Source organism: Helianthus annuus, chromosome 11 (assembly GCF_002127325.2).
Source record: "Helianthus annuus cultivar XRQ/B chromosome 11, HanXRQr2.0-SUNRISE, whole genome shotgun sequence".
In the NCBI taxonomy this organism is placed as follows: Eukaryota; Viridiplantae; Streptophyta; class Magnoliopsida; order Asterales; family Asteraceae; genus Helianthus; species Helianthus annuus.
Window position 1 is genome coordinate 141,868,774 of NC_035443.2, and position 72,089 is coordinate 141,940,862.

Genomic DNA, 72,089 nt, shown 5'->3' on the forward strand with positions numbered 1-72,089 from the left:
GCAAATGTTTAACCAATTCAGATTAGAGATCTTAACCATTCAGAACCAAATGTTTGAACCATTCAGACACCTGCTCGCGAAACAGTCTAAACCATTAAGTACTTAACCAATAAGAGGTTTGAATAATTAAGAGCCTCATAAGAGTTAAACAAACAACCCCTAAGTTTATTTGATATCAAGATTGAAACAATTGTATATACATATTTCAAACCGTTATTATTGTTTTGTTGAAAACAGGTTTGATAAATCCATAATCATTAGAGATGAAGAAGAAGGTAAAGACGGTGAAGCTAATGAAGAAGGCAAGGAGAAGGAAGAAGAACTCTCTTGCAATGATCCAAGCATTCTAGGAAAAAAAGAACAACAAACTACAAGGTAAGATCTATTATGTTTTACTTGTGCCTTTTAAGATTTGATTTGTTTCTATTATTGAATATCTCTATATTTGTATTATCAAACCAGGTTAAATGCCCCTAATGTAACTCCATATTCACTTACCATAGTTATATCATTTTTGGGGTTCGTTTTCTTCAATCTTAACCAAGGAAAACACACTCATCTTCGACTTGCAAATCCCTTTGTGCTTTTATCTGTTGTTGGTTCTTCCATCGCTTACGTGACTTTCAGTATATTGGCTTGGGTACACGACCGTTCAGATTACAAGATGCTAAAAGGCCTTTACTATATCGCTTGCAACGTGGTATTCATATCGTTGGTGGTGTTATTCACAACAACCTAGATTGGGCAATGATGCATTACACTTTTGGTGTTTAAACTTAATTTCTTTTGACTTATGAACGTATTTTGTTGTTAATATTTTCTCTAAAGACTTGACTTTGTATTTGTGTTGAATCACTTTTGAAACTTTAGAGTCGAGGAATGAATGTTGTAATCGGTAAGTTATGTTTAGGGGCTAGATTTTGTGCATATTTTATTAGCAACAAAACCATTTCCTAATAAAAAAACATTTAAACGTATACATCCTTACTTTTGGTCCTTTTCGTATATAAAACTGAAACCTGATCCAAGCAATTAAATTGGAAAATTACAATTTGCTCTGTGGGTTTTTGTTTGAAGCGCTTGGTCTAAATATTGACCAAGGTTGATTTTGGTTCAGATCATCATTCAACGGGTGTGACTTACAATAGTTCGAGCTCAAGCTCAGATCGTTTCAGGCACTATTTTAGTTCAGAACTAGCATTAATATTACTGTAATCTAACTTATAATAAAAGACTCCAAATAATGACGTATGACATTCTCTCTTTTAACCTTATAAATTTTATTTATATTTGTTTAATAAATTTCTTTTAATATTAATATTAATTAACAACCAATATATAGATATCACTTATTTGTATCCTTTATCTTTATCTAAAATTAATAAATAACCTCAATTTTGCAATTTAAACCTTTTGTTTTTTTTTTACTTTTAACACAAAGTTTTTCATCTTTTACAATTTTATCCCGACTCTTTTTGTTGGAACCTGAAGGTTTATACATGTAGGTTAGCATAGTTCAGGGTTGATTTTGTAAATGTTTAACTAGTATTTGGGTCGATATTATGTATGGGTTGGGTTGTTTGGTTAGTTGTCGCATGGGCCTAGGTTTAGGGTCCATATGTTTTGTATTTAAACAAACCTCAACCATTTGGTTGAGGTTGATCAGTGGTTGCGACTTGAAGGACTAGCCGAATTCCTCAAGGAATCTTGTATCATTCTTAGTTCATCTTTGAATGCAAGATATTCCGGTTTGTGATTTAATCATTATTGTTTTGTTTATCTATTCGTTCTTGAATCAGCTTGTGATTGTTTTCCGCACCTTCACAAGTTAGAGTTTGATATCATTGAAGGATCCTAACGGGTTTTACAATTGGTATCAGAGCCATGAAACCAATCTTGGTTCGGTTTTGATATCATTCGGATTCAAGAACATCTTATGCTACTGATCCAGTTTTTCATTGTTTGTTTTGCAGTGATAACTTTCATCTTCAAACTGTTCTTAGAATTTATTGAAAGAAATTACTGATTTTGGTTTGTGTGATTTCAGAAAGTTGTTTACTGATTTCTCGGAGTTTTGGTGATCAAAGAAAATTCAAAGATTACGATACCTTTGAATTTTTTGAAAAGTGCTGAAAATCAGGGATTACGAGTCAACAGATTTATCTCACATTTGTTTTGCAGGTCTCGACTCGCAACCATCAGCTGTCTCGACTTGTCTTGTTTCGGTCTCGACTTGCAACCATCAGTTGTCTCGACTTGTCTTGTTTTGGTCTCGACTCGCAATCAACCAAGGTCTCGACTTGTCTGGTGTTGGTCTCGACTCGCAATCAACTACGGTCTCGAGCTGTCTGCATTTAATCTCGACTCGCAACCATCTGTGGTCTCGAGTTGTCTGCCTTTTAGTCTCGACTCGCAACCGTGGTATCGACTCGCAACATCAATTTACAACGTGATTTGGACTTGGACTTTGAACTGTTAACAATTTTTGGACTTAAAATAATTAATTGATTAATTAATTAATTATGTCTACAAATAACGTTGATTTGGCTGCCCTTAACAAACAACAAGAACTGGATTCAAAGGTTGGAACCACTACACGCATTCTAAGGTTGACCGATGCGAATGATTTTCCAGAGTGGAAATGGCGCTTTGAACAACATGTGAAGGTCAAGGATTCTAAAATTTGGAGAAGTACCATGAGAGGTCCAAGGGAGATAATGACAAACAGTCCTACTGAACCGGGTTTAAAAGTAAAGAAAGCCAAAAGTGAATATACTGAAGAGGATTTCAGTATAATTGAAGAAGATGAAAGAGCATTGTCTTATCTGACCATGGGATTGGGCCCAGATATCGCTATTGGCTTTCGTACCTGCAAATCTGCCAAGGAACTGTGGGAATCTTTGATCGATGTTTACGAGGGAAATGAGGACATGAAGGAGAGCCGAAGAAACTTGCTCAGACAAAGCTTCAATAATTTCAATCACATCTATGGGGAAACCGTTGATAACCAACTTCAGAGGTTTGTCAAACTGGTCACTCAAATGCAGATGGAAGAAATTCATACATCAAATGCTTCAACAAATAGGCAACTTTTAAATGCGCTACCAAAAAGCTGGGATCATCATGTTGCAATGATCAAGAAAACAAAAGATCTTGCTAGGTGCAGTTTGTCAGAAATGATTTCTCATATCAAAGCATGTGAACTAGATGATAAACAAAGAGAAACCAATCATAAAAACAGCATGCTAGCTGCAGGATTCACTATTGCTCCGACTTCGTCAAACAATAACAACGCAGCTCTCTTGTCTCAAGGAGGATTTCAAATGTTTAGCAATGTTGCATCTGTTAAGGCTGCTCCTACTTCAGCAAATGTCTATTACTCTGGGTCTCCTGCACAAGCTGCTCCATCATCTTCTACTGCTGCTTCCGCTTCTGCTGTGAATGCATCCTCTGCAGCTCCTGCTTCCACTGCGAAAAATGAGATGATTGCTTTCTTTACACAACAGTCGAAAGAAAATTTGGATATCGCAGCCTCCGTTATAAATTGTTTGAACGCCTTCGTTGCAGGAAAAATTGATCCTCCTAAATGGTGTGGCGATGACCTACATCAGATCCATCCTGATGATGTTGAAGAAATGGACATCACCTGGCAGATGGCGATGGCTGCTTTCAGGGCACAAAAGTTCGTGAAAAGAACAGGTAAAAACAGATGGGGAGCTTCTTTCACAGGAGCTTCTAAGGTGCCTTTTAAATTACGTTGTTACAACTGTCATGAGGAAGGGCACTATGCTCGAAATTGCACAAAACCACCGATAAATAGAGAACAAACTCCTGCTCAGCCCGCAACACCTAATCGAGAAAGAGCTCTTGTGACCACATCTAGTATAACAGATGCTGCTGCTACTGGAAGTCCTCAACCACAAGGATTAGCTCAAGCCCTGGTGGTTCAGCCCAACATCAACTTTGATTGGAATTCAGAAATTGAGCGTCTGAACATTTCAGCTCCCAAGTTGCTTCAAATAACATTGCTTTCATGACCTCAAATGATCGAGCTTCTGTACAAGAGGAGGAGGCCTCAGCTGAAAACTTTGCTTTCATGACCCAGATTCTTTCAGCTCCAGTTAAAGGTCTCACCAAAGAAGAGGTACTTTCTGCTTTCTGTACTCCTGAATGTAGAGAAAGAGTTGAAGTTTATAGAATGCACAACGCTGAGCTAATTCAAGATTATCAAGATATAAAAAATAAAAACTTTACTTTATCAAAAAACGAAAAACTTTATAAAGAAAAGATTGAAGCTCGGTGAAAAGACATCATCAAACTCAAGGATGATGTAAGTGTGAAATCATCTCAACTCTTATACGTTCAGGAAAAACTGTGCGTTGTGACTAAGGAACTGGAAGATATCAGAGATAGATATCAAATTAATGAGCTTAACATTAAGAAATTTGATTCTTCCAGTAAATTAGTCAAAAATTTGTGTGATCAACAGCTCCCGTACAAGGAAAAGAAAGGGCGTGGTTTGGGTTATAATCAGACTCCTCCTCCCTACAATGATAATTATACTTATTTACCAATGACTGAGGAGGAGATGATGAATGAGAGTAAAATGACTTATGGTTCCAAAAACAATAAGTCGTCATCTAATGACAGACCAGTTGAGAAACAGAAGTCTACTCCATTCAATTTCGTTTCTAAAGGCTCAATTGATCCTAACGTTTCGTCTTCATGTGCAGATGATTTTTCTGAAGTAAAGTGTGGAGATGTTCATGGGAGTGAACCAGTTGTTCTTTCAAATATTTCTGAAAATTATTTTGAACAAACTGAATCTGACATTGCTTTTGGTCATTCTTTATTTGCGTCGTTTTCTGCTTATGTTTCGTCTTGTGAGCCTGTTGTTTTGGGCAAAACTGATGATGTTTGTGTTGAAACTTTGAACAATAAGTGTGGTGATGATCGTTTTTCAGCTAATTTGTGTGATTGTGATGTTTCTAACGTTTCAGTTGATGACAGTGTTACAGGTGAGGTCCCTCAGGACACATTCAGTGAAACCACTGAAACGACTTCTCAAGAAAATCAAGAGTATCCTGATTCTTCTTCTGAATCTGTCTCAGTGGGTGTCCCTAATGTTGAATCTAGTTGGACCCCATTGGAACCTGTAGTTGAAATTGAACCTGAATTAGTTTCACATGAAAAATGCGTTGAGGAAATGCATATTGATGAGACTTATACATGTTCGAATAATGAACCTGAATTAGTTTCACATGATAAATGCGTTGAAGAAATGCATATTGATGAGACTTCTACATGTTCAAATACTGAACCTGAATTTAGTAATGAAAAAAAGGGAATTGAGATAAGTGAGGAGTCATTAGATAAACAGCCACCAAAATGCTCAGAACAACCACAAGCAAAACATGTTCAGAAAACTAAAACGCCAAATCATTCAAAACCAAGAAAATCTTTGTAAAAATTTTCAAAATACTCACAAAATGAAATGTCAAACATGTTTTAACTGTGGCATCGCGGGCCACATTGCCAGAAATTGTGTTCAACTCCCAAGGGTATCGTACAAGAGGAAGTTTGTGCAAGATCAGAAGGTCAAGTCTAACCGATATCGTTGTTCAGAGTCAATGACGACTAAAAAGACTAAGACAATGAAAAACAACTATCGCAAGACTAAACCTTCTGATCAGGATTGGAATGCAGCCAAACGCAAAAATCAAAATCAACAAAATGATTTTCGAAGAAATCAACATAATACCTTTGGTACCTACAATTCTAACTGGTCAAACAAGCATTGGAAACCTAAAGCTAAGGCCACGCAATCCAATCCGTCTCATACATGTTATCGAAATTCTGCCATTAGAAATACTTCGAAGTTTTTAAATAAAGACAATTTAGTGTGGCAGAGAGTGACTTACATTGATGCACAAGGAAACCCCAGATCCACTATGGGCTGGGTTCCTAAATCTAACTAAAACCGCTAATCGTGCAGGAACAGCTGTGGAGGACTACCGTGCGCCTCTGGTACATGGATAGTGGCTGTTCCAGGCACATGACAGGAGACTTATCCCAACTGGTGAATGTCAAAGAATTTAATGGTGGATATGTCTCATTTGCGGGAGGAGAATCAGGCAGAATCACATTGAAAGGAACCGTACGAAACGGTGTTTTAAGCTTCGAGAATGTTAACTATGTTCCAGAACTGAAACACAATCTGTTGAGCATTTCTCAGATTTGTGATCGAGGAAATTCAGTTCACTTTACAAAGAAAGGATGTCATGTTCTTAAACCTGGGATTGTCATTCCAGAAGATTGGTTCTTAATGTCAGCAGAGAGACGAGGAAATGCTTATGTGATTGATATGAACAAGAAACCGTGTGAAGAAATTACTTGCCTATTCTCGAAGATTTCAGAACATGATGGTCTACTGTGGCATCGTCGCCTTGGGCATGTGAACATGAAGAATTTGAACCAACTGGCTAAAGGTCAATTAGTACGTGATCTTCCAATAAAAGATTTCATGTTGGTTGAAAAGTGTGTTGCTTGTGCAAAAGGAAAAGCTCATCGAAAACCTCACAAGGCTAAACCTGCACCCTCGACGAAAGCCGTGCTTGAATTACTTCACATGGATCTTTTTGGTCCAGTGAATGTGTTGAGTATTGGTAAGAAAGCTTATTGTCTTGTAATCGTCGATGATTACTCTTGTTACACCTGGGTGTATTTTCTCAGTCACAAGAATGAAACTGCAGTCTTAGTGAAACAATCCATCACTCTAGCTGAAAATCAAGCGAGCACCAAGGTGAAGGTTATTCGATCTGACAATGGGACAGAATTCAAGAACGTTACTTTGGACACATTCTGCACAGAAAAGGGAATTGATCGTCAGTATAGTGCACCCCGAACTCCTCAACAAAATGGAGTAGCTGAAAGAAGAAATCGTACTCTTATCGAGGCTGCACGAACTATGCTGGCTGACTCGAAGCTTCTTAGTTTCTTTTGGGCCGAAGCTGTTAGCACGGCTTGCTACGTCCAGAATCATGCTTTAGTAAATAAACGTCATATGAAAACCCCTTATGAGATTCTAGAAGGACGTAAACCTTCGGTTTCACAATTTCGTATCTTTGGATGTCCTTGTGTATTATTACTTATGGACTCTAATGGAAAGTTTGAGGTCAAAGGGGACGAATGTTTCTTTGTTGGATATGCTAAAGGCTCTGCCTATAGGGTATACAACAAAGTAACTAAAAAGGTCGTCGAGTCGTGCAACATTGAGTGGCTTGAAGAAAACGCTACAAATGCTAGAGTCGGATCAGATTGGTTATACGACTATTCTGAATTGTTTAAGTCATTTAATATTTCGTCAAGTGATTTTTCAGATGCAGGTGTGTCTATTCCAAAACAACCGTTGTCTTTTGAGGACACTGAAGAAGAAGAACAGACAGAAGGAAGCGTCAGACATCATACCATTGATCCGCCGGGAATGGTGTTTACGCAGCATCCTACGTCTCAGCAAACGTCCCATCAATCCCCTGAAGGTGCTTCAACTGGTGGTTCTGCATCTAATGGTTCAGGATCTGCACTATTTCCTGAATCCATTCCTGAAGATTGCATTGTTACCACTCCATTCGTTCATAATACTGCAGCATCTAATGAGGGGGAGTCTAGCAACACCACCACTAAAGACGAGACCGTACCTGACCTGGCAATACCTACAAGTGTCCAACGAAATCACCCTATAGAGAATGTGATTGGTCCTGTAAATGTAGGAGTTTTAACCAGGAGCCAATCAGGAACCATCAATACTTGCTTATATTCTTGCTACATTTCACAAATCGAACCTAAAACTGTTGATATAGCTTTGCAGGAACCAGGCTGGGTAGATGCTATGCATGAAGAGCTGAACCAGTTTGAGAAGCTTGGCGTATGGAAACTTGTCAAGTTGCCAAAGGGAAAGCGCAAACTTGGAACTAGATGGGTGTTTCAAAACAAGCAAGATTCTGCAGGGGTTATTGTTCGAAATAAAGCAAGGCTGGTGGTTCAGGGTTTTCGACAAATAGAAGGTCTGGATTATGATGAAGTATATGCTCCGGTTGCCCGACTTGAAGCCATCCGGATCTTCTTAGCTTACGCGTCATATATGGGGTTCACTGTATATCAGATGGATGTCAAGACAGCGTTTCTATATGGAGATGTGAAGGAAGAAATCTTTGTTGAGCAGCCACCAGGTTTTGTGCATCCAGATCATCCAGAATATGCCTACAAGCTAGACAAGGCATTGTATGGATTACACCAAGCACCACGAGCTTGGTATGCCACACTAACTGAACATCTTTTGGCTCATGGATACACACGTGGCACGATAGACCAGACTCTGTTTATCAAGAAAGTGGGCAAGGATCAGATCTTAGTTCAAATTTATGTCGATGATATTATTTTCGGGTCTACAAGTGAGGAGCTTTGCAAGGAGTTTGAGAGAGTTATGAAAAAGAAGTTTGAAATGAGTGCTCTCGGGGAAATGACACTGTTTTTGGGTCTACAAGTCAAGCAGAATTCTCAAGGGATTCTTATCCATCAAGGGAAGTATGTGGATGACGTGCTAGCAAAATTCAAGTTTTCAGACGCAAAACCAGCTGAAACACCAATGGCAGAGAAACCGTTATTGACTGAAGATGAAGAAGGATCTCCTGTGGATCAACGTCAGTATCGGTCTATGATCGGGTCGTTGATGTATCTGACAGCTAGCCGTCCGGATATCATGTTTGTTGTCTGCAACTGCGCAAGATATCAGGCTAATCCTAAAACTTCTCATCTTACTGCTGTTAAACGAATCTTTCGGTACCTTAAAGGCCGACCCCGGTTTGGTCTGTGGTATCCGAGGGATTCCAATTTTGACTTGTTTGCGTTTTCTAATAGCAATTTTGGAGGTACTGATAGTGACAGAAAATCTACATCAGCGGGATGTCAATTTCTGGGCGACAGGCTCATTTCTTGGCAATGCAAGAAACAACAAACGGTGTCCATATCTACAGCTGAAGCTGAGTACGTTGCTGCCTCTGCATCTTGCTCTCAGGTGGTGTGGATGCAACATCAATTGCAGGACTACGGTTTGACTTATCTTAATACTACTATTTACTGCGATAATGATGCTGCAATACAAATAGTCAGAAATCCTGTTTTTCACTCCAAAACCAAGCACATAGACATAAAAGTTCATTTCATTAGAGACTGCTTTGACAGAGGTCTTATTACACTTGAGCAAATCGACACAAATGCAAATGCTGCCGATTTGTTCACCAAACCTGTCAGTAGCTCAAAATTCAAAGTGCTTGTGGATTTTCTGAAAATGATCCGTTTCACTGACTGAGCATGTTTTTGTTTCGTAGGTAAATTTATTCATAAAGTTTTCTATTCTTAGGTAGTTTTTATTTATGATCAAATTTAGGGGGAGAAAAATACAAAAACAATAAAAAATTTGAAAAATACAAAAAGAGGCGTTGCATGACTGGGAAATGAAATGAATTTTCACATTATGGTCAAGGGCTGACTCATGTAAGACCAGTATCGAAACAGTTTGACTCTAGTATTGATGTGTTGGTAGGCTCTACTCTTAAGACTGGAAACATCGGCTGTTTCTGTTCAGAACTAAAATAGTACATGACCCCAGGAAAGAAAATCACTTGGAATTAGCTCATGTCTATTTGAATGTCTATATGTTGTCCCGATACACACAATTTTGGTCTGACTCTGAAATCTTTTCTGAAAAAGTCGTGTACCTCCTCTGTTGCATCCAGATACATGCTGACCTGGAGGTGCTAGGCAACGACAGCTTCTGCTGCATCCAGATACATGCTGACCTAGTTGTACGTTGTCGCGCTGTAGATCTAATACACCCGAAAGAGGCCCTCTAGTGCCCAAAAGAAACCCCAAGAAACCTATATCAAATTGAGAAAAACTCATTTGATCTGTATATTACATCATCTCTGCAAAAGATCTATTCTGTTCTCTTCTTAATCTATTCCCAGTTAAGCTTTCAGAGATCTGGATTGGACTTGTGAAATATGTGGTAGGGAAGCTACATGCATGATAGAGTGTGCTGTTTATATTTCCGGGATTTGATTAGTATTTGCTTGGGTGTTCACTGTTAAGAAATTAAAACATGATAAAATTCGTTACAGGCAGTTATATGGAAAAGGTATAGAGAGATGAGTTTAGGTGGACAAATATACTGGCAATCGTCTAGATCATTCGGTAGTAGATCAGTGTTGATAAGTGAAGTTAAGCCCGAAACCCTGTGATTTGATCCCTGAGTAATTTCTGTTATTTTCCTTATTTATTTTTGTAAATAATAGTTTTTATTATTTTATTTTTGTTTTAGGTTTTTGCAAATCATGCTCAGAAAGTTTAATGGGTTGTTAAATTGTTTTTTATTTTTCAAAGAGGATTTTATTATAACTGAATTTTTCAAGGAAAATCCTTTTTAAGAGTTTTCAGCCCAAACAGTTGGTCTCGGCCCAAAAAGTCACTGGCCCATTTATTTAGGTTGAGATATAAATCACAGGTCTCGAGTCGAGACCTCACTTCTCACTCGAGACCCTCTGATTTCTCTCTCAAAGTTCCAACGTGATTCTCTAATATTTGTGTTTCCGATGTGATTCTCCGGTTTCAACTCATCATATTCTGTTTTCTGGTCTCGATTCATCGTTTTTTAAGATATGATGATGTTGTTTGAAGTCTTGCAGATATTATGAAGATGTGATGATGATCTGATGAAGATTTGAAGATGACTAAGAACCCTAGTTTCTTATATATTTTCGTCTTCAAACAAATCATAAGATGTTTTTGGGACTTTGATCCAAAATCTGAAAGGATAAAGTTGTTTGTGGGATTTCGACTCAGATAACATAAGGACTCGAGACTAGTGGTTACGAGTCGCAATCTCTTGGTAGTGACTCGAGATCTCAAGGTCTCGACTCAAGGTCTCGACTCGAGATCTCAAAGTCTCGACTCATGGTCTCGACTTAGTAAATCATGATTTCGACTCGAGAACTCATGGTCTCGACTCATGGTCTAGAGGCAAAAGCAATAGTCTCGAGTCAAGATTTTAAAATCTGAGTTATGGTGCTGTTGATGCGTTCTAAATGTTGACTTTGTAATTTGAAATTTTGTCAATGTTTGTAATGCACTTTTGTTTTATGCAGATTATGGATTTGAAATTCATTTCGACACATAATCAGGCAGGATACTTAGCACCTCCTCCAGAGAAACACAGGAGGATGTATACTTCATTGATTAAAGGTCTCAACAGCTGTCGTATAGTTCACGCACTACGAGAAAATCCAGTCATCTTCAAAAATCTTATTCAAGAGTTTTGGAAAAATGCGAAAATTGAAGTTGTTGAAGGAAAGGGAGTTATTGTCTCTGAAGTTCAAAAGAAGGTCGTCACTATGACAGAGAAGATGATTCGAGAAGTTTTACAGTTTAATGATCAAGAAACAGATTCGATTGAGCTTCCCGCTGGCACAGTTGAAGCGATATTGCCTAGATTGAGTTATGAAGGGAAGTATCCACCTCTGGTTAAGAAGTTTGTGCATCCTTATTGGCGACTTTTGTTGCACATGTTTCTTTTGTGTATAACAGAGAATAGGGGAGGCACTGATCAGTTGAACAGTACACAGGCTGCTGCTCTTGCCTGTGTGATAACAAACGAGCCTTTCAATTATTCAAAGTATATTTTGGAAGCTATGAAGAGAAATGTGTTAGGAGTCAGAAAGGACAAATTTCTCATGTATCCAAGGTTTTTGCAAATGATTTTTAATGCTCGTTATCCAGAGTTGGAGAGATCTGGAAACACATTGGAATTGAAGCCCATGGGTCCAGCTTGTTTTGGTGCTCTCACTCCAAAGAAGGGTACTGAGAAGAAATTTGAAGGATTGATTCCGTTAGAGAAATTTGGTCAATTTGCAGAGACTGAAGATGTCGTTGCTAATCCAGAGATAGTGCAACCTGTTCCAGTAAATGATGTGCCTGCAAATGCAATTGTTGCTGAAGAGCATGACGTTCAATGGGGTGTTGAAGATGACCCTGAGACAGAGTTTTTAACAATTGATTCTGACGATGAAGGCATTGAGATTATGTGTGATTCTGGGGAAGATGAAGCGCTTCCTCCTGAAGCTGAAGCTGTTACTGCTGTTACTGCTGTTCCACCTGTGATTTCTGCTGAAAGTCTGGCTTTGCTGTTAAAATCCATAACTGAAAAGATGGGAAATCCTCCTTCTGATCTTTTAGTTTCTAATGAAGAGCCTAGTGAGAACCCAAAGGATCCTGATTCCCTACCATTGAAGCGGAAGAGGAGGGATCCTCGACTCGGAATGTATGTTGAGCAAAACAAAGATCAATCCATGAATACTGCTGAGGATGATGAAGGTCTGTATGACTTCGATTTTGAGAAAAGTGTCACTGATACCACCACAGCTACTGAAGATATCTTTGAGTTTGATGCTGACACTCAAAGAAATGATATGGATACCACCACTGTTGATGTTCAAGTTACCAGTGTTGATACTGATTCTGTTGATATTATGTCACTTGGTGTTCCTGAATCTGCAGGTCCTTCTAGAGTCGTTCTTGATGTGCCTAGCAGTTCTAGTGGTAAAAGACCTGAAGAACCATTTAGAATGCCAATTGATGATAATTCAAGCGATGATGATGATTTCATTAGTATGAGAGAAATGAAGAAAAGATTAATTGTGGTTGAGCAAGATTCAATTCATAAGGAAGCCAAGATCATCCAACTTGAAGATGTTATAGTGCAAAAGAATCAATAAATTGAACAACTTCAAGGAGATGTCAGTTTGCTGTTTACTATGGTTTATGATCTACGTGGAAAGCTGGAGAAGAAATTTGGGCAAGAATTTTCTGATCCGACTGACGTTGAAAGCAGAAGAAAAGCCTTCGAAAAGGATAATGCTGAGAAAAGTGCTGCAATGGAACAATACTTCAAAAGAGTTACTAATCCAGTGGCAGACAAAGAGAAGGCTGAAAGAATTAAGAAGAAAAGAGAGTTGGTGATTTTGAAGAACAAGAATCTAAATCCAGATGATGATGATGTTCATGCAACTCACCATTTAATGGATGTTGGTGAAACTCTCTACGATCAAGTTGGAAATCGTTCTGGTGTGGTTAGCTGGGGTTTTGATCATGATCGAAAGAGATGGTGGATAAAAAGAAAAGTGGGTCCTGTCGAGTGTTACAAACACCCAGGCCAATTTCAGTCTTTCACTAAGGTTGATCTGACAGAGTTATCTAAGGCACCTTATGTAGATGACAAGCCTGGAGGTCCTGGATATGTGTTTTTCGTGAGATTGAAGAGGGAAGTTCTTCATAACTTTCCGTCAATGCGAACGGCAGAGTCTTTTGTTAAACCAGCTAAAGGTATTAGAGATCCATTTACAAAGAAGCGTATGAAGATTGTGCACTGGCCTGTAACTGACAAAGAAAAGATGATTCCGTTGGTGAAAAAGATTCCAAAAGGTGCTTTGAAATCTTTACATTTCTGGGCTTATGATGAGCGTCTTGGTCAGGCTGTGTTTGTTTGTGATGGTGATGTAAGTTTTCGCTTGGTGGATCAAGTGGATTTGCTAAATCTTGCTCTTGAGGATCTGGAGGTGTTGGCATAGAATCAAATTAGAGCTACTGAGAAGTATGAAGAAATTGCTAAAGGATGGACTGCAGCTGTTGCTTCAGCCATACATATTCGCACAAAAGGTTTTGGTGGACTTAAGGATCCTTTGGGTGGTGATCGTGACAGTTGAAGCCTCAAGAACCTGCATGCATAAACCTAGGGGGAGATTGTTGGAACCTGAAGGTTTATACATGTAGGTTAGCATAGTTCAGGGTTGATTTTGTAAATGTTTAACTAGTATTTGGGTAGATATTATATATGGGTTGGGTTGTTTGGTTAGTTGTCGCATGGGCCTAGGTTTAGGGTCCATATGTTTTGTATTTAAACAAACCTCAACCATTTGGTTGAGGTTGATCAGTGGTTGCGACTTGAAGGACTAGCCGAATTCCTCAAGGAATCTTGTACCAGTCTTAGTTCATCTTTGAATGCAAGATATTCCGGTTTGTGATTTAATCATTATTGTTTTGTTTATCTATTCGTTCTTGAATCGGCTTGTGATTGTTTTCCGCACCTTCACAAGTTAGAGTTTGATATCATTGAAGGATCCTAACGGGTTTTACACTTTTTTATTTCAATTTTGGTCCACCATACCTTTCATCTTTCCCAAGTTTTTCGTTTCGTTCTAAATTTTGTGAGTTAACGCACCGCAACGTGCGTGTGGAATTCAACATTTTTTCGTATATTTTTTTCTCGTTTGACTGGCACGTCGCGTCACATCTATTTTTCTGCGTTTAACAAGTTCGTCCAACACGCTGGTCATGGATGGAGTTAGTTATTTTTTTTCTATGTTCTACGTTTAGGTTTAATTTCTTAGCAATGAGCGTGCGTGATTCAAAGATTTTACGTCTGCTTTTCGCTCGGCGTTATTTTTTTCCCGTTTTCATTTATTTTGTGTTTACGAGCTTTTCGAGTGTTGGTGGTCGCTGACAATGGTATATAGTATTGCTACTACTTAACACAGTTTAATGACAACCGCAGCAACGCAGCGGCTTAATACTAGTATATACTATTTTAATCGGCTTAATACTAGTATATACTATTTTAATCGGTTAATCGTCCGATGGTGAAGGGCAATTTGTTTTTTGTTTCTAAGATTTTTATACCTCGGTTGTTTTCATGATTTTCTTTCAAGTGGTTCCGCACTCAACAACAAAATTCTTCCTGAACGAGTCTCATGCATAGGGATTTCAAACAACCCCGTTGAAGAAAATTGCGATTTTCCTAACTCTATGGGGTAAGCTCTTACTGTATTTATAACATTTGTCCAGTTGTATGATATAACTTGTAGTGTTAAGTTATTGTACAAATTGGTCTTAGCATACAAAATACTAATGTGAGAATTGAAGGAGGGTGTTTTTTTTTTTTTTTTGATTTTTTCCCCATGTTATTAAGCACGTATTTTAGTCTTAGAACAAAAAAAAAATCATGATTTTACACTAGTAGAGTAATTATGTAATTTTGTAGAGTAATTATAATTACCCTACAATAATTACTCTACTACTATAAAATCATGAATTTTTATTATTTTTTATTTATTTATTTTACAATTTGCAATTAAACATCATTCTTAACGACTAGGGAAAAAATTCAAGAAAAAAAGATTTCTTCACTTCTTACGTTAAGAGCATTTTGTATTTAAGACTCATTTGTATTTGATCTTTACACATAACTGTAAGGGGTTGATTGACAACTTCTGAATGGTTAAGTGTTGAACCAATAAGAGGTCTGAACCATTAAGTGCCGAACCAGTAAGAGGTCTGAATCATTAAGACCCAGTATAATGCTTAACCATTTAAAGGCAAATGTTTAACCAATTCAGATTAGAGATCTTAACCATTCAGACTAAGTATAATCTTAACCATTCAGAACTAAATGTTTGAACCATTCAGACACCTGCTCGCGAAACAGTCTAAACCATTAAGTACTTAACCAATAAGAGGTTTGAATAATTAAGAGCCTCATAAGAGTTAAACAAACAACCCCTAAGTTTATTTGATATCAAGATTGAAACAATTGTATATACATATTTCAAACCGTTATTATTGTTTTGTTGAAAACAGGCTTGATAAATCCATAATCATTAGAGATGAAGAAGAAGGTAAAGAAGGTGAAGCTAAAGAAGAAGGCAAGGAGGAGGAAGAAGAACTCTCTGGCAATGATCCAAGCATTCTAGGAAAAAAAGAACAACAAACTACAAGGTAAGATCCATTATGTTTTACTTGTGCCTTTTATGATTTGATTTGTTTCTATTATTGATTATCTCTATATTTGTATTATCAAACTAGGTTAAATGCCCCTAATGTAACTCCGTATGCACTTACCATAGTTATATCATTTTTGGGGTTCGTTTTCTTCAATCTTAACCAAGGAAAACACACTCATCTTCGACTTGCAAATCCCTTTGTGCTTTTATCTGTTGTTGGTTCTTCCATCGCTTACGTGACTTTTAGTATATTGGCTTGGGTACACGACCGTTCAGATTACAAGATGCTAAAAGGCCTTTACTATATCGCTTGCAACGTGGTATTCATATCGTTGGTGGTGTTATTCACAACAACCTAGATTGGGCAATGATGCATTACACTTTTGGTGTTTAAACTTAATTTCTTTTGACTTATGAACTTATTTTGTTGTTAATATTTTCTCTAAAGACTTGACTTTGTATTTGTGTTGAATCACTTTTGAAACTTTAGAGTCGAGGAATGAATGTTGTAATCGGTAAGTTATGTTTAGGGGCTAGATTTTGTGCATATTTTATTAGCAACAAAACCATTTCCTAATAAAAAAAACATTTAAACGTATACATCCTTACTTTTGGTCCTTTTCGTATATAAAACTGAAACCTGATCAAAGCAATTAAATTGGAAAATTACAATTTGCTCTGAGGGTGTTTTGTTTGAAGCGCTTGGTCTAAATATTGACCAAGGTTGATTTTGGTTCAGATCGTCATTCAACGGGTGTGACTTACAATAGTTCGAGCTCAAGCTCAGATCGTTTCAGGCACTATTTTAGTTCAGAACTAGCATTAATATTACTGTAATCTAACTTATAATAAAATACTCCAAATAATGACGCATGACATTCTCTCTTTTAATCTTATAAATTTTATTTATATTTGTTTAATAAATTTCTTTTAATATTAATATTAATTAACAACCAATATATAGATATCACTTATTTGTATCCTTTATCTTTATCTAAAATTAATAAATAACTTCAATTTTGCAATTTAAACCCTTTGTTTTTTTTTTTTACTTTTAACCCAAAGTTTTTCATCTTTTACAATTTAATCCCAACTCTTTTTTATTTCAATTTTGGTCCACCATACCTTTCATCTTTCCCAAGTTTTTCGTTTCGTTCTAAATTTTGTGAGTTAACGCACCGCAACGTGCGTGTGGAATTCAACATTTTTTCGTATATTTTTTTCTCGTTTGACTGGCACGTCGCGTCACATCTATTTTTCTGCATTTGACAAGTTCGTCCAACACGCTGGTCATGGATGGACTTAGTTATTTTTTTTCTATGTTTTACGTTTAGGTTTAATTTCTTAGCAATGAGCGTGCGTGATTCAAAGGATTTACGTCTGCTTTTCGCTCGGCGTTATTTTTTTCCCGTTTTCATTTATTTTGTGTTTACGAGCTTTTCCGGTGTTGGTGGTCGCTGACAATGGTATATAGTATTGCTACTACTTAACACAGTTTTATGACAACCGCTGCAACGCAGCGGCTTAATACTAGTATATACTATTTTAATCGGTTTCCATATTTTGTAAGTTGTTGAGAATATGAGTTTAAAATAATATAATTAAATCGAGTATGAGATTAAAAAAAAAAAAAAGTTTACAGATTGATTTGTTGCGAATGGATTATGGATTCGTACAACAGGAAGAAAAAAGCTGAATTTAAAAATTGGGCCAGCAAATTAAAAATCAAATGAATTGATTGTCAGTTGGGCTTAAACTAATTATTAGTTGTTGGGCTAATCTTACCATTTCTGCAATTTGTTCTTGTGGGCTCACAATCAGCTGCTCCAGAGCCCAAATGGATAAAAAAAATTAACTTGGGCAGCTTTGGACAATTTAACCTTAGGTGATTAACATATGTTATACTTAATTAAGCCAATTACCAAATCTTAGAAATCGTGTCTAGCTCAAACACTCAAAAGTAAACAAGTCGAGCTCGAACTCAAACGAGCTCAAGATTGACTCGGCTCATTTACACCCCTAACCACGATGCATGCAAAACACACTCCTCAAGCATAAGACCTAAAGAGGAATCAACTAGTTGTCATATTGAACAATCTTTACAAACATCAAATTCAAGACTTAGGTATAGAAAACAAGAAAGAACAAGTTTTGATATCCAACAACATTTAGTAGAAGGATGTTATTCATACATGCAATAAAAGTGAGGCGTTACAGTCCAGGATCCTGACAACTGCACTGGTTTTTGTGTGGTCTCGGATCCTCTTTTGAGACTTTTTCCACTGCAGTCTGGGCCTCCAAACTAGCACCCCTATTTTGTGACTTGCGTGCTCTGGCTGAGAGCCATGAGCTCTTTATTCGGTCTATACATGGCTCATCCAACACCCCTATTGTTGCTTTCCAATCTCAAACTAATCGCTTCCCTCCTTCTCAGTGTCAAAGGGGTCGCCCCCATAGGTCAACATCATATTTGGGTAGCAACTGTGGTCGTGGAAGAATGGGTCCTCATTGTCAACTTTGTCGTCTTGATGGTCACTATGCTAATCGTTGTCAGAACTTAGCCTCGTTTGCTTCACAGGCCATGAACCCTAATGAAGATCTTGCACAAGCCTTTCATGCTCAGTGTAATGTTATTCCTCGTATACCGGATTGAACCGCTGATACGGGTGCCACTGAACCATGTGAGCTTACGTAAGATGGTATTGAGGGTATCGGTGCATCAAAGGAGGACGAAGAGGCCATAGTCGCCGGAAAAGGGAAGAGACAGAGGGCAGGAGAAGGAGACGAAGTGAAAAGGGGCAGGGGAAGGGGGAGGATCAATTGGCGTATGATATCATGTGATAATTGCTGAATGATTGACATTTCTCAAATAGGAGGATGCAATCCTTAGATTAGGGGTGAGCAGAAAACTGAAAAAACCGAATCGTAACCGGAAAAACCGAAGAAACCGAACCGAAACAAAAAATGGCGGTTCGGTTTTCGGATTTTTAATAACCGAAACCCCGGTTCAGTTTTCGGATAACCATTTTCAGTAACCGAAAAAAACTGAACCGAACCGATAAGTTACAATCCATATTTTTTTTTATGTTTAAGTGTTTAATCCAATGCTAGTGGAAACTATTAAATTTATTCTTGAATGTTAAATGTTTATAATAAAACATTACATGTTCATTTATAATTGAAATGATTTATTTATTTCTATAAGAAATAACAAAATTTAATATAAAAATTAGATGATCTTTAAATTATTATAAAAGAAAATGTCTTAATAAAATCTCTGGATAAACATAAAAATAGATTAGAATGTTACGTATATATAAAGAATATTAATTAAAGAGGTTAAGTATAATAACTTAAATGTAAACATATAAGAAAGATTCTTATTTTTTAAACTATACTTTTTATTTTTTGAATCTTACATAATTTTGTTCAAAAAATCGAAATAACCGAAAAACCAAATCAACGTAAAAACCATAAAAATCGAAACCTAGTGGTTTTAATAAACGAAAACCGACATTTCGGTTTTGGTTTTACCCAAAAACCAAATCGAACCGAATCGTGCACACCCCTACCTTGATAAGAAAGTACAAAGAAGCAGAGGCGTACCCACCCCAAGCTGTGGGCGGGCGGCACACCCCTTGAAAAAAAGAATTTTTAGTGTTATTTTTCGCTGAAAATTCCGACCGCACCATTTGGAAATTTTTACCCCGCATCCCTTGAAAATTTTCAACCGCCCCACTTAGAAAAAGATATTATGAATTTATAAAAAAAATAACACTGATTATTATTTAATATATAAGCATATAACACAATTTATATAATTATTCTTTAACCACTTATTCACTTTATTACTTAACTCAATAAAAGCTCAATCTACAATCTATTTTTTTAACACAAGCCCAAACCCGACCCAAAGAAATTTGAACTAAATAAAATAACCCAAACTCATCTACCCATTCCAATTGCAATCCCACCCCAAAAAAAAAACTTCTAGCGACTTAACGCCACTGCTCACGACCGGGCGACTTATTTTTACGAAAAAAACAAAATTCTGGCAAGACCGACCCAGATTACGCCAGAATTCCGATATAGAACTAATATGGTTTCTTTATTGATTTTTTTTTTATGTGATGATTATGAGAAAATATAGATGTATAAGAGTTTGATCGTTTTATGTTTTTTGATGTTTTATTGGTTGTTCTAGACTTGTAGTTAAATGATCTTTTGTTTTATTTATAGTTTTGTTTGTTTAATTGATTAGTTACAAGTAATTAACATTTAATACATGAGCTTGAATGTTTGAAAATAAAATTGAAAATAATGGACTATGGTTGAACATGATTGTTTATTTTGTTTAAGTGTTTAGTGTTGTTTTATGAACTTATGAAGCGATTTATATGTGATAGGAACCATAAGTAAGAATGTAATGAACTTATGGTATATTTAGTATCTCTAGATGATGTTTTGGATAGATTTAAAAAAAAAAAAAAAAAAAAAAAAAAAAAAAAAAAAAACTTGCATGGCACAATTTTAAATACGTTTGTAATGACGTTTGACGTGTTTTTAATGATTATATAAATTTTAGTTTGATATTCTTTTGTCTTACATGACCCGACCCGACCCAATCCGACCCGCTATGAACCGATTTTTTTATACAGCAATGGGCCTAAAATCTTTAAAAATATTCCACACCCTCAGGAAAAAATTTCTGGGTCCGTTAATCCAAAGAAGTAAAAAAGAATAAAATAATTTAGAAAAGATACACATTCATTTCTTTTCTTTTTTTCTTAGCTTAAAACTTTATTTCTTTTTATTTTATTTTTTAAGTCCTCCCAGCCCCCACACACAAACCGCGTTAAACGTTCTACTTCTTCATTTAGCTCGCCTGCAAGTATGGAGCTCACAGCATTAGCTCTCCCAAAGTAATCCTTGTGTCCAAATTCATTTTTTTTGTTTTAGTTTCCAGATTCTAATCCTGTTTGTTTTTATAGTTTTTCAGCTTCCATCAACCGTAGAGCCAGAAACAATCGTAAACATACACATTTCTAACAATTCTGTTGAAGAAGAGCCTCATCCCCCACTCTTACGTAACCACTTTCCTCGTATCCTCTTCATTTTATTTTACACACTTTTAGCAGATGTTTTATTTGTACATACTACAGAGTACGTGCACATGTATTTTATTAGATTTCGTGTGTTTCTTAAACTAACATACACATTCCCGTTTTAAGCAATTCAGTTAGTTGGATGATTTGGAGAATTTAAGAGTAATGTGAATCTCATATCTTTAGTTTATTGATTGTTTGAAATGCGCTTACCACAATGTTTTATAGGAGCGGTGTTTCTGATTTTGAGTTGATTGTAGAGATGGATTGTTGTTGGCCATAACCGTTCTTGATTTTTTTTATGATGTTCTTCATGATTGCTACATTTTTACATATATTCAAGATCAAGATTGAAACAATTTATATATACATATTTCAACCATTGTTACTGTTTTGTTAAAAACAGGCTTGATCAATCCATAACCACTGGAGATGATAAAGAGGGAGGAGGAGGAGTCACTGACGATGATCCAAGCATTCTAGGTATAAATGAACAACAAACTACAAGGTAAGCTCGATTACATTTTACTTATACCTTTGAAGGTTTGAGTTGTTTCTATTTTTTATTATAGCTATATTTGTTTTATCTAACCATGTTAAATGGCTCTAATGTGGCTCCGTATGCTCTTACCATGGTTCTATCACTGTTGGGATTCGTTTTCTTCGGTCTTAAACAAGGAAAACACACTCCTCTTCACATTGCAAATCCCTTTGCGCTTTTAGCTGTTGTTGGTTCTGGCATCGCTTATATGACTTTCAGTATATTGTCTTGGATCAACGACCGTTCAGAATACAAGATGCTCAAAGGTCTTTACTATATTGGTTGCAACCTGGCATTCATCTCGCTTTTGTTCATGTTATTCACCACGACCTAAATTGGACTCAGTTGCATTACACTTTAGGTGTTTCTTGGAGGAGAGTTTTATGTCTACCAGCTTAAACTTATTATCTTTGGACTTAGCGAGCTTATGTTGTTAATGTTTTCTTTAAAGATTTGACATTGTGTTTGTGTTGAATCAATTATGAAACTTTCCATGTTGTATATGTTGTTTGTTTTTGCTTGCTATTTTATAAACTTTCTTCTTTGCATGTATGTATGTATGTGTATTCAGTTCAGTTCTAAGGGCTTCTAATACTGATGAGGAGCCTTCTGATTCGAGTCCAATGCCATGAAATCGGCAATTGGGCCCAAGCCCAGACTGCTCCTCTAAAAGGCTTGTTTGAATGGTCAAAGCCCAAGCAAATTGGTCAACATCTCTCTCTTTCTCCCGCTTTTTGCAAATTGGATCAAACTAGAGCAACTATGTTCCCGAGTCATTTAACAGGAGGAGGTGAGGGGAGGAGAGGGGAAGGAAAATTTTCTCTCCTAGTCTCTCCAATTTGGGAGGATGAATATATGGTCATATTTGGTCATATTTTCTTCCCTTTTCCCTCCCCCCCCCCCCCCTTGTTAAATGAAACTCGGGAACATGGTTTTTCATATTTTCATCTATTTTCCCTCCCCTCCCCCTGTTAAATGAGTCTCGGGAACAGAGTGATGCTCTTCTCTATCGTCAACTAGAAAAGATTCAGACGAGACAACTTGGGAAAAGTGACTGGCAATTGGGTACATGTTAAGACACGATTAGACCTGTTTGACTAAAAAATACATCCTTTGACTTTTTTAATTTTTAAAATAATTAAAATTACAATGTTGGGATATATCATTTATTCATCTTTGAACATAAAACATAAAACTGTTTTATAAACATGAGGTAGAAAGTAGTTAAACGAGTCGTAATCATGTTTGAAACTTATGTGTGCGCGCCGTCAGAAACCTGTTAAGACACGATTTGCCAGCCTTAGGGAAAAGCGAGCATAGGGAGGATTAGACTCATTTAATGTTGTGATTAGGTCTGTACACGAACCAAACGTTTATGAACTTGTTCGGTGGGAAGTTCGTTTATGTTCGTTTATTTAATAAACGAAGAATAAAATTTTTTGTTCGTTTAACTAAATGAACAAACATGAAGACACCTTGTGTTCGTTCATTTATGTTCGTGAACGTTCGTTTATGTTCGTTTAAATAATATTAAATACATAAATAGTTAAATTTATATAAATATTAGGTTTTCTAACTACTTATATAAACATAACTAATTAGTAATTGAGTTTTCTAGTAATAGAAATAAAATTTTAAAATTTTTCTTAGATCGTAATTGATTAGTTACTTAATATTTATATAAAAAAACTACTAAATTTTAGTATCTATGAGCCCTAATTTAGATGTGTTTTCGTATGAACTATAATATACTAGACTTGTTTGTTTGTGTTCACTAATGTTAAATTGTGTTTGATTATATATATACAATTACGTTCATTTGTGTTCGTTTATGTTTGTTTAATAAATGTTAATTTATGTTTATTCACATATGTTCAGTTAAATTTTTTTTATGTTTATGTTCGTTTAGGGCTTTAAACGAACGAACATAAACGAACACGAACATGCCTGATTTCTTAATGAACGAACACGAACAAAAAAATGTGTTTGATTATATGTTCATGTTTGGTTAAAGTTAAATAAATGAAAACGAACATGCTTGTGTTCGTGTTCGTTCAGTCCGTTTACAGGCCTAGTTGTGATCTCCCATGCTCCACAGGACACGACAGCCCCTGTGTTTTACAAGGATGACCCGAAAGGTGATTCCTTCCCCCCCCCCTCCCGGTGTTCACCGTGACGAGGCTAACGGTGTTGGTTTTGTAGGTTTTCCGGTGAGTGAAGACATGCCAGAGTGGTTCTGGGTCACAAGCTAAGGCTAGCTCATTGATTTTGGAATCAACATATACAAACCCTAGTTTTGCATCCCAAATTATTATTATTACTATTACTATTATTACTATATATTAAAAAAGCAAAAGAAATGAACAGTTATTATAATATATTATAAATTTATAATCATATATTAATTCACATTAATTTGTGACTTCTTACATACAGTAATAGTCTGGCGCATGATCAAGGTAGTAAATATTGACATCTAACTTGTATTTAAGCAATAACCAAGTCTTCTTATACATGGTGTCAAGCACGAAATCTATAAAGTCTACAAGTCGAGCACAAGCTTAAACAAGCTCCAGCTTGACACACCCCTAATGACAATGAATGCAAAACACTCTTCAAACATAAGACCAAGTGAGGAATCAACTACTTATCATATTGAACAATCTTTGCAAACATCAAGTTCCAGACTTTTGGTGCAGAAAACAAGAAAGAACATGTTTTGATATCCAACAACATTCAGCAGAAGGATGTTATTCATACAGGCAATATAATAACCCCTGTCCAATAACATATTTATTGACTAAACGAAAGGCGGGACCCACCACACAAAAAAAAAAAAAAAAACAATTCAAAAGTAGTTGGTTTTGTAGAAATTTTTGAGGAACTTGGAGATGTTCTCATCCTTAGTGGCAACATCTTGAACAAGACCCTGATTACCCACCACATACTGCCCGATAATATGATGTCGTTGCTTTGCATGCTCTGTTATGTTGCTAAGCTCTTCCATTCCCTTGAATAGCAGCATATCAATCACCTGCAACGAATATTTAAACCATATTCATTGAAATAAACATAAACTACGATTCGGAATATAGAATAACAAGTCACCAGATATAAATTGCATATGCATATCAAGATATAGTATTGAATAGCCAATGGTAAGCACTAAAAAAATGATATATAAAGGGTTAATGAAATTGTCATCTAAAGAAAGACAATCTTGAGAGTGAAAGATGTTCAATACACAACCAACTTAAGTAAATATGAGATGTGCTCAACAACCACTTCATCAGGCCTAAATTTTAGTTACAGAATTACAGTGTAATGTTGCTAATACTCACACTGGCCATGCGAAAGATGATAGATTATAAATACAGAAAAAGATGTATGATTAACTAACTGTTATACAAAGTTGGCATCATGTAAAAAACATGTGATTTTATTAAAAAAGAATCAGAATTTTGACACAAAATACTTAAAAGTAACAGGCGTAGGGGTAGTTTCAACCCATTTATAAGTTTTAGGCAGTATCACACTATCTAAACTCATCGTCTAATAATTTCAAACAGCCAAATAATGTTACTCCCTAAAAATAACCTCAAATTATTGTCCTTCATAGCTCAACAAACGTCATCCCTATATCATTTAGTGTCTAAACGTTCATATAAACCTAATGTCCAAATTGCAGCTACAAATCTACAATCCACCAAATACCAGCTTCTCGTGTTTTGACACCTATCCTTGAAAGTTCAGCCTAATCAATACGCAAACATGCTATATGAAAGATGATTTATCAGATTGTCAAGTGGTCATTGCCACCCATCCTCAGGAAGGCTAACTGTATCAAGAGAAATAACATGATCCACTAAATACCATCTTTTGTAGATAGCATATCTGTTCTGTATGCTCACAAAACACTTTAAAAACAAGATGAAGAGCAATAAAAGCAGAATACCAATAATCAAAAAGGCAGAATATCTGTTATGTACCACTAAATACCATCTTTTTTAATATGTAATGCTTTTGCGTGTGATGAAGGCGTCACAGTATTCTATAAATTTATCGTTGCTCCCAGGAATTTACAAATAGAGCATTTAACAAGTCTAAAAAACACTTGCAGCCTTCGTTTAAAAAAGCATGAAGCGTACAAAAGCGACAAGGTCTAAAATCAAAGCGCAAATCGCAAAAGCAGAGGGGCTTTCTGTACGCGAGGCGCAAGGTGCTTATATAATTTTTTAATATATCCTATAGGTTTTTAGCATCCCTCCAAAGTATAGTTATAAATATAGTTTAGATATGATTTAATGTAGAAATCACTTAAATGTACAACCATTTTAGCTACATGTATAACACTTTAAAGCACAAAAACAACTTTTGTACAAAGCGCGCGCCTCAGTAGGTTTTTTTTTTCCAAAAAAAAACTCGTTTTTGTGACCTTGATGTACAGAACTCGCCTATGTCACACAAGGCGCAGCTCTTTGCGCCTAAGAGCGCTTTACGCTTTTTTAAACCAAGCTTGCAGCCAATTGTTTTTTTAGAACAGCAACTCACACACCCATCTAATCTACTCCACGGTCCACAGCGAGACTCAAACCCTCGACCTCTAAAGAAGAGAACACCATCTAACACATCAAAATACCATTCCACTAAACACCCTTTGATGCTTTCAGCCTATTGTTTGATAAGTTTGTTTTCCACACAACACAATATAACTTATAAATCTTATTAAATCTCCATCATTAAAACCAAATGCAAAAAATCCAAACAATAACACCACCAATTGCCGGGCAGGCGGACATCTAGTTTAACTGAAAACAATTTCCCCTTACAGTTTCAAATTCATTTAAATTTCATCATTGAAAACTAACCAACTGATCTCAATATCTAGAAGAATCCGTTAAAACAAATAACAAACATCACTCTAAATCCCAACAAACCCTAACAACCGCTAAATCCCCAAATCAATCTCAAAACCAAGTAAGAGCCATTAAGCAGATAACAAACATCACTCTAAATCCCCTAAAAACCACAAAATCCCCAAAGTTACCAACTCATTACCCTTGATCTGATTATCTGAAACGTATAACAAAAACAAAAACATAATCAAAAGTAACAATGAGATAAGGTTAGATGCTACCTTAGGGTTAGTAACATAATATGAGTGTTCCTACGCTAAATGCCCTTTGGTACTTGCAGCCTATTGTTAAATAACCTTCTTTCAACCATAGTTATTAAAAGCGTTAAGCGCACTCAAGGCGCATAGGCCTCGCCTGGGGCTTAGGCGCAAGGCGCAAAAAAGCGCGGGCCTGAGAAAAAAAAAAGCGTACAACAAAAAAAAACATAAAATATTTTTATATAATAGAAAATTAATACTATTCTTCAAATAAAATAAACTAAAGCTATTATATAATATTTAATATCGTCTATTTAGTACCAAAAGTATAAAATGCTAGTTTATTAGTGTAGAAAAGTAGTTTTGTTAGATAAAAGTAGAAATCTAGCTAGAATCTTGCAAGAATTTAGAGAATTTGGCCGAAAACTCTCAAGAATCTAGGAATCTCGCCGGAACCTGCGCATGAACCATCACTTGGAGAATTAAAGCGCAATTGCCTTGACTTAAGGCGCAATTGCCTCGCCTCGCTAGGAAATTGGGCCTAGGCGCAAGAGGCGATGGCTTTTAACAACTATGCTTTCAACATACAACACAATATACTTTAACCATCACAATCCCCCCCCCCAAATTTCAATCTCATCATTATGAAGTTGTCTAACAAATAGCAAACCTTTCACTCACAAAATTTCAAACTCATTTCAATCAGCTAATCAATCTCAACATCAAGTAACAACCGTCAAACAAACAAACAACAAGCATCACTCTTACAGTCTTAACTCACCAAAAAACCCTTAAAAACACAAAATCCCCAAATTGACAACCTAACTAACCTAGATCTGAAAACCTAATCATCTGAACCATATACCAAAAACATAAACAAAAATAAACAGCGAGATAGGGTTAAAGCGCTACCTTAGGGTTACTAATATGAGCGTTCTTACGGATTTCAGCGGCGATGGTGGAACGAAGCTGAGAAGGAGTAACGACGTCGTATAGGTTGTAAATATCCATGATCGAGGGAATAGATCTGCAAGCGGCACGGAAGAAATCGAAGGTTCGGTGTCTGGCTTCTTGTAAGGTGGCGGAGTTCGGTGGTACCTTCACTCTCATTGCAAACGCCATTTTTTCCGGTGGTTTTTGACCGGCGATTTGTTGTTCCGGCGAGATAAAGCGAATTAGGGCGGAGGGGGTTAGGAGAATGAGGTGTGGCCGATTGGCTTCCAATTGATCTTTTGTTTGTATATTTACATAACCACCCTTGTAGTTGTGTTGTTTTGCAATATTAACCCTCTTTTGTCTTCTAGGTCAACAACAAGTACATCACAGTTTTTTTTTTAAATACTGTAGTGTTAGGTTCCGTTTGTTTTTGCTTATATTGTCTGTAAAGAGCTTATGTCTGCGGGCGAGCAGACATAAGCCCTTGAAGACTGTTTGTTTTAAAAAAAAAATAAGATCTTAAAATAGCTTTTAATAGCTTAAAAAAAAGCTATGAATTATAGCTTCAAGATCAGATCAGATCTTCACACACCACCCACCCTTCTTCTTCTTCCTCTTCTCCCCTGCCACCACCACCTCCGCCACCACCACCGCACCACCTCCGCCACCACCACCATCGTCAAAACCCACCACCACCAAACCCATCAATTTAGGGAGACCGTAGAGAGAGAGAGAGATCTGTGAGAGCGAGAGATCGGTGAGAGAGAGAGAGAGAGATCTGTGAGAGAGAGAGACCTTAGAGAGAGAGAGACCTGTGAGAGAGAGAGAGATCTGTGTGAGAGAGAGAGACCTGTGAGAGAGAGAGAGGCGGTGGTGTGATAGCGGAGGTGGTGCGGTGGTGGTGGCGGAGGTGGTGGTTGTGGTTGTAGAGAGAGAGAGTGTTCTATGAGAGAGAGAGAGACCGTAGAGAGAGAGAGAGAGGGGCGGTGGTGTGATGGCGGAGGTGGTGCGGTGGTGGTGGCAGAGGTGGTGCGGTGGTGGTGGTGGTTGTAGAGAGAGAGAGCAGAGAGAGAGAGCTTGTGTGTGTATTGTGTGTGTGAAGTTGTTTTTGAAGGAAAAAACAAACCTTCTTCTCCTTGCAGACTGCAGACATTTGGGCCACATCTTCTCTTGCAGATGCCTGCAGATGTGGTTCGCAGACTACAAACATTTTACATCTGAAAAAAAAAACAGCACCTTAGTCATTTTGTATTCAAAGTAACTAGATTTTTCTCCGCCCGCGTTGCGAGGCATTAAGTCGAAAATTTATCTCTCGTAACATGTACGCATGTGTTTCGGTTACCTGTACGTACTACTCATAACACGATCTCAAAAAATTACATTGAGTCAACCATTATCATATTTTTGCTAAAAAATGATGGAAAACTATAATTTTAAACCGGAGAAAAATTATATTTTTTCAAGACAAATGAGCGTGTGTCAGGCAGCCGCTTGACACGAATAAAAATTACACTGAGTCAATTAATCAAAACAAAACACTACCACAACTTAAAAAAAAAACTAAAATAATGGCATGACTGTAATCACTGGGGGCAAAATTGTAATTTAACCAGGAAAACAAACAAAAATGATAGAGAAAATGTAAATTTAGGTTAAGGGAAAGATCGTAACTTGGCTTGGAGAAAAAAAAACTAATGGCAAAAATGTAAATTTAAACGGGGCAAAATCGTAATTTTGAACCGAGGGCAAAATTGAAATTTCTGGTTGGGAGCAAAAGCGTGAATTTATTTTTAAGTGGAGGTAAAAACATAATTTTGAAGTGATGATAAAATCGTAATTTTAAAACGGGAGAAAACCATAATTTAAACGGGGCAAAATCGTAATGTTGAACTGAGGGCAAAATTGAAATTTCTAGCTGGGAGCAAAAGCGTGAATTTATTTTTAAGTGGGGGTAAAAACATAATTTTGAAGTGATGATAAAATCGTAATTTTAAAACAGGATAAAATCATAAATTTGTTGGACCAATAGGGTAGTGACAGGCAGCTGTCTGGCACTATTCCCGTTTGCCGCCCATGAGAGCGAGTAGATGGCCAGCACTATTACCGCCAATGAAAATGAAAATACGTATATAATTACTGTTCATTCACTTATGTTTTTAATATGTATATAATATAATTATATGATTAATTTAGATAATAGTTATTGTTAGCTTGTTTTTTCTCTCTTTTATTTCGTACGCTTTGTACGATAATTCTGTGTGTATTTCATCTTTATACTTTATTTCAAAACAACTCTAACTCGCTCAACTTTAATTGTATTCATAAATCTACACATTTGTCTAGTATAAACTAGAGATCTTACTCACTTAGAGCATTCTGATCTGAGTCTCTATCTCTATCTATATACTTTAATTAAAAAACATATTTGTCTTTAAACTTTGTGTATTTTTTAAAAAAGATCTCACATTCGGTTTTTTTTTTTTTTTTTTTTTATCTCTGTTCTATTCACTTGCATTTATTTTAATGTTTTGTGTGTTTACATAAATTGCCCTTGTAATTTTGTTGTTATGCAATGTTATACCCTTTTCTAGGTCAACAAGTACATAACATTGTTCAATGTTTAGGCATTGTATGCAATTGTGTTTTGGTCATAGTTTAGATGTTGTAAAAGATATTTGTAACCATATCATAATTATTAGTCTTATGGGGTATGATAAAGTTGATTTTGATTATAATTTTTATCTTTTTATGGTTATAGATCTTATTGTCTGGAAAAATACAGATGACATCTTAAAGTTAGTTCCAACGAACTACTTAAAATATTCATGATGAGTTTTATACTTTCATTTCTATAACATAGCTAAAAGTCATATTTGTCTCTTTATTTTGTTACTAAAAGGCTACTAAAAGGCTTTTAACGTAGCGGTATCCACTATTCAGATGTGTAAAATGGTGCCTCTCCAAGAGGTCAAAGGTTCAAATCTCATAGTAAACAATGGTATAGAATTAGAGTTACCTTAAACTTGTTAAAAAAATCTCTAGATCTGATTAATCTTATAAAAACCTCGATATACCCATCATCATCTCAATCTAATGATTATATTGGTTGATATAAGAAATGAGATGTTAATGCTCCTAGTATTGATTTAAGTAACAATAATACCTTTAAATATAGCCTATCCCGCTCAGTACTAATAGACTTTGAACAGGAAGTCTAAAGTCTTCCAATCTTAAACACATCCGGTGGTTAAATCTTTACATCATTTTCAAAGGTTATGCAATGGATTAGTTAGTAGATTTTGATCATTTCACTGTTAAAAAAGTGAATACTTTGAGTAAAAATGATGAATCACACCAATTTATCAGCAATCACAACTTAAGTTTAAGATACATCAAAGGGGGATGTTAGCAGTTAGCATCCCGTCCCGAGCCCTAGGTTCAACCAGACGATGTTTAGATATGCGAATTACCGAAAGTCAATAGCTCAAACCAAGATACGAACAAAGCACCCCAAAAGGATACAACGTTCACAAGGCTCCTAAGCATGTTACATAACTACGTTTATGTTTTCTTTGGCTTTGCGAATCATGAATTGCACATTATCTCAACCTGATAGATATTGTTAAATCTTCTTATCATTCATATAGATGCGAAAACGTGTGCATTCATGATCACATCTCCCCGCATTCAGCGATAATGCAGGGCAATTTAGGACGGTTGTTCGGTCCAGTGGCCACATTCTCAATCTTCCTCATCACCAAAAGACCATCACCAAGAACTCTCTGCATCAATAACCAGCAATATTAGTACATCACAATTCCAAAATATTCACTTTTTTAAAAGAACTGATATTATTAAGGATGCTAGGAAAAAGAACATACCCCGAATACCACGTGCTTGTTGTCGAGCCAATCACACTTGGCACAAGTAATAAAAAACTGAGACGAAGAACAAAACATGTTATTGTATTATAAGAAATAAGACAGCAAATTGTGTTAGTAACAAATAACAAAAGCTGAAGTACCTGACACCCGTTTGTATTTGGTCCGCTGTTAGCCTGCCAAAGATTAAAACGATATAAATGAAGAATACTTGAACACTCTTGTTAATATTATTCCACAAGGATTAGCATGTAAATTTAATAACAAACGTACAATAACTTGTCATAGTTACATGAAGAAATATCTTACTAAATGTTATAACTTTCTCATTAGAACTATGTCAGCAGAACCAGGATTCGCTATAAGCACTCTACCGGCTACAGTTTAGAAGTTGAACTGAGAGGAACAATGTCGGATACTCCTACTAGTAGAAAACTTGGCCATTCGAAAAAACAAATAGGGTGGAAGGAAGACCGTCTATACTTTGAAAAGTCAAAGTCAATGACGAAAAAAACCACATCAACAAAAGTGAAGCTTTGCGCAAGTACATGTCGAAGGTATTGTGTGTGTGTGGGGGGGGGGGGGGGGGGTTGTTCTATCAAATGATGACCGGTGACCAATATGCAGAGGTAATAATTTTGACCCATTTGGCTTGGGACATTTTATATTTAACAGATCAGGCTGATTTAAGAACTTAGCCTAATATGAAGCGGGTCAAATGGCCTGAAGACCTGCCATGTATCTGAAATGCTTTCCAAGTCACCTTCCAAATCTCTATATAATATGCTTTCTTCTTAGTATATCGCGAAATGTGTCGAATATAATTTTAAGTAAACTTCGACATGCAACTTGCTTATAATATTCAAAGAAAAAACATAGAGACGTCGATGGGTCAACTCACAACCGACCCATTTTGACCCGTTACCCAACCCTCTACCAGTAAGTACTTAGCCGCAGAACATCAAATAAAAGGGACCTTTGTTTCTTAGTCTTGCATTTATAACTCCACGTAACACCATAATTAATTTTTCCACTTGCCAATGTATATATAAATTTCATATGCACATTCTTTACTCCTTTACTATTATGTTGATTAAATTGACTTCAGGAAAACACGTCAGTAATATGTTTCGAAACTCGTGCATCCTGCACAGACAGGCAGTGCTAGAAAAAACACAAGAAAAAGAAAACTGAAGTAACCACAAAACTGTGGATCATATGATTTTACGAGAATTATTTAGAGCTCAGGTAATGAATTCTGACAAGCAGAAGGCATCTCAATTTTACTATATGTGACTCAATCACTCAACTTTACTACAAGGAAATGGAAGAAAACATGAGTGCAAATTCTACACATGTATGACTAACGTGGATATAAGAAAAATGATGATCAATCAGATACAGAACAAGAGAGACTGAGAGAGGAGCATCTGTAAAATAACTAGAAAAATGAGCATGAGAAAGTTCTAAGATGCATACCATTGACAAAAGACCGGGTCCAGTATGCTTAGCAATGAAATTTTCATCCTCGAACTTACTTCCATATATGGATACGCATCCACTGCCATCTCCCTGACAAAAAAATATGTGAGCCTCAGTATACTCTTCATTTACATGAATGTACCGCGGCCTACGTAAAAGTAACTCAGCAATGTCAATTGTGAAAGTTTTAGGCTACAATATGCATGCATTGAATTCAAGTAATTGCACTAGTTGAAACTGAACTCATGTCAATGGTAAGTTGTCCTTAATTCATGTGAATTTACAATCCATACTAATTGCCATTTAACTTCAGAGATTTCAATAGCACTATAGTGACACTTGATTAACAAAATGAAAGTAATGGCGAATGAAAAGAAATAAACCTTTAGAAAATCACCAGCCTGTATCATAAAATCCTTGATTATCCTATGAAATTGACATCCCTTGTATCCAACAGGTAGTCCAGCTTTTCTGCAAAACACCAGGTGGATAAATGAATATCAAATCAGTAGAAACTTGAGAACTGTAACGTATACAACACACTAAATACAACAATGAACGTATGACTATGGATATTATTAAATACTAAATTAGACGCTAGGAGGAGATATTTGGAACAAAAGCATTTCGATAAGAAAGTTGAACACAATGAAACTTGGGGCTTGAAGGTCAACCAAGTTTACATACAAATTAATACAGATAATATTTTCATAGCCCGTTTCTTTTTCTTATGTTTCCACAAATTTTATAGAGAATATGATTGTTACTTTGCTTTTGACCTATTTGCAAAGAACATGTTATGATTACAGGAGGATTATGCAATTGTTTACTGGTTCAGAATCTTAAGCATGCTCTTGCAGTTGGCTTAAACTAAACAAAAAGCAATAGAATCTGAAAGAACAGATGTACATTCTTTGTTCTCATTCTGTTGATTTTAAGTAAAAATATGTCTTTATCTTTTGAAGAATCATCCCAAAACATATTGTGGAATGATAAGAAAATAAGATTCAAAAATGTTTTACAACTATTCAATTATATCATTGTCATGTTTGAATTTCCATAGGATAAGAAATCCTCTTTCCACTTTGAAAGGGTGTGCAGACAGGGGCGACAATTCCTGACACGACTAGAAAAAGAACACGTATTGGGTCAACTAACACGACCCATTTAAAAACAAGTCGTGCTCGAGTTGACCCGTTTTATAAACAAGCCAGGTTCAAATTGACCGGTGTAAAAAAACAAGTTGACCCGTTAACCCATTTAAGTGTTTAGAAAAAAAAAAACTTTTATAATTTTATTTTTGTTTTTTCGGTTTCCATTTTACATGGTCATCACAGTAATGTTATAGTTTTGTCACACCTTATTATCTACGTGTCACACTCATACTCACCGGAAAAATGTTACCCATAACCAGCTTGAAACTCGTCAACATGTACGACTCATTTAAAAAACGGGTCGTGTTGAATTTGACCCGACTTCATGTATGCCCATATTAGGGTTGAAATCTATGACACAGACAATAATATGGGTTTGGTTCGGGTTGCACATTTCAACCGGACATGATTGACACCCAGCACACCCAGCACAAATGCCATAAAATACATGTAAATTCTTTTACACAAACCAAGAGTAACAACACTCAAAATATTTAATGATGAAAACAAGTAAAACTTTGGTTGTTATGAAGTTTAAATCCTAAAGAAAAGCCTAAAACCCTAACACAAAAGAAGTGCAAGCAAGCATATAACGAACTGAGGATGAAAGAAACAGATTTAAAACCTAAAAGATTGATTGATACCTAAACTCTCCGGTACAGAACTGGCGGAAGTTCTCGGCGGTTTTGGGGGCGATGTCGGCGAAAAGCTCCATCTTAATACGACCGGCGGGGATGGTGCCGATGGTTATGTCGAAGAAGACGATGGGGTTTTTAGGGTTTGGAGGCCTCTGGTGCCACTCCACTCCCCCGTTTGCTCCTCCACCCACCATTCCACTTGCCATTTCTGCTTCTGCTTTGTTCCTGGTAAAACCCTCTTGAAATAGTTTAGTTAGGGTTTATTTGAGTAATAGATTTCAACGAGGAAGAGGGCCCGCGCTCTGCCACGAAGCAAATGTGTAATTAAAACTACATACCAAGCAAGAAGACGATTGCGGCGGTGAGCCACGATAGCAAGAGTAGCCTCGAGCAGTGATGAGAGGTGCGAATTGTTCGTCGGTGTCGGTGTGTACTGTAGTAGTGAAATATAATTGTAATTTTACTTGTCTTGCGTTGCTAGGGGTAGAAACATAGAGTAACTCGAATTTATATAGTCGAATGAAAATGTATTATATCTAACGATGCTCGATTTGGTGCAAAATTTACGTAAAAAAGTAGATCAACTGGAAAAGTATATAAATTAAGCACGAAAACGTATCATACTTGAGCTGACTCGTGTCCAAGGAAAAGTTGATGTCGAAACATAAACCAACTTTAACTTTATACCAACGCGTACATAAAAATACCTACGTAAAAAGCTTGTTTTTAAAAATAAAGTAACGCAAGGGGTAAAGTCGAACTTTAGAAACTCAAAGCGATAAATGTAAACTAACTCGAATTTATACGAACGGTTTTTTCTTGTTTATGTATGGATATGACCCACTAATACATGCAAGCACTTGAGTTTTTCTGCATGTGACTTGAGTTTGTATGCATATGACATACTTTGTTCCTAAATATCATACTTAAATAATAAAAGGGGACTTAACCTGAAATATGTTGAAAGCTTAGGGGTAGCCATGAAATAGCATTGAAGGATAAATGCAACTAAGTTATACCGGTCATATAATATAATATAATTGTCATTTGTGTACAACTACGTTATACTACTCCGGAATATAGGAAAACAATTAAGAATGACATATATGAGTTTACCTGGGAACAAAGGGGTGTATGGCAAAGAGTTAGTGGCCCACTTCCACCAACATAGCCTTTTTATAGTTATATAATTGATGTTTAGGAGGAGGTAGAGGCGTCCAAACCGCTTGACGCCGGCTTAGAAAACGCTCGTTTGATTTGAGGTTCCGTTGTAAATAAATTGTTTTGTTCAGTTTGGTTTGTAAACGAATCAAGCGTAAGTAAAAGTCTACTCAGCTCGGTTCAGCTTGAATTATTATTTTAAGTTAGTCTAATATACATGTATGTACATACACCTATATATATACACATATACATATATACATAAATATAAATTAAATTTATAGTTTTATGTATACCACTCTATTAGCTTTTGATCCACTATATACAAATTTACAACTATATCCATATGTACTAGCCCAACCACGTCAATAAATAAATTAACACTAAATCTAAAAGTTAAACCCTAAACCGCTAAACAACAGTCTACTCGTCACCTCAATGTCTCATGTTGTTACCTTAAGTCGACCGTCTCATGCTCTCAGCATCATTGTTCGTGCAATATGATCATCGCCTCATTGGCAACAACATTGTTATTCATATGAAATATATTATGACATGAAATGTGCATGTTTTTAAAGATATAAAAACTTTAGACCCAACATTGTCACTATCTCTCTTCGCAAATTTAAATCGGGAGACACGGTTTGTCACACCCCCAAAATCCACCCGCGGAATACCACCGCTTGGGAGCGTGACTGACCAGGATCACGCCATCAATCATATCAAACATAGCATTTAATAATAAAAGTAATTAATGTAAATCGTCATGACATGATTGATGTTTCAAAACCAAACATTGTTTAAGTAGCGGAAGCAATATAAAGTAAACCCAAATCAAGTTATAAGTTCGAATAACGTTCATGAATCCAAATCCCACAACGACCTGCTCCTCCCTGTGCAAGCTCCATAAAGTACCTAAGGTCCTGCAAGGCATGCAGCAAATAATCAACAAACTAGTTGAGCGAGTTCACAGAAAGTAAGTTCATAACATAGTGCATAAATATAGCTAGTGGGGGTTTCCCATACTAGTGTGTACTAAAGGTGGGGGCTTCCCAAACCTTGTGTTCATAATACTGGTGGGGGCTTCCCATGTTTATCCTGGCTAATGAGGGCTTCTCATTAACGGTACTTACTAGACTAACTTCCGACCATGTGTTCTTCTTTACTGAGAACAGGAATACGTACAGGGTCACGTAGGCTTTACGTGACGTGCCCTTCCCCGAGGACAGTGGTACGCGTGGGGGCTACGCAGGCTTTACGCAGCGTGGCCTTCCGACCTGGAAGCCAGTAGATGGTATTGGGTTACGTAGGCTTTACGTAACGTGTCCTCCCGACCCGGGAGACATATGGCAAATATACTGGGTTACGTAGGCTTTACGTAACGTGTCCTGACTAACCTGAGGACGATGGTCTATAGTCTGGTATATGCGTAAGTACGAGTAACTCCTTTTGCAATAACATATCCAACCCAATTCCCAACCCGGGAATCCCATGCCTTGGCTGTGTGAACTCACCTTGGTTTGCTCGGCAGATACACAGAAAGTACAAGTAGCAAGTAAATGGTCACTCACGTCCTATCATGGTTATTACGCAGGTCAGGTTTGTATAAAGCACGTAAGTTACTAACACGTATTGATCATGGCAATGAACACGTATCCCAATAGCAGCCCAAAGCAAAACAGTTAAACAAATAGCCAAGTGTCCGGCCCAATCAGTTGGGCCTGTAATAGTAAAAGTCCAATAGCAAACAGTCCACAAATTCAATCGTTGGGCTCAATAGATTGGGCCCGTAACAGTGAAGGCCCAACAGTGTGCGTGTAAATGGTGGTCTCGAGTCGCAACCGGCGATCTCGAGTCGCAACCGGAGATTACGAGTCGCAACAGCTGGTTACTAGTCGCAATGGTGGTCTCGGTTCATCATGGTCTGGTAACGAGTCGCAACGGGACTCGCAACCATGGTCTCGACTTGTGCTGGCTTGGTTACGAGTCGCAACCTGACTCGCAACTATGGTCCCGACTCGCAACCATGTGTCGTAACCGAGTATGTAACTGATTTCCATAATTCCTGCATTGACTTATCCGTGATTCTAGCAAACATCTAAGGCAGTTTCGAAATCAGATCAATCACGGAAATTTATCAACAGTTAATTCAGATTTCATGCATATTCATAACAATTCAAGAACATCAAATCAACGTGAACAGCATTCATATGAACAATAATCTATTTATATGAACATGTAACCGTGACTAATTACCTAGCCCAATGCTTAGCATATCCACAAGTTACCATCCGAATCATATAGCATAACAACAGATTACATCGAGTTTCATCCGATCCGTATGAACATGTTAACAATCCGAACCACATATTAACATTTGATTTATAACAAAGCACACATGTAAACCGGTTCTATCACAATCAACCATACTATCATCATCCGAATTACATCATGTAATGCTCAAGAATCATATATAATCATCATGTAAACGCATAGATCATAACATCATCATATACAATCAAATAACAATGTACACTAACCGGTTGGAATCAAGGAGAGGGTGAGCCGAGAAGTGTTGTTCGCCGTCGGGGATCCAAGCAGCCGAGAGAGAGAGAAAGAGTCTAGGGTTGTTGTGTGTGTTTGTGATTTTGCAAAAACAAGGAAACAAAACCCCTAATTCCGATTTTGTGTTGCGAGTGGGGGAGTGGGCCAAGCCCACTCGGCTGCCTAATGAACCCGTGAACAAGGAGTGGCCCAAAGGGGCTTGTGCACTCGTATGAAGTGTTGTGCGGCTCGGGTTGGCTCGATAAAGATAAACATAACACACACACATAAAAGCGCATAATATCATAACATTCATTAGTTCGAAATGTCACATAAGCACGTAACGTTACATCAAAGCAAGTCTAAAGTTCGAGTTGTCACATTATCCCCAACTAATTGGAAATTTCGTCCCGAAATTTTGGTATGCACTCACTGAGGAAGCTAGGTAGGTTCAATGGTTCACTGGTTTTCCTGGGGTGTCACATCCTCCCCCCGTTGATCTGGAATTTCGTCCCGAAATTCCGAAGTAGTAGCTTCAGCCTCAGTAGTGGTAGCATTGGTTTCGAATAACTGGGGGTACTTTTCTGTCATCCTGTCTTCGCGTTCCCAGGTGTACTCTGGGCCACGTTTGGAGTTCCAACGAACTCGGACAAGAGGGATTCTCTTGTGTTTGAGGACCTTCACATCCCGGTCCGTGATTTCTACTGGTTCCTCGACGAACTGCAACCGCTCGTCGATAGTGAGTTCCTTAAAAGGAATGATGAGGTTTTCATCTGATAGGCACTTCTTTAAGTTCGATACATGAAAGACATTGTGAACTGCCCCGAGTTCAGCTGGTAAATTCAACTTGTAGGCTACCTTGCCAATCTTTTCTATAATTTCGAATGGTCCGACGTATCGCGGATTCAGTTTACCCCGTTTGCCAAAACGAACCACACCCTTCCAGGGTGAGACTTTCAATAAAACCCGGTCCCCGACCTCAAATTCCAATGGCTTTCTACGCTTGTCCGCGTAGGCTTTCTGACGGTCGCGTGCTGCCGCCATGCGTTGTCGTATCTGTGCAATCTTCTCCGTGGCGTCCACAACAATCTCTGGACCCGTGATCTGACTATCTCCCACCTCTGCCCAGCAGAGTGGTGACCGGCATTTACGCCCGTACAATGCCTCGAATGGAGCGGCTTGAATGCTGGTGTGATAGCTATTATTATACGAGAACTCCACCAAAGGGAGGTGCTTTTCCCAGCCGTTGCCGAAGTCGATAACGCATGCCCGAAGCATGTCTTCGAGAGTTTGGATCGTTCGCTCAGACTGCCCATCCGTCTGAGGATGATATGCTGTGCTCATGTCTAACCGTGAGCCAAAGGATTTATGCATTGCTTGCCAAAGTTCTGACGTGAATCGTGCATCGCGATCCGAAATGATGGATGTGGGCACCCCGTACCTCGAAACAACTTCTTTAAGATAGACGTCTGCAAGTGTGGAGAACTTGTCCGTTTCCTTAATCGGTAGGAAGTGTGCAGACTTGGTGAGTCGATCCACGATCACCCATATCGTATCGTTCCCACGCTGGGATCTAGGTAGGCCTGTAACGAAATCCATGGAAATTTCTTCCCGTTTCCATTGTGGTATCTTAGGCTGCTGAAGTAGGCCAGCTGGTTTCTGATATTCGACCTTGACTCTCGCACAGGTCAAGCATTTTCCAACATACGTAGCAATGTGGGCCTTCATACTAGGCCACCAATAAGTAGTGCTGATGTCGTGGTACATTTTATCCGACCCTGGATGTACCGAGTAGCGAGACTTGTGAGCTTCATCCATCACAAGTTCGCGTAGACCGCCATAGAGTGGGACCCAAATCCGGCCCGTTACATAGTAAGCGCCGTCTGCCTTCTGTTCCATTTGCTGTCGTGAGCCGCGTAAGGCTTCAGCCTTGACGTTTTCGGGCTTCAGTGCTTCTGTCTGAGCAGCTCGTATCTGAGCAGGAAGGCTAGACTGAATCGTAAGCTGTAGCGCTCGCACGCGCCGAGGTAAAGTGTCTTTTCGACTAAGAGCGTCAGCCACAACATTGGCTTTGCCTGGATGATACTTGATAGCACATTCGTAATCGTTTAGTAACTCGACCCATCGTCGTTGACGCATATTCAAATCCTTCTGCTTAAGAATATGCTCGAGACTCCTGTGATCGGTGTAAATCGTGCACCTGGTACCGTACAGGTAGTGTCGCCATATCTTAAGCGCGAAAACAACAGCTCCCAGCTCTAGATCGTGCGTCGTGTAGTTGCGTTCATGAACCTTGAGTTGACGAGAGGCGTAAGCGATAACCTTGTCGCGCTGCATTAACACACATCCAAGTCCCCGAATGGATGCATCACAATAGACCACGAAGTCGTCTGTGCCCTCTGGCAATGAGAGGATAGGTGCACTGCAAAGTCTATCCTTTAGGTGCTGAAAAGCAGTCTCCTGGGGCTCTCCCCAGCGATAAGTAACACCCTTCCGTGTCAGTAGCGTAAGCGGCTGAGCAATCTTCGAAAAGTCCCTAATAAACCGTCTGTAGTAACCTGCCAGACCCAAGAATTGGCGTATTTCTGTCGGTGTACGCGGTGCAGGCCAGTTTCTGATCGAATCTACCTTGGATGGATCGACATGGATCCCATCCTTGTTCACTACATGGCCTAAGAAGTGGACTTCACGAAGCCAGAAGTCGCATTTAGAAAGCTTGGCGTACAACTGCTCCTTCCGAAGGAGTTCCAAAATAAGGCGAAGATGCTGCTCGTGTTCCTCCTGACTCCTGGAGTAAATCAGAATGTCGTCGATGAATACTATGACGAACTTGTCGAGATAGGGTTTGCACACCCTGTTCATAAGATCCATAAATACAGCAGGCGCGTTCGTTAACCCGAATGGCATAACGAGAAACTCGTAGTGACCGTAACGAGTTCTGAAGGCTGTCTTGGAGACGTCCTCATCCCGGACTCTCAACTGATGGTACCCCGACCTCAAGTCTATCTTCGAATAGTAGCACGACCCTTGCAACTGGTCGAATAAGTCGTCTATGCGTGGAAGAGGATAACGGTTCTTTACCGTCACCTTGTTGAGTTCACGGTAGTCAATGCACATCCTGAACGTACCGTCTTTCTTTTTCACGAAGAGTACTGGAGCTCCCCAAGGCGAAGAGCTTGGACGAATGAAACCCTTTTCCAAGAGTTCTTGCAGTTGCTTTGACAGTTCCTCCAATTCTGATGGAGCTAGACGATATGGTGCGCGAGCTATGGGTGCTGCTCCTGGAGCGAGCTCGATTTGGAATTCGACCTGACGATGAGGCGGGAAGCCAGGTAAGTCTTCAGGAAACACCTGAGGATAGTCACGTACAACTGGTATATCTTCAAGTTTCCTTTCCTTTGCTGAAGCGTCTGTAACGAGTGCCAGAATGGCAGTGTGCCCCTTTCGTAAACATTTCTGCGCTTTCAAGAAAGAGATGATGCCTACCACTGCACCACTCTTGTCGCCTTGAACTTCGAGAGGTTCCTGACCCGAACGAGGAATACGAATGATCTTTTCACTGCATAAGATCTCTGCCTGGTGTTGGGACAACCAATCCATCCCAATCACAACATCGAAACTACCCAAAACTATGGGAATGAGGTCTACAGAGAAAGCTTGACCAGCTAGGATAAGATTACAACCCTGAACTACGTGCGTGGCTTCTAAGCTTTTACCGTTAGCTAACTCTACTACGTGTTTGGTGGGTAAAAGTGTTGGTGCACGTTTTAGCAGTTGACACATTTTCACAGACATATAGCTTGTATCCGCACCCGAATCAAACAAAACAGTAACGTAAATATTGTCGAGGAGAAACTTACCCATAACAACGTTGGGATCGTTCACTGCGTCTCCTCTTCCCAAAACGAAAGCTCGACCCCTTGCCTCGTTGCCATTATTGTTGTTGTTCCCGCCGTTGTTGTTGCCGTTGCCCTGGTTGTTATTGTTGTTGTTGCGATTCTGGTTTAACTGAGGGCAATCGCGTTTGAAGTGACCTTCAGCCCCACACTGGAAACATCCCCGGTTTCCACGCTGTGACTGCTGCTGCTGCTGGTTCTGTGGAGCTGGTTGTTGCTGCTGCTGATTCTGATTCGCAGGCCGTGGACTCCTACAGTCTTTGGCCTCGTGACCCATCTTAAGACACCTTTGACAACGACCCTTGTTACACGGGCCGTGGTGATGCCTGTTGCAGTTGTGGCACCTAGGTTGACTACCCTGATATCTCCTCTGTCTGTGACCACCAGAGGATTGCTGACTGGGACTCTGATAGTGGTCAATCTTCTGCTGCTGAGCTTGTGGCTGAACAGATGCTGAACTTTTACTAGAATCTCCATCCCATTTTCTTTTACTGTCACCAGACGTAGCAGGAGTAACTGAGGTGGTGACATTAGCAGTAGCATTAACACGTTTGGGCAGTTTATTCTGATCCACTGCCTGATCGGTGATGCGATGAGCGAGGCGCTGGATTTCCTGGATGTTTTCGAGATTAGCCGACGTCACGTGGCTCTGAATTTCTGGCGCCGATCCCTTGAGATACAACTCAATGCGCTTGTAAGGAGGGTCCACCATAGTTGGACATAACACGGCCAGCTCATTCGACCGTTTAGTATATGCTTCGATCTCTGATCCAACCATTTTCAGGTTATACAGCTCGTCTTCCAGCTTGTGTATGTCTTCCCGCGTGCAATACTCACGCTTGATGAGTTCCTTAAAGTCGTTCCATGGGGTGGCGTTAGCAGCTGCCAACCCTAAGATCTGGACTTGGGCGTTCCACCAAGTCAGTGCTATTCCCTCCAAAGTACCGGTGGCAAACTTGACCTTGCGAGCCTCAGGGCACTCGCACATTTCGAATACCGATTCTAACTTTTCAAACCAATGGAGGAGTCCCACTGCCCCCTCTGTGCCGCTGAAGGAATTTGGACGACAGTCCATGAAGTTCTTGAAAGTGCAGACAGGCTGCTGCGCGTGTTGACCTATTGTGTACGAATAGGACGAAGTTAAATACGAGAGTTAATGTAGGATCTAAAGATCCTAGTGTGTGCCTATACTGCAGGATATACTACCTGCTTGAGCTGCTGCAACTGCCGCAGCAACTTGAGCTTGAACGAGAGCCTCTAGCTGGGCTTGTGTCATGTTGATTCGTCCAGACATGATCTTCATTGTAACAAGTAGCATACGTAAGAATGGTTCGCGAGTAGGGCGATGACAGAAAAGTGCATGCACGTAGGGATTCTCATGCTATAGTATCATGTGTATCTAAACGTGATGCGAGCAAAGTTCTAAGCAGTTCTAGCAAGCAGGCAATAAACGTAAACCTTATTACCTAGGATGTCGAGTCTTGCACGTGGAGCGAAGCGTCGTTGTGGATCGTTGAGAGCACTGTTCTGGTTATAGTCCGGTTTTAATAAAAACGTTTTCCCATATTAAAACCAAGTTCTCTATAACCAATGGCTCTGATACCAATCTGTCACACCCCCAAAATCCACCCGCGGAATACCACCGCTTGGGAGCGTGACTGACCAGGATCACGCCATCAATCATATCAAACATAGCATTTAATAATAAAAGTAATTAATGTAAATCGTCATGACATGATTGATGTTTCAAAACCAAACATTGTTTAAGTAGCGGAAGCAATATAAAGTAAACCCAAATCAAGTTATAAGTTCGAATAACGTTCATGAATCCAAATCCCACAACGACCTGCTCCTCCCTGTGCAAGCTCCATAAAGTACCTAAGGTCCTGCAAGGCATGCAGCAAATAATCAACAAACTAGTTGAGCGAGTTCACAGAAAGTAAGTTCATAACATAGTGCATAAATATAGCTAGTGGGGGTTTCCCATACTAGTGTGTACTAAAGGTGGGGGCTTCCCAAACCTTGTGTTCATAATACTGGTGGGGGCTTCCCATGTTTATCCTGGCTAATGAGGGCTTCTCATTAACGGTACTTACTAGACTAACTTCCGACCATGTGTTCTTCTTTACTGAGAACAGGAATACGTACAGGGTCACGTAGGCTTTACGTGACGTGCCCTTCCCCGAGGACAGTGGTACGCGTGGGGGCTACGCAGGCTTTACGCAGCGTGGCCTTCCGACCTGGAAGCCAGTAGATGGTATTGGGTTACGTAGGCTTTACGTAACGTGTCCTCCCGACCCGGGAGACATATGGCAAATATACTGGGTTACGTAGGCTTTACGTAACGTGTCCTGACTAACCTGAGGACGATGGTCTATAGTCTGGTATATGCGTAAGTACGAGTAACTCCTTTTGCAATAACATATCCAACCCAATTCCCAACCCGGGAATCCCATGCCTTGGCTGTGTGAACTCACCTTGGTTTGCTCGGCAGATACACAGAAAGTACAAGTAGCAAGTAAATGGTCACTCACGTCCTATCATGGTTATTACGCAGGTCAGGTTTGTATAAAGCACGTAAGTTACTAACACGTATTGATCATGGCAATGAACACGTATCCCAATAGCAGCCCAAAGCAAAACAGTTAAACAAATAGCCAAGTGTCCGGCCCAATCAGTTGGGCCTGTAATAGTAAAAGTCCAATAGCAAACAGTCCACAAATTCAATCGTTGGGCTCAATAGATTGGGCCCGTAACAGTGAAGGCCCAACAGTGTGCGTGTAAATGGTGGTCTCGAGTCGCAACCGGCGATCTCGAGTCGCAACCGGAGATTACGAGTCGCAACAGCTGGTTACGAGTCGCAATGGTGGTCTCGGTTCATCATGGTCTGGTTACGAGTCGCAACGGGACTCGCAACCATGGTCTCGACTTGTGCTGGCTTGGTTACGAGTCGCAACCTGACTCGCAACTATGGTCCCGACTCGCAACCATGTGTCGTAACCGAGTATGTAACTGATTTCCATAATTCCTGCATTGACTTATCCGTGATTCTAGCAAACATCTAAGGCAGTTTCGAAATCAGATCAATCACGGAAATTTATCAACAGTTAATTCAGATTTCATGCATATTCATAACAATTCAAGAACATCAAATCAACGTGAACAGCATTCATATGAACAATAATCTATTTATATGAACATGTAACCGTGACTAATTACCTAGCCCAATGCTTAGCATATCCACAAGTTACCATCCGAATCATATAGCATAACAACAGATTACATCGAGTTTCATCCGATCCGTATGAACATGTTAACAATCCGAACCACATATTAACATTTGATTTATAACAAAGCACACATGTAAACCGGTTCTATCACAATCAACCATACTATCATCATCCGAATTACATCATGTAATGCTCAAGAATCATATATAATCATCATGTAAACGCATAGATCATAACATCATCATATACAATCAAATAACAATGTACACTAACCGGTTGGAATCAAGGAGAGGGTGAGCCGAGAAGTGTTGTTCGCCGTCGGGGATCCAAGCAGCCGAGAGAGAGAGAAAGAGTCTAGGGTTGTTGTGTGTGTTTGTGATTTTGCAAAAACAAGGAAACAAAACCCCTAATTCCGATTTTGTGTTGCGAGTGGGGGAGTGGGCCAAGCCCACTCGGCTGCCTAATGAACCCGTGAACAAGGAGTGGCCCAAAGGGGGCTTGTGCACTCGTATGAAGTGTTGTGCGGCTCGGGTTGGCTCGATAAAGATAAACATAACACACACACATAAAAGCGCATAATATCATAACATTCATTAGTTCGAAATGTCACATAAGCACGTAACGTTACATCAAAGCAAGTCTAAAGTTCGAGTTGTCACACGGTTGTCAAAACCGCTCGACACTCGCTCGGAATATTCTCTGCTCGGAAAATGCTCGTTTGATTTGAGTCTCGATTTTAAATTAGCCGCTCAGCTAGGTTCGGTTTGTAAACGAGCAAAGCACGAGCAAAGGCCCGCTCGGCTCGTCAACAGCCTTAGGATGAGCCATCTCATGGTCTTCTGATGTGGAGGTTATGGGTGGGAGTCCCCTTGGAGCAATATTTTTCAGGTGGCTCAGGGATTTTACTATAGTGGGGCTTCGAGCGGTGGGTTTCCCCTGAAATGGTGAGCTATAAATAAATCAAATTCAGATTCATGTGCCCTTTTGGCGGATTTTACAACTTAAGCTCATCGATTTCGCCTGAAACGTCGTGTGAACTCATTGTTAGTGTTCGATGGTGGTGGTGGTGTTTGCTGGTAGTGGCGGTGCAACAATGGTATAAAAGGAGGCTCGTAACAAAGGTAGCTCCTAAAACACACAACCACAAATCGAAATTAGTTTTTTTTTTCGGTGGCCACAACACCATCAAACCCACCTTTGCAAGACGGAACAAAAGATAGATAGAGGGTCACGATTTGGGATTACGTTTTCCGGACGAATGGTTGAGGTCGGTTATGTGGCGAGAAGATGGCAGGTTTCAGGTCGGTTATGTGGTGTTGGGTTCTCTTTGACCTACTCTCTATTTAGGATATGGTAATGGCGGTGACAGTGATGTTGTTTCAGAATATGGTAATTGTGTTGGCGATGATTGAAATAAGGATAGGTGAAAATGGGTGGTGATGGTCAGTTTTAGTAGAGAGAGGAAAAGGGTGAGGAGAAGACAATGGGTGTGGTGGGGGTGGGAGTGGAGTTGGTTAATGTAAGACCCTATCACTTTTTAACCAAAAAAAGACGCAGCAGAAATATAGACCTAAAAAAAATCTTTATTGACTATTTGACATACTTGAAGGTTCATTTATAAAATGTCAAACGCTTTCTTGAAATGAATTACAACATTCATTCTTAATTAACATATCAAATGTAATAAATAAATGCAAACTACGTGACCACCATTCTCGTACAATCCTTGTTCTTTGACTCGATCTACACCCACTTGTCCTTGATGGTGATAGAGAAAATTTGTGCAAATCTTACGGTCACCATATACAATCAACTTATTAGTAATTGATAACATCATACAAAATGAAATACATATATTTAAAGACCGTGTGGCATTCTAGCTACATAATTCTATTTCATTCGATTATCCCCTCGAATCCACTTGCTCCAAATTTGACACCAATTCCTCGAGAGCCCAATGTTCTCATATCTGCATTACATTTCTTTCTCAATGGAACACGATTAGTAACACATAATCTCAACATATTGAAAATTCACATCTTCTCATGAACACGTATCACTGGTATACATCCATTCAACTACAACACGTGTATGCACTTTCCTAAAAACCAATTACATGCCAACCAGTCCCCTACATATATCACACATATAAGTTCACGTTACTTACGTCCACTATGATTACATATCTACAACACACATACAAGTCATTCCAACATAGAGTACAACCTTCTAACGATGAGGTTTCACCAGGTTGACATCGTACGACCATTACAACCATTCTCATCCTAGCATTTCCATTATTTGCAAATCCTTACTTGATTTCAATTATTCATGTGTAAATAACTTTTACATAATTTCACTTAAACAAAATAAGAAGTGATTCCAAAAACCACTTACCTTAAGCGTCCATATTCGTGATCGCTTTCTCGCTTCCTCTTGACCCGTTAGCCTTCCGTGCTTGCGTCCTTGACATGATGCTTATCCTTACATGTCGCCACAATTTACATTCTTGTTAACATACATGATATTACATATCACCAAATCATCGCTAATTCATATCTTGTATTTTGATTTTCAATAGTCAATTCTAACATGCACAAGGCGTAGACTTAACAATGCAACATTCCAAATTTACGAAATTCATCATACCATCAAATATAACATGTAATGACCCATCATGCATCACTCAATCCTCCTAGTCTTACAATCATATTAGGATTTCTAATCATACTATTCTCCTACTCGTTGACATTTTCATAAAGTCAATGGTCAACTACACAAACTTATAACATAGGAACATATGTTCGTATCGATGTAGTCGATCATACTAATGGCACTATAAACATTTCATACCCATATAGTGAAATACATACAACCCTGTAATCACCTAGTTACACACACATACACATGTATCATCATTTTCATGCATATTAGCATTTTCATTACTTCACATCTAGTTCATCTCATACTTGGCTAACTCAACATCATTCCAACTTCATCCCCTTCTAATGATCTCATGTGCATCACATTTAGTATATATATATATATATATATATATATATATTTACTTCTCAGTTTCAATTAAGCGACTATTCAAACATATGGTGAACATCATGTTATTCCAACATAGAGTACAACCTTCTAATGCACCATTTTTACCAAATCACATAACCAACCAAAATTCCTACATGTATTCCATCTAAAATACATTTCACATGTTTAATTTCCTAATGGTTACATCCTATACATGTTCACCCATCAATTACATACAATTTCATCTACAATTGTCACTTAGGCATTTCATCAAACAATTGGTATGTGTACTACAATTTAAGCATAAAGTACAAGTATTTCATACTTACCTCCTACCTCTTTCTTTCATTCATCAAATAACACAAAACATCAACAAATTCATATCACATTCAATCCAACTAACAATTATGCATCACACACTACCTAATTCATTATATTTGCACAGGATTGGACATGGGTGTCATCTCCATCATCCCAAATAGGACTCACTTACAAACATCAAGTTACTCAAAATCGTTCATAACCCAAGACATATATGGTGATTTAACACCTCCTCATACTTAATTTCATACTACTTCATGGTTTGATCATAACCCACTTCTTGAAAAATCACCAAATCAAAATTTATAATTTACCACATGTTCATTAGCATGAGATGGTGATGATTCTTCATTCATGCACTGATTTAGCTTCAAATCCTTCTTCAATTTCTAGATTTTAGAGTGTTTGAGATAACCTTCTTCTTTGTTCTCTTTGGGTGTTGAAACACACACATAAACACACACTAACTTACTGAAGTTTTCTATTCAACCCATTTTCCCACTTTAGTCCTTCTTATTCACTATTTGGTCATATTTGACAATAAGTTTTATTCCTTACTTGCTTGACTAACTATTTAACTAAGTTAAATAGCTTAGTTATTTTATTTCATACTAATACATAAGGAAACATACTAGTGGATAAAAACTCAAATTTTGGGGCGTTACAGTTAAATAACTTAATTTAAATTTTGCTTAAAAGAACTCAGTACATCCTTTTTGAAAAGTTGTACAATAACTAATAAGACATGAGTACCCTTTATTTAACGGAAAAGATTGGATGGGGTTAACGAGTTAGATAAAAGTGGCAAGACGTTGAAACCATAATGACCCAGATGCAAAAAAAAACCCCTTTGGACGAAAGTCGCTAAAGTAGCCAAACCTCAGGGACGAAAGTGACATTTTACTCTATATATTAGGTAAATTATTTGCAAACCGCCGCTTCAACCTAAAGCAACTATTAACCTTTTAATATCCCCAAATCCCTTTCTCAATCCTTAAAACTCCTTCCGTAAATTGCATGCTTCAACCAAACCAAATCGACATATACTTTAATAAATCGAATCCCTCTCTCAGTCCTTCAAACTCCATTCGTAAATCACAACCAATTTGTGACTGACGTTCGACATCAAAGGTAACATATTTAAACTATGTTCAATCGATTCAATCTTATGCCTAATTTATGATTGTCTTATTTTCCTTCTTGAACCACATTTAGGGTAACACTTCTAGTTAAATTATGTGATTACCATGTCTATCGTTGTTTCTCTTTTTTAAATTTGCATACACATAGTGTGGATTATATATAGAGTGATTGATGTTTATAGTTGTTGTTCTTTTTCAATCATATGCCTTAATCATAACTGTCATTTTTTCGTGCTTGATCAAATAACTGCATTTATATCAAAGATTGAATTGAATACTCAAATCGTTAAAGCACAAGGCACTAGGTGTGGGGAGTGGGGTTGGTCAAATAACTGCACTTAAATTTTGTTTTAAAAAAACTTATTACATCCTCTTTGAAAAGTTGTACATTAACTAATAAGACATGAGTACCCTTTATTTAACGGAAAAGATTGGATGAGGTTAGCGAGTTGGATGAAAGTGGCAAGACTTTGATACCCAAATGACCCAAATGAAATAAAAAACATTTGGATGAAAGTCGCTAAAGTAGCCAAACCTAAGGGACGAAAGTGACATTTTACTCTAAATATTAGGTAAATTATTTGCAAACCGCCGCTTCAACCTAAAGCAGTTCTAAACCTTTTTTAATATCCCCAAATCCCTTTCTTAGTCCTTCAAACTCCTTTTGTAAATCACATGCTTCAACCAAACCAAATCGACATATCCTTTAATAAATCGAATCCCTCTCTCAATCCTTCAAACTCCATTCGTAAATCACAACCAATTGTCACTGACGTTCGACATCAAAAGTAACATATTTAAACTATGTTCAACCGATTAAATCTTATGCCTAATTTATGATTGTCTTATTTTTCTTCTTGAATCACATTTAGGGTAACACTTCTGATTAAATTATGTGATTACCATGTCTATCGTTGTTTCTCTTTTTAAAATTTGCATACACATAGTGTGGATTATATAGAGAGTTATATTGATGTTTATAGTTGTTATTCTTTTTAAATCATATGCCTTCATGATTGTCGTTTTTTCGTGCTTGATCGATGTGTTTTTTACGCATTTATATCGAAGATTGAATTGAATACTCAAATCGTTAAAGCACAAGGCATTAGGTGTGGGGAGTGGGGTTGGTTAAATAACTTCACTTAAATTTTGTTTTAAACAAACTTATTACATCCTCTTTGAAAAGTTGTACATTAACTAATAAGACACGAGTACCCTTCATTTAACGGAAAAGATTGGATGAGGTTAACGAGTTGGATGAAAGTGGTAAGATTTTGATACCCAAATGACCCAAATGAAATAAAAAACAAACCTTTGGATGGAAGTCGCTAAAGTAGCCAAACCTAAGGGACGAAAGTGACATTTTACTCCAAATATTAGGTAAATTATTTGCAAACCGCCGCTTCAACCTAAAGCAGTTCTAAACCTTTTTTAATATCCCCAAATCCCTTTCTTAGTCCTTCAAACTCCTTTCGTAAATCGCATGCTTCAACCAAACCAAATCGACAAATCCTTTAATAAACCAGATCCCTCTCTCGGTCCTTCAAACTCCATTCGTAAATCACAACCAATCCATCACTGACGTTCGGCATAAAGGTAACATATTTAAACTAAGTTAAATCCATTAAGTCTTATACCTAATTTATGATTGTCGTTATTTTTCTTCTTAAATCACAGTTAGGGTAACAATTCTAATTAAATTATATCACTACCATGTCTATCGTTGTTTCTCTTTTTAAAATTTGCATACAAAGAGTGCTATTGGATTATATATAGAGTGATATTGATGTTTATCGTTGTTCTTCCTTTTCAATCATATGCCTTATTCATAACAATCGTTTTTTCTTGCTTGATCGATGTGTTTTCTTACGCATTTATATCAAAGATTGAATTGATTACTCAAATTGTTAAAGCACAAGGCATAAAAGATGCAAAAAAAAAAAATTATAATAAATAAAATAAAATAAAATAAAAAGATAAATGAATAAAATCAATATTCATAATATAATAGCCATTAGGGCTGTAAACGAACCAAACGAATATGAACAGGCGTTGTTCGTGTTCATTCATTAAGGAATGACTATATTCATGAACGCTTACCGGACAAAGTTTTTTGTTCGTGTTCATTCATTAAGGGGAATGAACATGTTCATGAATGGTTCACGAACACTTACCGAATGAGATTTCTTATTCGTGTTCGTTCATTAAGGAAATGAACATGTTCGTAAACACTTACCGAACGTAAACGAACACAAACAAATATTCAAGAATATTAATGAATACAAACGAACGTTATATATTCATTATAAAATAAATTTTGCATTTTTCTTTAGAAAGATTATTACGAGGAATCCACAAAAAATAAATAAGTACTTCAGATAACTATTGGAACATATTTGACACAATTAACACAAAAGTTAAGAAGTTTGTCAACCTTTAACACAAACTGAAATTGAAATAGTCAAATGAGGGATGTTGGCGAAGGTGTATATTATAAATATGGTTTGAAATTTTCAAAAACCAAACCAATAAAATAAAAAACATAGAAAACCTTTAAATAAACGAACATAAATAAACATAGACGAGCCAACATAAATGAATATATTAACGAATGTTCACGAATATAAACGAACGAACACAACCTTTATTCTTGTTCATACGTTCAACTTATCGAACGGAATTTCTTGTTCGTGTCTGTTCATTTATTAAACGAACTTTCTGCCGAATAATTCACGAACTGTTCGTTGAAAATCTGGTTCGTTTACAACCCTAAAGCTGAAGGGTGTGGGGGACATGAGTTGGGTCATCAATCGCCACGCAGGACCATCAATGGATTGCTACACCACCCCTTGCCTCATCTATCATGGTTGGCATAGATTAAACCATGGTAACCAAGGGTCTCATTTCCTTTTTTTTAATATTTCCTTTTTCGTTTCACAAAAATAAATTAAAATAATAGAATAGTGGGTTGGGTTATGACCACACCCTTAGGGTAGTGGTTTTGAATGACGGATTAGGCTAAAGGGTGTGGGGGTCATGGTTGAGACATGATTCGCCACGTAGGAACATGAATAGAAGGCTACACTACCCCTTGCATGATCCACCATGGTTTGCATAGATTAAACCATGACAACCATGGTCCTCCTTTCCATTTTCCAACAAATCATTTCCTTTTCTTTAGACAAAGATAAATTAAAATAAATAAGGGGATAATTATTTGGGTCATGACCACACCCTTAGGGTATTGGTTTTTGGATGGTGGATTAGAGGTGGGTGACATGACACTAACGTGGAAGGTCATGGTGGTCATGAGAGTCATGACCACACGCTATAGCCTTAGAAGTGGGTAGGGCTGTTCATGAGCCGAGCCGAGTCGAGGCAGGCCAAGCTCGGGCTCGGCTCGATTATAAACCGAGCTGGCTCGGCTCGGCTCGGCTCGGATTTGAAACCGAGCTGAAAATCTAAGCTCGGGCTCGGCTTGGTTTTAAACCGAGCTAGCTCGGCTCGGCTTGGTTTGGCTCGATTTTATAAAAAAAAACTAATATATACCTCTTAAAATTTAATAGCCTAAAATATTATTCAATAATTTAAAAGAATATATTCAAAATAAGTTCAACCTAATACAATTCAAACCAAAATCAAGTTTAACAACGCAAAATAAGTTTTAATTTCAATAAAATACAATATTAGTTCATTAGTATGGTAATCAATATTCAAATATGTCATAAATATCAAATTACAAACCTATATACATGTAAATAATAATCAGTTTTTTTTGTAATATATTATAATGTATATAAAATTAAACCTTATTATAAGTAAAATAATTCGAGCTAAACCGAGCCGAGCTACAAAGCGAGCCGAACCGAGCCAGCTCGGCTCGTTACGAGCCGAGCCGAGCTAGGCTCACTTTCTAACCGAGCCGAGCCAGCTCGGCTCACTTTTAAACCGAGCCAAATCGAGCGAGCTTTTTCCGAGCTAAATCCGAGCGAGCTTCGAGCGAGCTCCGAGCCGCGAGCTTTTTGAACAGCCCTAGAAGTGGGTGACATGATGCTGATGTAGAGGGTTATGACCATACCCTATAGCCTAATAGGCATGATTGATAAGCCATTGAATTTCTCCTTCGTAAATTAAGAAAGGAATCAAAAGCATGGATTTACATAACATATATTTAATTCATGGCAAATTCATAAATTTGATATTTATATTTTGTTCAATCGATTTAATCTTGTGCCTTATTTATGATTTTCATTATTTTCTTCTTCAATCGCAATTAGGGTAACAATTTCAACCACATGTTTCTTTTTAAATCTGTATATACAGAGTGATATTGGGTTATATAGAAAGTGATATTGATGTTATCGTTAGAATATGCAGTTAAATGATTTTAGGAACAAGCAATAAGGCATACACAATTGATTAGTACAATTGATTCTAGTTTAATTGTACTAATACAATTAACACATACAAAATCTTCAAATGTATAACATACAAAACTTGGTTTCAAAAAGTAGCGGGCACACAAAAGCGACAGCCGACAGAGTCTAAAATTGAGGCGCGAAACGCAAAAGCGGTGGGCTTTTCGTACCCGAGGCACAAGGTGTTTATATAATTTTTTTATATATCCCATACATATCTCATAGGTTTTTAGCTTCTTTTAACCAAAATACAGCCATAAATAAGGCTTTTATACCATTTTACTTACATGTACAAGTCAAAAAATCCAAGGTACAACTTTTTTCTGTGGAAAAACGCCTCGGATACACAAGGCGCTGAGCGAAAAAGCCCCAGAAGCTGCGCCTCAGGCGCGCTTTTTAAAACCAAGCAAATACATATATAATTTGATAATTATAAGAAAGCATCATGTACAACCAACCAAACAACTCAACCATAAACCATATACACATACTACAAATAAGACTGAACAAATAACACCAAACAAAAAGTCAACTAAAAGAACTGTGCATTCAAATGCTGAAAGCTAAAAACCTCCCTGCAAACATCAGTCAAGCAATTATGCAGCAATATCCAACATATTCTAAACTAAATTAATTAATCTCTAAATGCCAAAAACAAAGCCTGCTAACTATCAGCATTAACGTTTGACCGAAAAGAAAACAAGCTGAGAAACATATTGTAATCAAGAATCCCGAATGGAAACTCGACTTGACACATGCCCTCTTTTATTATCTTTGACCATTGCAGCATACTAATCACTGATCATTGATCTCCCTGAGAAAACAAACAGGTGAAAACTTAGTTATTTACGAGTCGATTCACGTAGTAGTAATTCATTTCAAACGGGGTAAAACACGCAAAATAAAAATAGAGACATAAACAAAACAGATCAAAAACTCTAAATTGCTCAAAGTGTATGTGTATGCAAACAACAACCGTACCCATTAAGTCCCACAAATAGCAAAAACTATTGGTAGGGTCTGGGGAGAGTGGGATGTAAGCAAACCTTACCGTCCCCTAAAAGTCCATAACCTTAATCCTACGTCTCCATGCACTCCTATCCTGCAACTCTATCAAATTCTGCCTAATACGCTCGTCCCAAGTTAACTTGGGCCTACCCCTACCTCTACGTCTCCTTCCTTACACTGTAAGGGTTTCAACTGCTCTAATTGACTCGGTCGACTGCCTCCTTTTCACATGCCCAAACCATCTCAATCTCCCCTCCCTTATCTTGTCTGATATGCTAGCTACTTCTAACCTTTTCCTCAAAACCTTATTTCTTATCCGGTCTAACCTTGTATGTGTAAGCATAAAACCTACTAAATCATTAACAAATTAAATAACTAAATCGTAAAGAGATCAATTTTGTAATTAAATTTGATATACATATCTTTATAACAATTTGGTCAAAAGGTACCTTTCAGGTCAACCCAACCTGACCAAGATCAACAGCTACAAAAATGACCTGGTTGAATTATTAGTAGATAATTTACCTTTAAAAAAACAAAAATAATTCTAGGCGTAAATGGTCATTTTCGTCCCTCAGGTTTGGCCACTTTTGCGACTTTCATCCAAAGGTTTGTTTTTCCACATCTGGGGTCCTCGTGGTTTCAAAATCTTGTCATTTTCGTCCCTGAGGTTTGGCAATTTATTGTGAGTTTCGTCCACGAGGTTTGGCCCTCGGGGACAAATATGACAAGATTTTGAAACCACGAGGACGACAAAAGTCGCAAAAATAGCCAAAACTCAGGGACGAATATGACATTTTACTCTAATTCTAGAGTAATAATATTTTAGTCTTATTTTTAAAATAAATAAATCCACGTCACTAGTTTTTTATTCCATGTCAGCCTTTTTTAGTTAGAGAAATTATAAAAATATTGACATGTCATAGGCTGATAACCCGATAACCTAAAATAGATACCAAATTTCACAGCATTGGAACGCTTCAGGAAGCATTATTTTCTATGCATAAAAAGTTTCAGGAAGCGGTTTAAAAGAAAGACGATTAAAGAAAACACCTACTTGCAAGATCTCTTATTGTGACCGAGCCCTTTACACTTGCCACATTGAAGTTGACGTTTAAGGAAGTCAGACGGTCCGATACGACCGGGTGCAACCTTCCGAATCTTGGTCCTACCGGGTGTGCGCATAGTGGGCGGTGGGGTGACAAGAACCGCACCGTCTTCCGTCTCAGTATCCATCAACCGTTCAACGTTTGGTATCGGATGTATCGAGTCTGCATACGTCAAATGGTACATCTCAACATGAAAATACCTCGAACAATGGTCATACGGGCTCCTCCCGTACTGTTCCAATACCGCAATCGCGTGACAACACGGTAAACCCGTAAGCAGCCATCCTTTACAGCTACAATCCCAGTTCTCAATGTCAACTACTTCAATCATATCCACGTATCTAACCTCAAATTTGCTTCCGTGAGCCCTTATCACTTGAACCGAACGACCTTTTATGATTTCGTTCTTTAGCTTTTCTTCCATGGAGGGTGTTAACCGAGTCATCCACTGAGTTGACTCAACTCGTCGAGTGTATATCAACTGCATCATCTTCCCCCTTAATTCATCAATCATTTGGGTTATCGGCAACTCGTTTGCTTCGGACACCCATGAGTAAAACATATGACCGAAATTAGACGTCATATGGTTATACCTCAACCCGCCAAAAAACGCATTAGCCCAGTGTTCCGGCTCGCTTCTTATAACCCAATTGTACGCTTCTGGAGAGATGGCTTTAATGTCTTCGCAACACTTCTCGAAAGCCTCGAGTTTCGGCGCGTGTGCGGCTGCGTAAAGATCCTCAACCATGAGACGTCTAGCGTCGTGCGAAAAGTGACCCTTTAAATCTTTATTAAGTTTTTCCGCTAAATACCCGAGGCAATAAGCGTGATAACACTCCCCGCCGAATATCTCCCGTAAAGACTCGCGTATACCCTTTTGAAAATCCGCCACGAAAGTGATTTGTCCAGGGGTTCCAACGGGGGAGACCATCGGTTTGAGTTGGGTTAAAAACCAATGCCAGTTATCATCGTTCTCCTCGTCAACAACCGCGAAAGCCACTGGAAACGCACCGTCATCACCGTCAGCAGCTGTCGCAGTCAATAACATGCCTTGGTATCGCGAGTTTAACGGTGTACTGTCGAGAAAAAGAAGCGGTCGACAACCATGTAAAAAGCCGGATACTGAAGCATGAAAACAAACAAACAGACGATGAAAGCTTGAATCCTCTTTCGTACTATAATTAGCAAGACTCCCGGGATTCGTTTCCATTATTTTTTCGCAAAAGAACGGTAATTCGCTGTACGCGTCTTTATACGAACCCAAAAGCTGCTCTCTTGCATACTCTTTAGCTCGCCTTGCTTGTGAATAATTCAAATCAATCCCGTAATCCCGTTTAAGCTCGGTGGCGATCTCTTTCGGCTTAATTTTTGGAGATTCTTTAACTTTTTCTTTGATTAAATTCCCGACCCAACTTCTTTTAGCTCGAAACGGAGCCTTTGACGTAACACCTTGACAATTATGAACCGGTCTCATCGTTTTGATACATACCAACTGAGTGGTTGACAGTTTCGACGCATGGATACGCCATGGACATCCTTCGGCTTTGCATTTCACCGTTACACGTTGATTCTCGTTCTTCTTGTACACAAAGTTGAACGCATGTGCGATCGAATACTTCCTTAACGCCTCCCGGAATTCAGCTAGGGAATGGAATCTCTGTCCTACGCCGGTTATGATATTTTCCCACTGTTTTGCCGCTAGACGTTGTGAATCGTCGTCAACCGCAACCATAGGGAACGGGTTTGAGGAAATTGGAACTGCAGCCGGAGTGATTTCGGTTGTTGTCTCGATGTCGACATGTTGATCGTTAAGAGCCACTGCATTACTTACGGGAGCGACTTGTACAATGGCAGCTGTTTCCACATTCGGTGTCGCCTTCTGTGGCCTGCACAATAACAATCGATCATTAGATTCTACCACAGAAGATATGTATCGGTACCATACCAGTTATACTTGGTACCCGTACCCGTTTTCTCCATTTTTCGGTACCATTAAGTCCCCTTAAGTTTATAAAGGTATTTTAGTCATTTTACACTGATTTAACAGAAAAATTAACGACAGTTAGCCTTAATATTCAAAGGTGTTACAAATTGAAACCATAGAACCTGAACATGTTACAAAAAAAAGTTAGTACTCAAAGGTGTTACTTTGCATAAACGACAAGGACTATCTGTGTAATTAACTCGTTTCATAATGATATAATCTAATAATCATGTAAAATAATAATAGTATGAGACGAAATTTACCTACGAGCGGGCTGCTTTTTCTTGGCGTTTTTACCGGCAGGGGAGTCTTTCATAATAAAGACCTCGAGCTGATCGGCATCTTTGTAGTAACTCACCATTCGTTGAAAGTCTTTGTCTTTCGATACGGTAATGAGATTCTTCTTGTTCCCGGGCAAGAAGTATTTGATGATCATAGCGTCAACACTCAAATCGATAGTTTCGGCTATTTCTTGTTTGAATCCACTCAACTGCATATTCTCATCGAGATCAACAGCGTAAGCCTCCCCACCGACATAATTCATGGTCCCGTCGTCGTAGGTGTCGAAATCGCCACCGTATTGGCAAATTGCTATCATCTTCTTCGATGGAACTATCGCCATCTCTGTAACACCATAAAAAATTAAATCTTGATAGAATAAATACACAAATAACCACAACTTACGAACCAAATCCACAAGCATAACTCAACTTTCACAACACTTTTGGTAAAAAAGATTGGAGCCCGTGTTTAGTTGCGTATAACCGATGACAAGTGCAACAACTAGACTGATAAATCTTAATCCGAAACACCCATGAATCAAAATCACACAACATGAATCAGAATTACACAACAATGATAAGTCAGTACCAAATCAAAGAGGTCAACCCCTACAAATCTGTAGGGTTTGGCTAAAAAAACACCATTGACACACTATCCAGACACCACTGACGTGCCATACATGTTATATGACGTCATATGGGTCGCGTGACAGACAAAAAAAAGATCATATGGGCCGTGCAAGGTGGTGTTCGCCAAATCAAACGGCCCGTATGATGTGTTTATCAGATACAAAAATGACTGGTGTGACAGCGACATACAGCCCGTGTCATGTGACAGCATCACCCAATTTGTAATTTCAGTTGTACATTTGTGTTACAAGTTACAGAACAACAAACAAAGCTACAGATGAACAACAGGGTCAAATAACACCATAACCTATGCCAATTAAAATAAACAAAATAGTCACAACCAACAATTAAAACTGTTATTACTATCATCTTCCTCCATTAAAGGTTAAGCTAGTTCTTCAACTCTTCTACAGTAACCCAACAACAATCTATTCCAAATCAAACAAACCACTGACCAAATCTAAATACCCATTTACCAAAACAAAAAACTACAATCAACCCACAATTCTTTAACCCAAATCAACAAGCAAAAACCAAACCACAAAGAAAATAATCATCAATTACATGACAAAATAAAAAAGTCAAACCCTAGAATTCTGTTACCAAACAAAAAACCCAAATCAGAATCATCACAAGTTATCAAATCAAGCTCAAACACAGAAGGGTATTCATGAAATCAACCCAATTGGGGTGTTACACTTAAAAAAGTCAAACCCTAGAATTCTGTAACCATACAAAAAAACCAAATCAGAATCATCACATGTGATCAAATCAAGCTCAAACACAGATGGGTATTCATGAAATCAACCCAATTGAGAGTGTAACACTTAAAAAAGTCAAACCCTAAAATTCTGTAACCAAACAAAAAAAAAACCCAAATCAGAAACATAACAATTAATCAACTTAAACCAATATTAGAACGAATCAAGCTAAAACACAGATGGGTATGCTTTAAATCAACCCAATCGGGAGTGTAACATGTGTTGTTTTAATGGTTAAAAGATTAAAGATGATGAAATATGAGGAAAGTGGAGGGGAAATAAAGAGACATACCTGGTAAAGATTAGGGTTGAAAGATGAAAGTTTAGGGTGAAAGTTAGAATTTTGAGATGTGCCCTTGAAGATTGCAGGGGTTGAGAAGAAGAAGATTGGAAAGAATGGGGGAGAGAGAGAGAAAAGGGTTAGAGAAAGAGGGAGGAAGATGTGCGCATCTGTTGAAGATTGGGGGGTGGAATATGTTTAGGGGCTATTTATTTGCACCCCATTAGGTTTCAATTGGGTCTCTTATGGGTTTTCTCATGAGTTTTTGTGGTTGGTCGGTCGGTTTTAACAAAAATTTTGTTGATCAGTTAGTTAATTACGGGAAAAAAATGGATTGGGCTGAACGGTTAATTACGACAAAAAAATGAATCGGGCGGTTTTCACGGTTTGACAGTATGGTTTTAACGGTTTAGTTATTTAAGCTGAAAGAAATTTCGAAAGCATAATTTTTGTATTAAGTTTTAAAAAATGATAAGGTTTTTTTATGAATATAATATATATACATTACTATTTCTAAATAATAGATAAATAAATATAAATGCTAAACGATCGGTTCTAGGGTTTGGATCCCCCTAAATTGTTAAATTGCTGGAACCGAACTAAGTACCAAATTTTAAACCTGTCAAATCATCCGACTTTCTTCTGTTTGGACGTCGTGGTTGGTTATTTCGACAGATTAGGAGCCTGACTACATCTTTTGTTATGATTTTATGCATTATTATCCAAATTATTATCTTAATTTTTGGTTTGTAAATTTTTAAATGAAGTTTTTGACATGTTCAACAAAATTGCTATGATTTTTTTTATCTTCATTTTAATAATAAATTGTATTAAAAAAGATGGTGAATCCAATATATATAAAAAAACAAAATATTTATATAAGATATTAGATAAACTATCAATATGTAGATAATAATAAATTTGTGACCATGACATTATAGCCTAGTTACATCTTGAGGGTAGAATAAGGCTTAGGGACCATTAAATCCTAGGTTCGATTCTCACAAGGAGGTTTGTCCCAGATTTATGGCACAATGATACTTCAATTGTCCGTCAGTAATTTAAATTTGCCGGTCAAAATAAATAAATAAACAAATAATTTGTCATAAAGGTATATTCAAATCTATATAAAATACTACAAAACAGTGGCGGAGTTTGAACGAAAACTCAGTAGAGGCCGGACTCTCAAAATCCAAATCGGTGGGGGCCGGAATCTTAAAAATATAATATTTTACACTGCACATTTTTTTTCAAAAACTTTTAGAAAATTTAACACTACGAACGATTGATAGAGCCATGATGTTATAATACGAATACTAAAGTTAGAAATGTATAACTTGAAAAATATTGTGACCATGTGTCCCAATATCTTATTTTCACAAATCATATATACATTGTTGATTTGTTCCTATCAGTCGTTCTAAATCTAAACCGCAAATTATTTTTTAGAGTGCATAATATGAGTATGGGTTGGCTACCAACTATGCAACTAATAATTTCTAGTAATTTATAATCGTTAAGGGTTACTTCACATAAATATTCGATTTATATGTATCATGTGTGACTATTTTATTTTTTGAAAAAAAAAAACATATATTGATTTAACCATTGTTAAATAAAAAAAATATTCATCTAATCTAATCTAAATTCTAATAAACGACCCTAATTAATGCCACGTAGCAACCTCTCCTTCTCCCTCAGTTTTTTTATTTAAATTATATAATAAAAATTCATTTAAAACTATTATCCGATAAAGTATGAGGTGAAATATAATTGTTTTACATCAATTATAATAATTTTAATAAAGATAACTTTAATTATCATATAAAGGTAGTTTCAGTTCCTTCTTATTTATTTACGATTGATTCATAGATTATGCTAAATCGAATTTATATCTAATCTAACTTATAATAAAAGATTCTAAATAATGTCACATGGCATTCCTCAACCTCATAAATTTTATTTAATTTCTTTTAATATTAATATTAATTAATAACCAATATATAGATATCACTTATTTTTATCCTTATCTTTATCCAAAATTAATAAATAACTTCAATTTTACAATTTAGACCCTTTGTTTTTTACTTTTAACCCAAAGTTTTTCATCTTTTGCAATTTAATCCCAATTTTTTTTTATTTTCAATTTTCGTCCACCATACTTTTCATCTTTCCCAAGTTTTTCGTTTCGTTCTAAATTTTGTGAGTTTACGCACCGCAACATGCGTGTGAGGTTCAACATTTTTTTCATATATTTTTTCTCATTTGATAGGTCTGTCCCGTCACATCTATTTTTCTGCGTTTGATAAGTTCGTCCAATACGCGGGTTCTGGATAGACTTGGTTATTTTTTTCTATGTCTTACGTTTCGGTTTAATTTCTCAGCAACGAGCGTGCGTGATTCAAATATTTTACGTCTGCTTTTCGCTCGGCGTTATTTTTTTCCCATTTTTATTTATTTTGTTTTTACGAGTTTTTCCGGTGTTGGTGGTCGCTGACAATGGTATAGTATTGCTACTACTTAACACGGTTTTATGACAACCGCTGCAACGCAGAGGCTTATAATACTAGTAATTAATAATATTAAAACCATTAGTTGCTATGAATAATATAAAATATTATGATTAATAAAATATGTGAATGATAAATCAACTTAATATAAATTATTTATGATCTATCATGATATTAGGGTTTCTTAGAATACATGTTAGCACCGTATCATATCTTAAATTTAACTAAAAAAATATTACTTTTTATATCGGGGTAATATAATAGAATTGTAAAATTTATATTTTCAATATTTACTTTTTACTTTAATATCCACACATATACTACAAATATATTTTTTAAGTTGACCAATGTTTCTTGTTAGATTATATCTGCTAAACTTTCTCACAAATTCGTACTTACTTCAAATGTATATTTAAATTATAACTTATAAGAGCATTCACATCCAATCCACCATCTTTACCCTTATAATTTAACTAAAAATGCTTACTTTTTAAAATTTATATCATATTTTAAAAAACCTTCCACATCCAACACCCTTTACCTATCTCTATATTCTTTTTTTATCATTTCTTCTCTTTCTTCAATTTACAATTTTAACTACTATCTATTTTGTCTTATTATATTTTCTTCTAAAATTTATTCCAACAAAGTCGAATGTATGATCTGAACAATTTGACCCATAACAAAACATTTCCAAATGAAATGGCAATCCCCAGGTGTGATTTTAAGAACCAACACTAGGATTACATTTTAAGAAGCAACACTAGGATTACATTTTATAAAAGATGGTAACACATTACAAGTCAACCTGTCATCATACATGTTATAAGTAAAAAATTGTTATAAACGCCAAAAAGTGCCGGTTTTTCAGCGAAAAACGTCAAAAATAGGCAGCTTTCAGCGGCGTTTCTCAGCAAAAACGTTAAAAAAGTACTGGTTTTTCAGCAAAAAACGCTATATTTAGACCGGCCCGACCCGAAACCTGTTCTGACCCGGACCCGTTTCAACCCGTTTCAGCGAAAAACATCAAAAAAAGGGAAGCGTTCTGCGTCGTTTTTCAGCACAGCCAAAACGTGCCGGTTTTTCAGCAAAAACGCTAATAAAGTACTGGTTTTTCAGCAATAAAATGCCACAAAACTGTGTGTTTTTTCAGCATAAAAACCTTAAAAAACTGCAGCGTTTTTTCGGCACTGTAGGCTGCAGCGTTTCTGCAGGTTGCTGGCCATTTTTTTGGACTGGTTAATAACCAGTTATCATCATACGTGTTATTGAAGTATGCTGCAGCGTTTCTGCAGTTTGCAGGGACTGTCTGTTATTGAAGTAGCATTCTTTCATAATGAATCAAAATGGCCATAAAACTACTGCATTAAAAGAGCAATAACGAATATATAAGGCAATAAAGCATATATTGAAACTTCAAATTTAGTCTTTGCTAAAGTCAGATTGTTATAATTCTTTTTCTTACGAAATGTCAAAATAATCCTTTTGTTACTTGAAAAGTATAACACTCTGTTCCCGAGTCTCATTTAACAGGGGAGGGGAAGGAAAAGAGATGAAAATATGAAAAACCATGTTCCCGAGTTTCATTTAACAGGGGGAGGGAAGGGAAAATGGAAGAAAATATGACCAAATATGACGAAATATTCATCCTCCCAAATTGGAGAGATTAGGAGAGAAAATTTCCTTCCCCTCCCCTCACCTCCCCCTGTTAAATGACTCAGGAACATAGTGTAAATGTAATAAATATTAAATGATAATTTATGTGTTTGTGATATACATCTGTGTTTTACACCATAGTTTAATTAATGGTTTTTCATCATCAAGAATCTTAAAACATAATTAATTACAACAACAAAATATCAAACAATAAGTTGAAGCCTGGGGTCTCAATTCTAATGGGTCGACTCAACTTCTACTTTTTTTTGAACGGCTAATTTCTTTAGTCTCCTGTCGTCTGTGAGACTCGAACACAAGACATTTCCCTTCTCAACCTTGGTGTTTTTAAGGGCTTTACCTTTGCCAATGGACCACCACCCCATTGGCGACTCAACTTCTATTAAGATTAAATTGTCTTGTTCGAAGGGTGATTAGGTTGTATTAAAAACAAGTTGAAGCCTCGGGTCTCAATTCTGGGGTCTCCTTTCGGCCTGAACACCCCTAATATTAAAAAATAAGTCGTGAAACAAAACCGTCAACAAGTAATCATCGTTTATCGGCCTGAACACCCCTAATATTAATAAATGGTCAAATCTAACCAAAATATCCTTGTGCTAACTGCTAACAAATAGGCTTTCTATAAACTCTACAATCAAATTCAAGTGACAAACTATACAATCTTTCTATAAACTTCCTCAGCAGCTCTTTGAAATCTAAAACCTAAGTTTTATACAGCCCTTTGAAATCTAAAACCTGAGTTTTATACACTTCATGAATTAAGACTCAAAACTTAAAATCCAAAAACGATTGAGCAAAGAAAGCTTACATATAGCAGAGGAATGGAGATGTGAAGGATGAATCGGTTGATGATAGCAAAATCCTTTTCAAATTGGAACCCTAGTTTCCAATAGAAGCCTATATTTACAAATCCAAACCCTCCACGTTTACAAATCCGAACCTGTGAAGTGGGAATTTGTTGATTTTGTTGCTGGTAGTTCGATGTGTAGAAGGAGAAGGGCGGGAGAAGACAGGAAGAGGTGGTTGTTGGAAATAGAGAGGGTACAGTAGCTTTTTATGTATAAAAAGTTACTGTAGTGTTTTTTTAATATTTAAAGTTAGAGAATAGATATAATGGACAGGTTGGAGTGGATTTTTAGAAGGTTTTTTTATATTTTAAAGATAAAGGTTACTTTGATGGAATGGATGAGAATGCTCTAATGAGGCTTTGAGTAGTAGAATAACTAAATCACTGTCACATAAGTGTCACATCAATGTTACGTAAGCATATAAACAATAACTAAATACACAATAATTAGGTTTAGTCGTATCTACTACTTCTAATAAAGCAAAACAAGCTTAAGGCACATGGCATTAGCTTAAGCCATTACTTGCCACGTGGCATTTGCTTAGACCACTTTTTTTTTTTGCTTTTTCCGCCAAAATCATCCTCCGTAGCTTCTTTAATACGCTTCACTTCACTCCAAAACCTTAATACCCATCTCCTGCATCCGGTTCTTCCTTCTTCATCGATTGATCTTCGAAAAACATAGTTATTTTTCTTTTCCCTCTTTGATTTTTCTTTGTCATTGTTAAACACTATCTATTTCTTCCTTAAATCCTAGATATCATCTATCGATCTTTAATATGTTATTTGCAATCTCCTGAACCCTAGATTTCTTCATCTTCAATCGCGAGTGGAAGCAACCAGTCCTTATTATGCGGCGTATAAGGTATGTATCCGTGTTTTCAATTTTCTTTTTGCGGCGTTGTTGGTGTCTGGAAGACCTAGCCGCCGCCTCTTCTTAGGGTTTCAGTGATTTCTAACTTATGCATTCATAAATAACTATATTCATTTCTTGAGTGCTTCTGTGATATTTTTCAAGATTTGGTGCTTTTTGAAAGATGGGATCCATCACTGTCTTCTCCAAACGATTTAACAAATAGGTAACAATTCTTCACATATCGATTCATGTTTGATAATGTCACTTCCTGTTTGATGTTCTCTATCATATGTTCATCTTTAGGTTTTCCGATTAAATTCACGTATTGAAGTAGATTTTGAGTAATTGTCAGAGGTGACATTGTTTGCTGACACTATTACAGTTCAACAATTGGGAGTGAAGATTTGGCATACCAGAAAGGTTATAGTACAGATTATTGTTTAAGCTTAAGCAATGTTTCATCCATTATTCTCTATTTAAATCCTTAAAACTGTGATGTCTTTGTTGACAACAGGTCCTTTAGAGAGCTGATCATTATTCCAATCAATTGCAAGCAGGTTCGTTTTCCATAGATTTGGTGTTATTTTAAGTCTTCTTTATCATTCTTTAGGTAAATTGTTTTAACTGATTATTTCAAAATTTGAATTTTTGAAATTTATATCAATTATGGATACTTATCAAAGTTGTCTAAATTGTATCGTATTTCCAAATTTATCAAGATAACTTATATTAAAGTTTTAATTGATTCCAAAATTTGTGTTAGTTTCCATAATTTTCGACAATCACAATAATTTTCAAGTTTCTCAGAATTTGTTCTTCTTCTTTTTTTGTAGATCATTCCATTTATTCTGCAGGTATGTAAACTAAATTAGATTGTTATGTATTTTAAATGTTTAATCGCACTTTTTTTAATCATTTTCTGGATTTTTTGTGATTGATTTTTTTTTCACAATCATTTAGATATTGATTATATTATGAATATATTAATCTTATTGGTTTTGAATTTAAGTTTGAATAATATTTAACTATTTAGGTAAATTGTTTTGACTGATTATTTCAAAATTTGAATTTTTGAAATTTATATCAATTATGGATACTTATCAAAGTTGTCTAAATTGTAACGTATTTCCAAATTTATCAAGATAACTTATATTAAAGTTTTAATTGCTTTCAAAATTTGTGTTACTTTCCATAATTTTCGACAATCACATTAATTTTCAAGTTTCTCAGAATTTATTCTTCTTCTTTTTTTGTAGATCATTCCACTTATTCTGCAGGTATGTAAACTAGATTAGAGTGTTATGTATTTTAAATGCTTAATCGCACTTTTTTTAATCATTTTTCTGTATTTTTTATGATTGATTTTTTTTTCACAATCATTTAGATATGGATTATATTATGAATATATTAACCTCATTGGTTTTGAATTTAAGTTTGAATAATATTTAACTATTTAGGTAAATTGTTTTTACTGATTATTTCAAAATTGAATTTTTGAAATTTATATCAATTATGGATACTTATCAAAGTTGTCTAAATTGTAACGTATTTCCAAATTTATCAAGATAACTTATATTAAAGTTTTAGGGGCTGTTTGGCTAACCTCTTAATGAATCATTAAGAGGTTCCCCTCTTATTCGGACAGAGGTTAGTTGTTTGGTTGGCAAAATAGCAACCTCTTAATGGTACCATTCAGTGCTGTACCATACAGAAATAAGAAGATGCTGAATGAAAAAAAAGACCCTTCCTACCCTTTCCCTTCTCTTCTCTGTATGAAAACCTAGGGTTCACCACTTTCCCCCTTTCACCTCTCATCACCATCACCTCCGCCCCCACCCCTCTCCTCACCACCTTCTGCCGGTCGCCGCCCTGCTCCTCCCTCTCCTCACCACCGACCGCCAGTCGCCGCCCTCCTCCTACCTCTCTTCCACCCTTTCCCTTTCACCTCTCATCACCAACACCTCCGCCCCCAACCCCTCCTCCTCACCACCTACCGCCACCCTCATCCTCCCTCTCCTCACCACTGAACAAGGCCGCCTCCTCCTCCCTCTCTTCCACCCAACAGCGCCTCCACCCACCCAGGTTTGTACATCGTTTTTTTTTACATCTTTTTTTTTTGTATTAAACTGATTTTTCAGTTACTTTACTCATTATTTCTTTGTGGTTATGATTTCGTTTTTTTATGTATTTGTTTATTTTTCTGATTTTTTTTTCTATTAGTTTTTTCAGATTTTTTTTCCAATATTTTACTCATTATGTTGATTGATGTTATATGTAGAATGGTTATGTTGTATGTTGAAAATTCATAGATGTTTTCGCTATGTTGTATGTTGAAAATTCATAGATGTTTTCGCTATGTTGTATATTGAAAATTCATAGATGTTTTCGCTATGTTGTATGTTGAAAATTCATAGATGTTTTCGCTATGTTGTATGTTGATTATTATTAGTTGTTACATTAGAAATATTGGCTAATTGGTATGATAGAGTGGGGTTCACAAGGTATTGACTACATGACTTCTTTACGTAACCAGATTGCTAATCAGTTGCTTTCAAATGAATCAAATTAAAATTGTATGCAGAGTTGTGTTATTTGTATTTAGATTTCGTATGTTGTGTTATTTTGTATTTGGATTTTCGTATGTTTCCATGGAATTTAAAGGATTGATGTGTAATTTGGATTTTCTATGGCGTTTTGTATTTTTCTTTTACAATTTTTCATCAATCTGTACACTATTCAGAGCTCTTGCCAAACAGATACATTTCATTCAGCACATAATAGTTCAGAGGGGTAAAATAGTCATTCTACACAGTCATTCAGAGATACAACCAAACAGCTCTTAATGGTTCAGCACTTACTGGTTCAGAGCCTCTTACCCATTCAGACCTCTTACTGGTTCAGCACTTACTGGTTCAGCACTTGCCAAACAGCCCCTTAGTTGCTTCCAAATTTTGTGTTAGTTTCCATAATTTTCGACAATCACATTAATTTTCAAGTTTCTCAGAATAATTTCTTCTTCTTTTTTTGTAGATCATTCCACTTATTCTACAGGTATGTAAACTAGATTAGATTGTTATGTATTTTAAATGCTTAATCACACTTTTTTTTAATCAGTGTTTCTGTATTTTTGTGTTGTAATGATGATTTAAATTTTTCGAATCTAATCTTATTAATGGATCTATTCTTGATGTCTTTGAAAGAGTGATGCTCTTACTGATTTTTTATTTTATTTTTTGTTTTTTCATGATAAACCCTAATTTTTATGCAATTGCAGGAGTCTGAATCTTCTTCGAACACAAGAGGTAAGTTTGATGTTATCGTTTTTTTGGTGTTTTTTGATCCAGTATAATGATAGTTTTCGTCATTTATGCTAATCTCTATAATTTTTAAGTTTTTTTTGGCAAATCAAACTATGATATTTTTTGAAATTTGAAAATCTTTGTTTTTTTACTAATAAGTTTTGTATTGTATTAATATGTATTAATGATTCTTTTGTTTTTTTTTCTCATGGTTAACCCTAAATTTTATGCCATTGCCGGACTATTAAACTTCGTCGGACATGTTAATCAAAAATTTTAGTTTTATTGTTTTTTTTCCTATTTTTTATCCGGTATAATGTTTGGTTTCATACTTTATGCTCATTTAATTTTGGCTGTATTTTTTAGTTACTAATAAATTTGGTATTGTATTAATTTCCCGAAAATTTGTAGTGTTTCTATAAATAAATTCATTTACGTTTTTTGAAACCCCTCCTTTTGTTTGTTTTATATTTTTTCTCTCTCTCATGAGTTTGTTTCTATGTCGGTTGGTTTTGTTTGGCAAGATTAGACTTTCCTAATAAGTTTGCTTGATTTACGGATTGGATATTAGTGATTTGATTTTCAGATTTTAAATTTTAAATTTTGAAGTCAATCATTATTTTAAATTTAAATTTTGAAGTAAACCATTATTGTGTTTGATTTTAAATTTTCGATTTCGAAGTCAATTATTGTTTTAAATTTAAATTTGAAAGTTTGCCATTAATGTGTTTGGTTGATTTTAAATTTCGAATCTGTAAATTGAATTTAAATTTGAAAAGTTAGACTTTCCTAATAGGTTTGCTTGATTTACGGGATTGGATATTAGTGATTTGATTTTCAGATTTTAAATTTTAAATTTTGAAGTCAATCATTATTTTAAATTTAAATTTTGAAGTAAACCATTATTGTGTTTGATTTTAAATTTTGAACGCTTTGAAATCTTGATGTTTTTTATGAGATGCTTTGACTATATTATTTGTAACTAGGTTAATGCCCGCGTAATACGCGGGTTTCAACCAAAAAATGATTATAAATTTCCAAAAATCTCTTTGTAAACGACGTTGGCAGTTTCATTGGTTGGTTTTCCTTCGTTATCGAATAAATCATAAATGTAAAAAAAAATACAAACACAGTGCCATATTACATAAGTTAGTGACAAAGTGGAAATACAATTTAAAGATAGTCGAGTCCATTTAAAGATGCATATCCTTGAGTTGCCAAAATCTTTAGTTGAGTAAATTGAGTCCCTTCTAAAAAAAGAACCAACCAAAAGTTATAAGGATAGTCTTTTTAATTATGGAACAATTATAGTACATCCTACAAACAATTATAAAAGATGTAGCCATGACTTGCCCATTTGATGTAACTGATGTATGATTCATCCATACAGTCATATTTATATACATAAAGACTGTATAGAACAGAACCTATGGTTTCATATTAAACTTTTCTCTCAAAAAAAAAAAAACCTCTTAAATAAATATCTATCATATTAAACAAACTATCTTGAATCATTCTACAGATAAAAGCTTGTTCGCCACCAGGGCAAACCATCTCTGCTGGCGTATCACCACAAAATGTGTTTGGATTAAGGCTTGCTTCATCCATTGTCTCAAAAAAGGGAGGATTACACATACAAAACCTAAACTTCTCATTGTTTTTATAATACTTAGAAGTATAGGGGGTCGCTGTAGCTTCCACTAAAAGGAGGCCAACATACACATCAGATAACAAAAAAAAAAAAAAAAAAAAAAAACTAACAAAAACAAAGCAAGAAAAAAAGCACAACCACCACCCTCCTACACATTGCCCAGAATATCAAAGTTATCCCGGTCCTCTAGCGCTATACCCGTGAGCTTCACTCTTTTAATCGCCCAACGCTATACCCTTGACCTTCGCTCTTTTAGAATCTCAATTAGTTTGTATATTTGTTGGTTATTAGCACAATTCAAGAGATATTAACTCTTACCTCTAGTTCGTAGGTTAATTTCAAGAGAATTCTTGCAAGCCAAATTGTGTCTTAGAGCTGCAATCTATGCATGGCATTCCTATTAAAAACAAACAGGCAGGGTCACTTTCAAATAATTTGTAATTGCAAACAAAAAAAGTCTAGATGGGCCAAAATTACAAACCATTGAAACTTCTAAATTAGCACAATTTAACCAAATGAAGCAGTTGCATTTAAGATGACTTTCAACTCGTTTGACCCGCATCATTTTCAGATAGAACTTATAAACAAAATAACAAAAAAAAAAAAAATCATCCAACTTATAGTTAAATAGGCCTGTACTAAAAGAGCCTGTTTGTGATGTAGTAGTTAGAACCTGGTCTAATGATGAAAGACGAAGACAATCTAGACTTAACACTG

General features: G+C 36.9%; 3 protein-coding genes across 8 annotated transcripts; all 3 read right to left on the reverse strand.

Moving 5' to 3' along the window:
- Positions 1-24,165: 24,165 nt before the first annotated feature.
- Positions 24,166-27,914, reverse strand: LOC110890642 (NADH dehydrogenase [ubiquinone] 1 alpha subcomplex subunit 6). Its single transcript, XM_022138257.2, has 2 exons — positions 27,559-27,914; positions 24,166-24,567 (listed from the first exon to the last, which is right to left on the reverse strand). Exons 1-2 carry the CDS (start codon positions 27,766-27,768, stop codon positions 24,382-24,384), a joined length of 396 nt encoding a protein of 131 aa, XP_021993949.1. The 5' UTR covers positions 27,769-27,914; the 3' UTR covers positions 24,166-24,381.
- Positions 27,915-30,896: 2,982 nt separating this feature from the next.
- LOC110890643 (peptidyl-prolyl cis-trans isomerase CYP22) lies at positions 30,897-35,207 on the reverse strand. Of its 2 annotated transcripts, none has more exons than XM_022138259.2 (7): positions 35,076-35,207; positions 34,744-34,962; positions 33,329-33,416; positions 32,943-33,035; positions 31,607-31,639; positions 31,464-31,520; positions 30,897-31,364 (listed from the first exon to the last, which is right to left on the reverse strand). In XM_022138259.2, exons 2-7 carry the CDS (start codon positions 34,941-34,943, stop codon positions 31,254-31,256), a joined length of 582 nt encoding a protein of 193 aa, XP_021993951.1. In that variant the 5' UTR covers positions 34,944-34,962; positions 35,076-35,207; the 3' UTR covers positions 30,897-31,253. The 2 variants fall into 2 exon arrangements, with proteins under 2 accessions (XP_021993951.1, XP_021993950.1); XM_022138258.2 differs by having other exon boundaries at positions 34,744-34,975; positions 35,076-35,178.
- A 19,778-nt stretch (positions 35,208-54,985) lies between these two features.
- Positions 54,986-60,721, reverse strand: LOC110890644. 5 transcript variants are annotated; one of them, XM_022138260.2, is made up of 4 exons: positions 60,548-60,720; positions 58,847-59,207; positions 56,548-58,485; positions 54,986-55,296 (listed from the first exon to the last, which is right to left on the reverse strand). In XM_022138260.2, the coding sequence occupies exons 2-4, from the start codon at positions 59,203-59,205 to the stop codon at positions 55,278-55,280; spliced, it is 2,316 nt and encodes a 771-aa protein (XP_021993952.1). In that variant the 5' UTR covers positions 59,206-59,207; positions 60,548-60,720; the 3' UTR covers positions 54,986-55,277. The 5 variants fall into 5 exon arrangements, with proteins under 5 accessions (XP_021993952.1, XP_021993954.1, XP_021993953.1 ...); XM_022138262.2 differs by lacking the exon at positions 60,548-60,720 and adding an exon at positions 59,294-60,478; XM_022138261.2 differs by lacking the exon at positions 60,548-60,720 and adding an exon at positions 59,272-60,478.
- Positions 60,722-72,089: the final 11,368 nt, after the last annotated feature.

Coding starts and splice junctions, on each gene's coding strand:
- LOC110890642 (XM_022138257.2), bottom strand. CDS start 27,768: ATGGCGTTTGCAATGAGAGTGAAGGTACCACCGAACTCCGCCACCTTA. Junction 24,568..27,558: donor CTCATATTAGTAACCCTAAG/GTAGCGCTTTAA, acceptor TATTCGTTGCAG/GTGATTGATATGCTGCTATT.
- LOC110890643 (XM_022138259.2), bottom strand. CDS start 34,943: ATGGCAAGTGGAATGGTGGGTGGAGGAGCAAACGGGGGAGTGGAGTGG. Junction 33,036..33,328: donor AGGCTGGTGATTTTCTAAAG/GTTTATTTCTTT, acceptor TTTTTTTGTCAG/GGAGATGGCAGTGGATGCGT. Junction 31,365..31,463: donor ACAAGCACGTGGTATTCGGG/GTATGTTCTTTT, acceptor TTATTGATGCAG/AGAGTTCTTGGTGATGGTCT.
- LOC110890644 (XM_022138260.2), bottom strand. CDS start 59,205: ATGGCGATAGTTCCATCGAAGAAGATGATAGCAATTTGCCAATACGGT. Junction 58,486..58,846: donor AAAAAGCAGCCCGCTCGTAG/GTAAATTTCGTC, acceptor GTTATTGTGCAG/GCCACAGAAGGCGACACCGA.